Source organism: Mastacembelus armatus, chromosome 16 (assembly GCF_900324485.2).
Source record: "Mastacembelus armatus chromosome 16, fMasArm1.2, whole genome shotgun sequence".
In the NCBI taxonomy this organism is placed as follows: Eukaryota; Metazoa; Chordata; class Actinopteri; order Synbranchiformes; family Mastacembelidae; genus Mastacembelus; species Mastacembelus armatus.
The window spans coordinates 585,469-638,044 of NC_046648.1; the positions used below are offsets into that span (position 1 = coordinate 585,469).

At 41.7% G+C, this 52,576-nt stretch overlaps 2 protein-coding genes across 9 annotated transcripts; one reads left to right on the plus strand and one right to left on the minus strand.

The window, feature by feature from the left end:
- Window positions 1–663: 663 nt before the first annotated feature.
- On the minus strand, window positions 664–14,463 carry ankrd28b (ankyrin repeat domain 28b). Its single transcript, XM_026293703.2, is given in 29 exon segments — window positions 664–1,635; window positions 1,638–1,693; window positions 2,105–2,196; window positions 2,324–2,406; window positions 2,501–2,583; window positions 2,680–2,825; window positions 2,927–3,010; window positions 3,095–3,182; window positions 3,420–3,639; window positions 3,878–3,995; window positions 4,083–4,170; window positions 4,273–4,474; window positions 4,557–4,631; window positions 4,766–4,792; window positions 4,893–5,004; window positions 5,166–5,306; window positions 5,398–5,466; window positions 5,564–5,627; window positions 5,740–5,822; window positions 5,957–6,071; window positions 6,189–6,267; window positions 6,515–6,727; window positions 6,901–7,043; window positions 7,287–7,374; window positions 8,632–8,832; window positions 8,933–9,003; window positions 9,456–9,534; window positions 10,026–10,109; window positions 14,261–14,463. Coding segments are annotated over 29 exon segments (3,000 nt in total). The 5' UTR covers window positions 14,288–14,463; the 3' UTR covers window positions 664–1,566.
- A 4,115-nt stretch (window positions 14,464–18,578) lies between these two features.
- hdac9b (histone deacetylase 9b) lies at window positions 18,579–52,080 on the plus strand. Of its 8 annotated transcripts, none has more exons than XM_026293170.1 (12): window positions 18,579–18,759; window positions 24,800–24,915; window positions 38,656–38,897; window positions 39,240–39,408; window positions 40,676–40,808; window positions 40,938–41,059; window positions 45,786–45,917; window positions 46,023–46,138; window positions 47,592–47,714; window positions 48,255–48,432; window positions 48,548–48,762; window positions 50,499–52,080. In XM_026293170.1, exons 2-12 carry the CDS (start codon window positions 24,867–24,869, stop codon window positions 50,832–50,834), a joined length of 1,815 nt encoding a protein of 604 aa, XP_026148955.1. In that variant the 5' UTR covers window positions 18,579–18,759; window positions 24,800–24,866; the 3' UTR covers window positions 50,835–52,080. The 8 variants fall into 8 exon arrangements, with proteins under 8 accessions (XP_026148955.1, XP_026148961.1, XP_026148954.1 ...); XM_026293175.2 differs by lacking the exons at window positions 18,579–18,759; window positions 24,800–24,915 and adding exons at window positions 31,059–31,186; window positions 31,408–31,468; XM_026293174.1 differs by lacking the exons at window positions 18,579–18,759; window positions 24,800–24,915 and adding exons at window positions 31,071–31,186; window positions 31,387–31,468.
- Window positions 52,081–52,576: the final 496 nt, after the last annotated feature.

Consider the following 52,576-nt stretch of genomic DNA (forward strand, 5'->3'; position numbering starts at 1 on the left):
AAGGCTACTGTCTCTTTCATCATCGATTAATCAGTTGATTTTCTTGATTAATTGATCATATTGTGCTTTTCCTCCTCAGACGTCAAAATGTCTTCAACCCATTTCAGAAGTGTCATGTTTTCAACAGAATCCATAAAAAAAAACCACATGCTCGATATTAAATAACTCATTTCTTTATTACTCATAAAATATACAGCAATCTCATTACTGAAAGAATTCATCGAAGCTTTGAATTCACAGTCATAATTTCTATGTACATGCTAGACTCACCCTTCTTAAAGAAAATTTAAGAAAAAGAAAAAAAAAATCTCTTCCGCTCTGGAGACAGCAGACGTATTGTACATATCCAGTTGAGAGGATGTCTCAGCAGACTGAGAAGGGCAGTACTGAATCATTGTGAGATCAAGTGGTTTCTTTTTTTAAGTTAAAGCAAGCAAAACCTGTCAACAAACACTGACATGAGAGCAAGAAAAGCATCATCTGTCTTATCATTGGTTTACAGTGTTTCACCTCACAGAGCGGAGCCTCCGATACCTCAGTACGGGACCAGTGCTTCCACAAATGTCTCATTACTTACCTAGAGTGCACCCCTGTACTTTCACAGCTGCCTCTACACCCCATCTTTCCTCAGTAACTAAAGAAGGCACAAAATGAACACATAAATAGGAACCGAAAAGTACACAAATAATTTATTCTTGAAAGACTAAACTGCAATGAACAGGTCAATATACAAAGGTGAGGTTGATCAACTTAGAAATCGCTTGGAGCACAGATCAATTTTTTTTTAATCAGGTCAGGAAGTCTGATTTCTTCCCCCAGTGGATACGGATTTTAAGACATGAACATGAGTATACAAAAACGTTTTGATCTCAAAAATAAATGATTTTCCCCTTCAATCACTTCAGACCTGAAGTGCATTCTGACAGATGTAGTGTGTGGATATCAACCTTCTTTAAAGTCTCCCAAAAAATGATAACAGGCTTTTCCCCACCACAGCAATCACAAAAATTCTCATTCATTTACACAGTTAAAACTGGGTTAAAATGCATCCATGTCTTTTGGTCCCTGTTGGTTTAGTTCTCTGATGTGCTACCGCCACTGTTCAGCATATTATTGCCTTACAAACGTCGCTGTCCGTCCAACTAGTACAGTTTTTAGCAGTGGTGCTAAAGCAGCGGCTACTGAGGTCCAGTATCAGCTGGAAGGACACCTTGTGCTGCATGAGGTCGCAATAAGTATGGGCCAACCTGCTGCACCTCCTCCCTCACTTGCTCTCTTGTGGTGGTGGGGGCTCTTAAGGCTCATGTGGGGGATTATCACATCTTCTGCCCTCCCAGGCTGGCGGTAGGGGATTTTTTTTTTTAAGACACAGTGTGTGTGTTTCTGCATTTATCACTTCCGCCTGTCCCTCAGTACGTCTCTGAATCCGAGTCGTTCAGCTCCTCGTCCTTGTAGAAGCCGTCGTGATGGCTGATGTTGTTGAAGCTGCAGTAGGAGCCGTGCTCACCACGCAGCGTGGGCAGGCTGTCGAACGTAACACTCTTGGAAGGGCTGGTGGTATAGTGGTTAATGGCACTGAAAGGGAGGGCGGGTGTCGGGGTGCAGGGAGACACAGGCATCATGGTGGCCATGATGAGGGCTAGACAGTCTGCCACATCTTTGTTGGGGGCACAAGCCAAGGCAGGTGTGTAACCTGAAACAATGACATTGCACCAGTGTTGGATATTCAGTGAGAGTAAGTTTCAGTTGAATGAAATGAATCAGCAAGTTGGAAAACAAGCAGGACAGTGGACCTGCAGGAACATGGGGTGGACACCCAGGTGTTAGATATTTTTGTGTGTGTGTGAATTTAAAAACAAATCATCTTCTTACAAGTTATAAACTACATGTTTGTACATCAGTTCTATGCATATTAACAATATTAACAGCTACAATATCTGAAGTGCAGCATTATTTAAACCTGGAAAATAAAAGCAGCCTGACAGGCGTCTAATGTTATTTATTTCTGTGGGTGACCGATTGTTTCTGATGCTGCTATGCAGGATGCATGTTTTAGTGTCACTTCCCATTGTAGCATAAAAGAAAAATGTTACAGTGAATTTACCGTTTTCATCAACTGCAAGCACACTGGCTCCCTTTGCAAGCAGCTCCTGCACCACCACCGTCAGACCGTTTCTTGCTGCCACATGTAGAGGCCTTAAAAACAAAGATAAAACTTGGATTGTTGAACCCACCGCAGACATTCACACAAACTGCAACCTATTCCCTCACTCAGATTCAGCAAGAGATAAGAGGCACTGATGTAAAGCCAGTGGTAACGTACGTCTGTAAGGCGGCGTTCGTGGCATTTATGAGGTTTCTGTCTGTAATCTTCTCCAATATCAACAAGGCACTGGTTTCATGTCCCTGTAGAAAACAGGACGATGAATATCAAACAAACACATACAATAACTTAAACTGGAAATGTTCAGTAAATGGTTTATTATATGGTGAAACCCACCTTACTGCAGGCCAGGTGAAGTGCGGTGTTCTTCGCAGCGTCCTGCAGCGTGAGATCAGCTTTTGCACTGCTGACCAGCAGTTCTAGGAGTGAGAGTGAGAAGATAAAGTGAATTCAAAACAGCACTAAATATTGTATAATTTCCCAGGCTGCTAGTCGAAGCAGAGAAGCATTCGTACCGACAGCGTTAGTCTGGCCGTTCTCAGCAGCCATCATGAGTGGGGTCTTCCCCGTGGCGTCGACACTGTTGACCTGAGCGTTGTGGCTCAGCAGCAGCTGGAGACACTCCACATGGTCAGTGAAGGCTGCTGCATGCAGCGGTGTCCTGCAGAAACAACACCAGAATTCAAGTCACCATAACAAGTACGGCACAGTATCAGGTGCTTTAAAAAACTCTGGAGGATGTTTCATCTGAAAAGCACGTACCTGTTTTTACTGTCTTTGGATGTGACGATGGCAGGGCCCAAAGTGTCTATCAGCATCTCGGCAGCACCTTCATTGTCACGGATCCTACGCAGAGAAAGCAGAATCACTTAATTTGTGTACAGGTTGTGTTCTCACACACACATACTCTGATAGAAACAGGGCTCTTACACAGCACAGTGGAGGGGGCTGAAAGAATTGCCTTCGGCCTTGTGAAAAACCTTTTGTTCCAGCAGAACTTCCACACACGTGTCGTGCCCTGCAGGAGAGAAAGGATATCTCAGGGTTCTCCTAAACTATTAACCCTCTCAAGTCCTTAAGGTCTCAACATTTAAAGTGCATGCATAAAGAAACTCCATAAAAGAACAACATAAAGAAACATGAAAAAATATGCATGACTACTTTAAACATACACTTGTGTAAGCATACGTTACTAAGCATCCAATGTGCATTTCTTGAACTAAAGGGAGGGGTCCGTAAAGCCTCATGTCTGTACCATTGTAGCAGGCCCAGTGCAGTGGGGTGTAGCCTTGGTTGTCTGTTAAAACAGGGAGTGTTTCCACTGATTGGGCAGCATGCAGCAGGCCCCCCAGCACTTCAATGTGTCCACATGCTGCTGCCAGGTGAATCGGTGTGCGCCCTTTGCAGTCCCGCACCAGGAAGTTGGCACTATGCTGAAGCAAGGCCTCCACACATTCCTCATGGCCCGTCACTGCCTACGGAGAGCAAACAGTACATTTAGTGTTATTACCCTGAATGACAATGCCTTTCCTAAGACTTGATGAGAGCTGCCTAATGTCCTGCAGAAAAGCTGCATCACTTCACAACTGATCCAGGTGACTGGCTGACATTGGGGAGAAACAATATCCATATTAACTTATAACCTTTCTCAACCATATAATCAGAGCAAAAATGTGAATGAAAAACAACATGTGTCTGGTGACATCTCCTTACTCCTCTATGCAGGGCCGTCCTGCCCCACTTGTCTTTGGCTTCTACATTGGCTCCTTTATTTAGTAGAGAATACACACAGTCTGTGTGTCCACTCAGGACTGACAGCATCAGAGGGGTTCTAAGAGGTAACAAACAATAACATCAGCAAATGACTGTAGAATTTAAGGGACAGAAGAAAAACAAATGACAAACTGCTTTTACTTACTGTCCATTCCCATCTTGAATGTCTACTGCACTTTGAAGATCAGCATTTCCGATCAGCAAACGCAAACATTCTGAATGACCATTGGTAGCTGCAGGATGATGCGTTTGAGTGATCCATTAGTGGGGATTGTTACACTGCATTATTAAACTGACATTTAAATTCATGGGCCGTGTGACCTCCAGGAGCATACCTGCAGCGTGGATGGGGGTTCGCTTCAAAGTGAAGTCTTTGACCAGGATGGAGGCTCCCTGGTTGATTAGGACATCCACACACTCCACATGGCCTTTAAAGGCAGCCAGGTCTAGGGGTGTTCGCCCTTGGCTGTCTTTCACATCAAGATCCAGTAGAGACTGCACCAGAACCTCCAGAGCATGGTGGTGACCATGGTATGCCTGAAATATTAATTTACCAAGAGCAGGTCAACATTAAAAAGCTTTTAGATCAACACAAATGTTCTCAGGACACATTACTCACAGCGAGATGCAGGGGGCTGACGGGGGCTCGGACATCTGTGTCATTCAGGATGTCTGTCCCTGAGGTTTCCATTAGCTGAACAAACCAGGTGCACAAGTTAGAAACCGCTTCACCATGGAGCTAAGAACTACAAAGCTACTTGACTTGTGGCCGAGTTCATACATCAGAAACTGTAATACGCAACAAAGAAAAATACAAATTCTTCTCACCACATCTAGAGGTGTTTCACTTGCAATCTGCAAAAGAGAGTGGGAGAAGACATGGTGCATCAATATATGGCGACACAGAAATACAGAGATGCTGACTGTTATGTGGAATGTGGTGTGAAGTTCTCACCAGCTCCAGACAGAGGCGATGTCCGTACGCTGAGGCATAGTGCACAGCATTGTAGCCCTGATTGTCCCGGATCCCTGGATTTGCATCATTTCGCAGTAAATATTCCAGGCACCTGCAGACACAACAAAGAGGTTGTAGTCAAGGTAACAACGTCTTTGAAGTCCTGAAATGTTCCTCATTTCACCAGGGAGCTTTTATCCTTCAAACACAACCTGTGCCTCCCACGCAGCAACGACATCTCTTATGAGATTGAATTTTCAAAGTGTTACTCACTTTCCATCTGTGTCGGAGGCAGCAGCGTAGTGGAGGGGAGTGCAGCCCCGCTCGTCCAGGTCATTGACACTGGCCCCAGACCCCACCAGAGCAAACAAGCACTGGTAGTTGCAATTGGCAGCAGCGTAGTGCAGAGGGGTCCTGGAAAAGCAAACATGGCTCAGTTCACTGTTCAAACTTAACAAAAACCAACAGAGCACAAACCCTTTAGCCACGATTAAACGCTACAAACCTGCCAAAGCTGTCCTTCCTATTGAAATCTGCCCCCGTGTTGAGGAGGAGATTGAGACATTCCAGGTTTCTGATGGGAGATTTGTAAAGTGAAGTGATCAATATGATGATGTAGGTCAGATCTCCATTTAATTATTAAACATAATGTTCAGCTGTCCCACACTCACCCTCCAGCAGCTGCAGCATGTAAACAGGTCCTTCCAAAGTCATCAGGAGTATCAATATCAAAGCCTGCATACCCAGAGTAACGGTTTTAAACAAGAGTCTGCATATTCTGCAGAAACTATATTAGGTGTTACTGTATATTTAGATATTTATGGAGATATAAAGTTAAGTTACTCACCTGAAGACAGGAGCTTTCGGCAGCAGTCAGAGAATCCACTGAGAGCAGCCAGATGCAACGGGAACATACCATGAATCCCTCGTCTGAAAAAATAAATCATATCAGTTACGCAAGAGATGATGACACATCTTCTTTGGAAAGGTTCGAAATGAGGCTCTTCCACAATTTGTCAGGTTGCAACAACAGTTGCTGAACAGGGACAAACAGGCTCACTCACTTAGCCGTGTCAGCTCTGTTGGTGATGAGGGTGTTGATGAGGAGCTCGTGTCCGTATCGAGCTGCAATGTGCAGTGGTGTGTTTCCATTCTTATCTTCACAGTCGATCTCAGCACCTTAAAAAAATAAGAAGATGAGAAAGCACTTAACTTGTGTTTCTCTGAGAAGCAGTTCTGGGTTTAGTGAGAGAAATAAAATCAATCAGACTGAACTATTATTTTACAGGAGCTCACCATTCTCAATAATTGCTTGAGACCTAGAGAACCTCCCATGAATGGCCGTCATGTGTAGTGGAGTCTTACCATCTTTACTCTGCAGAAAAAACAAAAGCATGCTGGTGTCAGAACATACGTCATCATTATGGCTCTCAGCTACAAGTTAAAAAACAAAACAGAAAAAACAGGCCAAGAATAACTGGGGTATGACTGCACTTGTGACTGTTGAAACGCTGCTTCTTAACCACAAATACTCAGTTATTGAGTAATATCTCTCTGAAATCATGATTCTCAAAGTAGTCACTGTTAAAATGGCAGGAGCAGACATTCTGGCTTGTGCTCACCTTGATGTTGACATCAGCCCCATTGCACACTAAGAGCTCCAGACAGAGCGCTCCATGGCGTGAGGCAGCGGTAAAATGGAGAGGTGCAAACCCCTTCTCGTTCACCTGGTTGACGTTAGCTCCACACTCTATGAGCTCGTTCACCACTACATCCTGCCCATTGTAGCAGGCCACGTGGAGGGGGGTGTTGCCATACGCATTGGGTTCATTGATCTAGACAGCAAGGTGAACAGGAAGTATTAATGTCAGGACTGTTGGCAAACCGGTAGAAAGGGGACAATTTACTCTTATAGCTAACAATACAGATGTTGAGCTAACTCTGATCAGACAATAAGATCTGACAGAGCCTACAATGCAATCGCAGTAAATTTGTTGGTGGAACTTACATCCACCCCCAAATCTAGAAGGTATTTGACAACGCTGATCATTCCACTGGAGGCTGCCGCATGCAGGGGGGTGTAAGATTTCTTATCTTTGCAGGCCACCTCAGCTCCACGAGACGCCAGCAGTTTCACCACTTCTATGTGTCCTGAAGACCAAAAAAGAGTGACCTAATTACACGGCACGAAGACCACCAAATATTTCATTTGATCATATTTGCCTGCACTGGTTCTCATTGTAAAATAATTGATTGATTGCAGTACAGACACACAGTGATGAGTGATGTTTCATTTTTCCTAAACGGTGATGGTGGTATCTTTAAAAGGACTCTTTATGGTATAATCTGTTCAATATTGCAAAAATGTTCTTATTAATGTGGTTGAGTTATTACCCATGTAGGCTGCCCAGTGGATCGCACGGCGGTCTTTCTTGTCAAAGGCATTAATGTTTGCGCCTCTGGAGAGCAGGAGCCTGACCATCTAACAGCAGCAGCAGAGAAAAACAAGAGGGCAGTCAGTGCTGGTTCTGCTGTTTTTCAGTTGGTGTGGCAACTGATATAACCATTGTGTAAACATATACATGTGTTTTATGTTTTAATATTGTGTGGGTTAAAAATAAAGTTTGACCTTTTCCACACAGAATACAGGTATTTCAACAGAACAAGGACATTAAGCATGAAAATGTGCATTTCTACAGTGCACGTATGTTGCTGCTTTATTATTATAGCTTTATTATTAGAACTGCATGTCATCACCTGATGTGTTTACTGGAATATTGTCCCATAACCAAAAGGTTCTCTGAACAGCTTTTAGGCACTTGATTTGTATAAATACTTGAACGTGATGATACATTTTCACCTTGAAAATAACTCATTTGCATGAGGGTATAAGGCTGCATTAGGTCATTTGCATGCAAGCCCATGATAAGCCAAGCACTCCCTTTGCACAACTCCCTGTGTCAGTCTGCAGCCATGTGGGGAAAATGATATCTCAAGATGTGCTACTTTCTAAACAAGCTACCACTGCTTCATTGGAAAGTAGCTTTCTTGTGTGTCGAACTATGGCTTCTCCATTTTGTCCTGGTGTTTGGATATATACCAAATGACTCCCAGAACAAAAGGCATTACTGTCACCCTACCCAACCAAGATTTTATTACACTCTAATACAGCCCAGGCTTAACTTAGCTGTTTGTTTAAAACAAAATGTAAAACTGGTGTGACTAGGTCATGACGTGCGTCAACGCTACTGTGGGAACGAATAGTTTCTTTTGTTGTTAAAATATTTTTTTTCTCTACACTAGTAGCTGAAGTAAACCCTGCCAAAGTCAACAAGAAACAATGCTAGCTAAAAGAAAGATGACTCGAATATTTACTGAGGTTAAGAGAATTAAATTACAGCCTGCAAAGGTGTTAAGAGCAGATGGTCAGCAGTGCCTTATGGGCATGTTGGTTAAACCTTGTATTTATGGTGCATGTTCTCTGGAGAGGACAATAACACTTGTCACTACGCAGTACTGAAGGGGTTACAGTTTTAAAACAGCAAAATGGCAGCACAGGCTGTACAGTTGCACATTCAGCAGTTAGTACCTGTTCTGTCTGCTGACTTAACGTGGCTATTCAAACAGTCTGCAACCTTTATTTACTAAGGTACAACTCAATTAATATTAAGGGCATAAAAGCACTTTGAGTATGGCTGTATGGCAGGTGTATTTAACAATACTTCTGCATTAATATCACCTCCAGATGACCGCTGAAGGCCGCATGGTGCAGCGCGGTCCGGCCTGCTCTATCTGACACATTCACATTGCTGAGCAGTGGCATGAGGGCTTCGGCGCAGCGGACAGCCTTATTGGCTGCAGCGATGTGTAGCGGCGTCTGCCAGTTCTTGTCTCTGGCGTTTACATCTGCAGAGTGTTTCACCAAAACCTGCACAGCCTCCTGCAAGTCATTGCAAATAGGTTTAAGGTCAATGTTGGATTTGTAAAACAGTATGCAATAGTGTGTGTTCAACAAAAGATTCAGAGTAACATTCACATACCTCACTGCAGGAGGCCACAGCCCGGTGCAGAGGAGTGAGCCACTTGTTATCTTTGGCATTTACTCTGGCACCTACAAATCACAGGACACTGGCTGTCAGACTGTTTAAGGTCAGAGTGTAAGGTCACGGTTTCGCATTTCAACAAAATGACTAATACTTTTTGGGTTATGAAATCTTCTTTTGTAACATCTCCATCTGCATAAGCATAAAAACGAACAGACTGCAAAGGGTGCAAGTAGAGCTACTTTACAAAATTGAATGCAGATGCACCATCTGGCCTCAGGAGCATCAAAATATTCTGATACTGTCATATTTCAAATATGTAATGTTAGGCTCTCAGGCAGGTTAACTTTGCACCCTTTAATACTCAAACGAAATAAGAACCAGCATGCTAGAACCTGCACAGCACAACAATCTTAATTTTGTTGTATTATTAAACTAATATTTAGCTTCCTGTGTGAAAAAAGAAGTTCAATTTAACTCCAACAGCTTATTTACATAAATCCTCTTTGGAAAAACATACCTGAAAGAATCAGCAGCTCTATGATTTCTGCATCTCCAAGGTAGGCAGCAGCATGCAATGGAGTTCGCTTCTCATTGTCCTGCACGAGGTGACCATGTGATTAAAAAGAAACAGAAAAGTTCACCTTCTCTACTTAATTCAGTCCTGATTTATTCCGACATGAAAAACCACACTGCGTCTTTGCTATTTGTAACATAACCATACCATCACCATCTAGAGAGGATAAATAACCATTAAATACTGACAGCAACACAGCCAGCACTCGTGGCAAAAAGGGAGTTAAACACACATTCAGTCATAATGAAGAGTGTTTCAGTGAATCCAGCCTTATTTTGCAACAAACAACCCCACCAAGGCTGCAATGGAACCGAATAAAATGAGCAGAACCAGTGGGAACAGTAAAAACTAACCATGTGCAGTTTTGTACATAGCAACTATAAACTGAAGGAGTTATGTGAGGCATTTCAAGGGTAATTATACAGTGGAGGGTTGAAATTCAATGTGGCTTGAGCGTACAAAAAATAATATGAGGAAACAGGTGCAGAATTAATGAGAGTCTGTGGGGATTACCTGTGCATTCACATCCTCTTTTTTGAATATGAGCGAACGTACTTCATCTGGATCCACATTGAAAATAGCTTTCAGCAAAGCAGGCTGTAAGACAAAAAGACACTGTCACAAAACGCCAACATTATGGATAAAATGTGAAAACATAATCTCCATTCAGACCTTGGAGACCTTAGACCTTAGAGACACCTCAGGATCCTCGTCCTCAAGCACCACAATACACACACGACTCATTTACTCAGAGTTTATGCAGCCATGTTTAGGCAGCCAGAAGTCTCTAAATAGTGTGGTTTAAAATTCTTAAATGGCAGAGAATGGGGCATTTTAGCAAAATGACGACTCCTCAAATCAGAGGATGATGGAGGCAGACAGTCAGAACTGATCCTGACAAATACTTGACAGCCTCCATTCTGTGTTTATATCCTGTTGGAAACAAGCCATATCTACATTGTGCCACAGAAAGAAATGTCACAATCTTTAAATAAATACAAGTCCAGTCATTTGTTCCAAATCACTGATGTGACCTTCACATTTCCTCCGGTTAGATGGTAAACTTTAGAAGGATCCTGTGACTATCTGTATCTTCAATGCAGACAGAGGAAAAAAAAACGTCCTCAGCTCATCTGATTCACTACGACAGGTGGCAGAAATTATGAAAACTCGAACATGGTTTTCAAAATAAAACTGAAGGAGAAAGTTGCTGAAGATCTTTGTGAAATCCTCATTCTTAAGGATAATGCCATTCCTGCCCTGACTTCTCACAAAGCAGCTAAGTGAGCTCCACCCTTCGCAGGGGTGTAGACTGTGTATTTTACACATCTTGTGCTATGCTACATGACCAAATATTGTATGCAGTAAACCATGGTGCTATCACTAATTTAAAAAGATTGCCAAAGATCCCAGTGTTACCATATGCAATCATATTAAAGATTTCAGACATTATTTTACACATGTGGGCTGGTGACATGATTCACTGTGACAGTGCTGAAACATTTTCCAATATTTCCTATAAGACAAGACAACACCTGCAATGTCTCTCAAGACTCAGTGTTGAAACTAAGAACCCACTGCATGTGTTTCATTAGTGGTTCTATTTTAAATCCAGAATAAAAGCTGTCAGCCAAAAAAAAAAATCTAATTTTGCACTTACATCCTTGGTTTGGTCTCTAGTGATTTGGATTTAATAAGCAAATTCAGAACTGGACTCAGATTTGAAATAATGTCAACAAACAGCATTCATACTAACGAACCTAAGTCTACAACTGCAAATATTTCTACTTTTTACCATCAGTTATTATAAAAGTCACTCACTTATAACTGAGCCTAACTTTACCACCATAAACAACAGATCTGAACCCAGAGAGTTAATTTAGCATAACCAATGGAGGGCCTGGTCCTTCACAAAACCTCACGCTAGCTGCAGATCATATCACTTACGTGCTTGTTTCATTCTAAAAACACATATTGTGGATTTTTCCCAATATGAATTTGTTTGTCAGTAACTGCTGCTCCATCTCTAAGACTCAGCAAGTACATTTGGAGCCAATGCTGCAACCAGTAATCCAACACAATAAACCTTTACACACTGTACAAGTGATTGTACTAATAGACATTCAAGCATCATGCTGGCTTGATGGAGTTAGAGGATAGTGGCATAGATGGATGCTGCAACTGGCTACCCATGAAACAGCCAGATGGAACATTCCTAAACTTTGACAAAAATTTAACTCTTTCCTAACTTTAGACAACTTTCCTGAAAAAAGAAAAAGCCATCATGGGATGCTCACAGCTGCAACCAGTTTGAAGTGGTTTCAAAAAGTAATAGCGGTGAAATTGTGGGATATTTAAATGCTGTCAGGTGAGCCATTATCCAGCACTTGCATAACATGTGAGCAATCATAACCTTTGAATGAGCAATGAGCACCCATGTGTCCAAAACAAATGCAAGATGCAAGACGAAAAAGCAGGATGTTGCTATTATAAAGAGTGCCAAGAGTCAGCAGGTTTTAAAATCACCTGCTGTTATTTTCAGCTGGAATGGAAACCCATATTATCTTATACTGTCTTTCTCTGTCTTCAACACACTGTCAGTGGAAAACGCAGAGAGACGGAAATCGTTCATTTGAACAATCAATCTCTCTGCATACAATCGTTTCCATCAATTAGATTTCTTCCTGCGCACAGTCAAAATGATGTAGCATGCAGAGCACATTTGTCCTCATCCCTCATTTAATCCACCAGGCTGCCTAGCTAGCTAATTAGCTAATGTGCAGCCTTGCAGCTTATACACCTTCAACTTTAAACAACCTCTAGTTTATAAAGCTTTGTTTGAGGCATATACTTCACAAATTACAGCAAACAGGACTAGCTATGCTAGGATGCAAATCATGTTTCTGAATGTTATTCCAGTGTCTGATAATCACATTGTTATTCACTTTTAGCTGAAACTATTTATTTGTAACAGATAACAAGCAATAAATTGAACTTTTCACTTGCAATGAATGCAGATTAAACAATCCCATACACTGCAAGCACTAAAAAATATGTTGGTTTTCTGTGGAAAATAATACTGGTTTCACCAGACACACCAGGTAGACACGGTGACACAGTTCTCTACCAGATGCTGAAATCAACAGTACCAGAATAGCTATACCCTCATACATATTTGAGCCATGCGTCACAATTCAGCAGTCGGATTTATTTTCAGTAAGTGTTTAGAACAGGAAATACAAAGATCACCATCTAAGTAGGAAGAATTTGCTTTCTAAAAACACAATAATGTCCACACATTCACTTATTGTAATCCCTGTGAATTAGGGTGCAAAGGCCATTATAGCTGTTGGGGATGAAAAGCAGATATATTTGTGTTTTGTATGCTGTTTTATTTTGCAGATTTCTAAATAACCCCTGCAGTAAAATGGAAGACAAATCTGCATTTTGTTCTCCAATCCTGCATTCTCTATGCTAGCACGCCTGTGTACCTCCTCTCTTCATACGAGCCAGCCTAGTTAATACCATCACCATGGAGACAGCTCTTTGGCAACTCCACCAGCTCGCAGAAGCCAAGGCTCGTTCAAGCACACACACACACACACACACACACACACACAATGAAACACACATGCACGTACGTATGTTACAAGAATAGCAGTCATGTGCAAAACACAGTCCTTAAATGATAACAGAAAGCTATCTATTCCTGTTTCCTCAAGTGGGTGGCAAGCACTTAATATAATTAGGGGACATGTCTAAAACCTGAATTACTCTTTAAAAAAAACATTTCACAGTGATTTTCCTGCATGTAAACCATGTATATAGCATAAATAAACATTTTAGTAAACAACTACTTCCTATACAAATGAAGAAGTTTCTATTTCCTAAAAAAAGGTTTACATACTTGCAGTCTTTACAAGAGGACAAACACTAAAGGCTTGTGAGCAAGGACAAGTAATCAAGTTCTCTACAGCACTGTTACAACCCCACTTAAAAATAAACAGTCTATCACCAACAAGACCAGAACCTAACAGAACCTAACAGAACCTAACAGATCTCTGTTCCACAAAACGTGAAGATGAGCTGAGGGAACCAGTGAATGAAAGTTAGGTGGTTCATGTGTAATCTCATGACCAGCTGCGGTAGCTAACTTGTTCATAACTTGTTAACGTTTATGAATAAAGTGTATATCCATCTATAGCTACACCACACACGTTAAGTTGTCACGCTACGTTAACGTCTCAAACAACAGATCGCTTTGCTCGGTAACGTTAATGCTACCAGGCTGCACATTTGGTGGCTCCTGTGAAAACCACAGACTCGTTCGGGACCGACCAGTCAAGTCCAGTTTGACAGTGTTTTGTCTCAATACGTATGACAATAAGTAGTCACTTCCCAACTGACACACACAGGCTCTGGCTAATTGCTGGAGACAAACAAACACGGTGTCATTAGCTGGGTAACAACTCAACAAGCTTGAGCGTGTGTCTCAGGGTAGAAGTGATGCCTTATTATCGCCAAAAACACGACTCCATGTGATTCGCCCACACGGTAACGGTACCACACCGAACTTTGCGCTCCCGTTTGACTACTTTCAGGCGAAAGGCTTTAAAAAACGCTTCCGTCCAGGAGAACAGCTGGGTTATATTCCGCTGGCCAACGTTAGAAACGAGGGGAGCTAGCTAAGGGTACTGAGCTAACATTAGCCTAAACTTAGGTCAGCTTTTGGCACAACGATCACTTACCTGGTCTCGAATTTTGAGAACCACCATATTTGTGGTATTTCAGCTGTTCTCGTGCAGATTCATAAATGGATATTGGTGTCCTTACTAACTGCGGTGTCTGAGCCGAAGGCCTGGCGTGACGCTAGCTTAGCTCTCCTGCTAGCTCCCTAGCTCCGATGGCATGAACGCAGAGGAGTAGCGGAAACTCCATAACATTGCCGCCACCATTCTCCACCAGCCAGCAACACGCAATTCCATTGGTCAGACGCACCGGACGTGGAAGTACGAGAGCTGGTGATTGGTTGTTCCAAACTGCGCTGTGTGACGGACGCACTACACGCTCATGTCACAATAAATATCTATAGATAATTAGTAAGGAACAGTGTAAACTATTTAAAACCCATGAAATGAACTCACACCATAGTACAGCCCTTATTCTGAATAAATAACTGAGCCATGTTGCGCCGATTAGTCGTCTCTTCCGGTAACAGCTGCTTATTATTCTATTTACACATTGTGAGTCAGCCTGAAGTTGCACTGAAAGCGAGAACCATGTGAGCGCTGGACGCAAAGCAGCTGTGGAGCCACTGGGAGCTGGAAGTTTACCAACCGTGCTCCCTCAGGGAGAGTTTCTCGGGTCAGACGGTCATCCGGGCGGTCACTGACTCAAAAGAAAGATATCCCAGCACAACAAACACAAAAATAAACGCAACAAAACAAACAAACAAACCAAAACACCCAACATAAGTAATTAGCCCAACAGAAGCGTGTAATCAGTCTTGAAAATATGTGCAGCTATTGCAAACCCACTGTCAAAGACACAAGCACTGACCAATACGACATCAGCACCTGGATGTCACCTTCCTACAGGGCTTTAATTGAGTGGAACAAATGTGTCCCACAGCAAGAAAAACCCTATAAACACTACCTGGTTAGAGCCTGCCATTTGCTTTTCTAAATTAAATAAACAATGCAGCAGGCTGTCACTTACTAGCTGCTACTGTAAAGATAGGTTATATACAGTATACCTTACAGTACATATATACTGCTAGTTTAGTGGTCAAACAGTTGGTATGCACACAGTACATAGTTTGGATTAAAAGCAATTTTCCTGCTGCACAAGCTGTTTTGAAAAAAGTGATAGACTAATAAACCCTCTGAATTATCTTGTGAGTATATTGTGAAATAATACATAGTAACGCATAGTGCAGTCTAATGTGGACCTGGTTGACTATTTCAGAGGAAGGTAAGTTCTGAAAAACTTTTACCAATAGACTGTAACTCACAGGTTGGTGGGTTTTAAATACTCAGTATGCTTCAGAGCCTGTGGTGTAACAGCAAAATGTGGTGAAATATGGCCCTCTAGTGCCCTTCAGCGAGCAGGCTTTGTTGATGTGCATCAAATTGGATAGATGCAAGAAATGCAAATGGAAACTGTTGTGAATCTAAAGTCCAAGAGTCAAGATTTGTACCTACTGCTTTTAATTTTAACTGGAGGAAAATTGAGATGAGTATTGGATCATGTGTGAGAGTTGCAAGTCAGGAATAAGAAGAATTTCTGCCAGATTTTATGAGTGAGTGAAATTTTATGGTCTATAGTCATCATGTCTTACTGTAGACTGTTATGTAGATATACATCTATATAATCTATATGACTATATTTATAATAAGGTAATTCTCAATGTTATAGTGTTAAACCAATAAAAACCCAGGAAACAGCTAAGAAAAGCTAGTTCTACAGTGGGTGTCCACAAAAGCAGTTTCCTCTCTTTGGTATTGATTATAAATATTTATTTCACTTATCAACATAAACACAGTAGCAGTAAGCACTTAAAGTAATTTATTTACTATATTCACTGTGTTCACTTATTCACTATATTCACTATCCTGGCATATATTTATCAGATGGTGCAGAGGTGATTACTCTCTGTAATTATCTACCAGTTGGTATCTGTCGCATTGCAAAATCAAAATAATAAAGCAAAGCAGTGCGGCAAAATAGTACTTTGAGAGTGAGGGTGGTAGCAGGCGTCTTTGTGAAAGAATGTGGGTTATGCACACCAGGGAACTTTCCAGGGTAGTCTCACATTTCAAGGCAGTGGAAACAAAAAAGGGGAGAGGGAAAAGGTTATGGCAGATATGCTGATGATTTTGGGTGTAGGTTGGTTCCCTTTGCTGGGGGTAATCCTCTCGGATCCGTCCCTAAGCCCCCCGAAGGCCACAGTAACCCCAGCAGGAATACTTTCTCACTGGGAAGGCTATGGTGGAGTGGCGTTCCCACAAATTAAATCAGGATGAGAAACTACAGAGAAAGAAATAAATACATAAATGAAGAAAACAGATGCTTACACACATACCTCCCCAATCTCCACCCCTCTTTAAAGCTGCACCCTGACCCTGTGTTTACAACCTTGCTGTTTACAGGACCCTGTATATGTGTGTGTGTTTTTTGTGTGTGTGTGTGTGTGTCTGAGAGAGAGAGAGAGAGAGAGAGAGGATTAATATGTACAACACTGAACTTAATTCTAGTGGAGCATTTTGAAGCTTACGTTGATTCCTCTATTCAAAGACAAAAAATTCAAAAATCCAATGCACCAATTTGGATTTCTGAGAACAGAATAATATAATGATGTTAAGAAAAATATTCAAAATGACAGACTGTTAACTAAATATTAAAACAAGACCCCAGTGCACACATGCGTGCTACATGAAAAAGTCACATGATGCAAAGTCATGCTTTCACACACGCACAGTATTACTGGGATTCATTATTGTTTTTTATCAAAACTGCTCCGAAGTGCACTTCAAAACTTATGAAAATTTGCATTAGAGGCCGTCTGAAAGAAATTTCTGGAAGTGTGACACTTTTCCAATTTGTAAGATGACTTTGTCCACCGTTAGCATGTCAAACCTGAGGGTACAGTTTTGTACAGGTGCATCAAAGATCAGGGTGAGTATATGTAATACAGAGAGACGACATGGATGATATTTTGAGATGGGGTGTATTTGAGAAAAGCATATGTGAAAATGATTGTATGATATTCTGACAAATAGATGTTTACATAGACTGCTAAGCTCCTGACATTCTCAGATGACCCTCTGGCTGAGAAGAGACATGGTCCTTATCGTCCAGTTGTGCTGTGTCGTCTTGGATAGCCATAGTGACATGCATGTCAAATCATATGCGTTGATGTTTGGCTGTGCTCGTCTGTCCAACTGTCTGGATGAGGGATAGCAAACAGCTGGACAATTTGGGTCATGGGATGAAAGTGGTGTCACCCACCGGCTCAGCCCCGACTGCTGCAGGACAGATAAGAGCAAGAAGTTCAGTTCCCCGCCCAAAGAAATCAGCAGATAAATCCAAATCTTTGTCATGAACTGTCTCCTGAAAGCCTTTAGGAAAGACAGGCATAATAAGTCATAACCTGGACCTGTCCACACATCCAAGCACGTTGTGGCATTTGATGAGCGATGATGTGGGGAGCAGGTGACCAGAGATCAGAGCGGTGCTTTGTTAAAAGGAAGACATTTGTCTACTGGGACAAACAGGAAACCAAGGAGAGCTAATAAAGAATGCTTTGAAGTGACAAATAAAAATGTAAGACCATGGACAGCTGTAGATGTATGAAAATGACAAATCTGCATGTAATCTATGACAATGACACAGCTAGTCAGTCAGGCCTTACTCTTGGATGAGATAAAAGCTTCTCTCTGTTTTTTAACTTTTACCAAGTTTCCTGCTAGTAGGTGTTTATATAACCAGAAGAGTTTGTTGAGGTGTTTGTTTGCTAGATTGACAACTTATAGTTCCCTTTTGTGAAGCTGAAAATGTCCTATCTGTCATTACTCTGTCTGAGCATGTTGAACAAAGAAGCTGTGGAGGAGTCCTGGCTGACGACAATGAGCAGAATGACCAGCAGATGGCAGCGTTTGCATTTTAATAATGTTTTTGTGTCCTTATGACGCTACAGGTGCTATTTTAGGAGGCGCATTACTGCAGACTGTAGTCTGCAGGCAGCTGGCATAGCATTCACATTTAGGAATGTTATGTTACGCAATGACACAAAATAATAGCCTCTTTGCAAGCGGGGACTTGTCTGAGTGTCCCATAAACCCACTTCCTGGTGCGTTCATCTATCAGGCTGCTGGGCTTATTTGTGTTTGAGTGAGATTTTAGCTTCAACACATCTTGAAGCAATAAAAATAAAACAGTGAAAGGTATCAATTATTCACATCCAAGGCAGTTTGTTGTCTAATCAGTGGGTTCGAGCAGCAGTTTGGGGGTAAAAACATCTGCCGGGTCTGAGCGGCACCTGCCCCGGACAGGCAGCGCCTGGGGCAGCCACTAGAGGCCGGAGCTGCCTCGTCTCTCCATCCCTGAGATTATCAGATTATAAATGGAGCAAACGGAGCGGACAAGATTTTATATCGTCCTGTCTTTCAACCAACTAGGACTATTTTTAGCTCGGTCGTCACCGACAGCGATGTAAACACGGCAGCACACTCGTCTAATCCCCAAGGTAGACGTCTCCAACGCTACTTCAGAGTTTATCATGTTAAAAATATGCAGGGGAACAAATTTTAGATGGTTCGTGGGAAAAAACCTCAGCAGCCTCTATGAAAATGTAGCTGCAGGGTTAGCTGATGTTTATGAAGCAATACTGTAGTACATTTGCTTAAAAACAAGTTTTATGAAAGTATGAAACGGTATTTAAAGCCTGAACAGTAAAAGCAAAGGGTCAAATAATATTTAGTTTATAGTTGTGATTGTTTAAGGATAGTTTTATTGCTCTGCCAAGCGGGTTTTAGTGGTTTGTACAGTAAGTTAGCTAACGTTACAAAGCTAATGCTAATGCTCAGCGCATTGATATCGCAAGTAGCAGATTGTTCTGCGGTCACAGGTGGTCGCTTAGTCATCGGTTTCTATTGTGAGTCCGCCAGTGAAAGTAGGCTGGAACTGTATTCCAACAGGTTTTGACGTTTCCTCTACAGAACTAGAAAGGTCTCTTTTTGTTGTTGTTCTTTTTTTCTGCTAAAGTGCTGTCACAGCGTATCATCACTGCTTTCGCAGGCTGTTATCAGGCCTAGGATGTGGGGTATTGTAGTGCAGACTGCCACCTATAAATAGAGCTGCCTATGAAGGTATGATCCAAACCAAGCTGAAGTATGAAAGTCCATGTCAAAAACACTCAATTCACCAGCTGCATCACCCCATGACAGCACCAGTGTATTGGACTAATGTTTTAATATGCTTACATTTTCAATTTAAATGAAATAACATTAATAAATTCATGTTAATAAATTAAATAACAGTCTGTATGGAACATGACACGAGAACAACCGAAGCTTCACTAATTCTAACTAAGCAAAAATACTTGTAAACATCACAACACACTGAGGCATTGGTGGTATTCAGTATCATTTGAGTATATAGGCTACGCCATAACATGTACTGTGTACTTGCTACAACTAAAAACCCTGTATTTATATCAAGTAAAAGGTTAAACACATTAAATACCAAAATTAGTATCAAAAACAGCCTAAATGTACTAATGCAGAATAAAAACTTTCGGTTTTATTATAGTATGCTACTAGATCATTTTTATTGCTGCATTAATGAGTCAGGGTAGACTTCATTTTACCTGCTTAGTAACTTTGTAGTTGAATTTTAACAGTGCATTGTGTTGATCATATATTTTGTATGTAAAGTTTTGAAAATAGCAATAATTGTTCAGTTTACTTTTTATTTCTAAACTCATTTTGTCCAAATTTACTCTGAAATGCTTCTGTTTTTAAGACATCCAGTATATTTTTTTCTATTTTAATTGATTTAAAAGAATTTAAATGGTCACTGAAGTGTGCGATGTGCATGTGACTGGAGCGTCAAGGAATCTGCAGCCACTTTCCTGGATATTTTGTTTTTGCAGATACCAAAGATCCAAGACATGAACGGGCTGGCGTCAGAAGTGAGGAGCTTGTTTTTTTTAGATGACATTAACTAAATTAGAGTTATTTGGTAGCTCAGCTGTTGTAATGAGAGTTATATCATAATGTTAGTTTGGTTCTCATTTGTTTTGATGGACTCTGTGTCACTCCAGCAGAAACGTTTGGCACATTTCATATTTGAAATGGCTCTTGTACAAAGGCTATGGTTACCAGTGCATTTTCCATGTGGTGGCAGCACAATCTCCTCTAAGCAGGTTAATGGAAAGCACAAGAACCACAGCCCCTCCAGTGTACCTGACAGTTTTACTTAAAGTAAAAGTAAAAACACTGCTCATACTTGACATGAAAGCTTTTCAGTCACTCCAAATGACCCTTCAGCCATCTTTCCATTTCAGAATATTTATGATATTTTTACATTAGACTTGTTCTTGGCAAGTTAATGTTCACAGATGTCTGCACTGCTCAGATGGCTTGAGGGGGCAGGTACCATCTGAGCTGTGTCAGGGAGAGAAAGTCATTTTAACAGCACCTTACACTTAGCCTAACACATAATTTCATAGTACCAGCGAATGTGTTAATGAGACAAAATGTTTTCGATCGAAATCCTAGCAGGCATCTGTGAATTATTCACTGGACCTGTTAAGTTAGCATGTTCAGCTATATACTTGGCAAGCGGTATTCACGTTAACAGAATGTTGTATGTCATCACTGCTGTGTAATACGTGTTAACTATAGTGACTTACTATTATCTTAAAGTTGGTGTCTGGCAGATTTACCGTGCATAATATAGACACCGCAGGATAAGCAGTCTGCTACTAGCAGAGGTGGCACAAGAAGCAATATCAAAAGAATACAGTGCATTTTCATTTTTTTTACATCTTAAGTGATGAAAATGATGAGTTACACTTTGCCACTGTAATTTATTTCCTGTGATTGTGTGCCATCATTGACTGACTGCGACAGTCTGGAGACCGCCTTCATGTCATACTGTAGAAATGGCAGTTCTAATAGATTTGTTTTGTGTTGGGTGATATAAAGTATGGCATGACAAAATGACAATCTTCTGCTTCAACTGAGCACAGTACACATACATATCTATCTATGTCTATCTATCTATCTATCTATCTATCTATCTATCTATCTGTCTATCTGTCTATCTATCTATCTGTCTATCTATCTATCTATCTATCTATCTATCTATCTATCTATCTATCTATCTATCTATCTCTGTCTGTCTGTCTGTCTGTCTATCTATCTATCTGTCTATCTATCGATCGATCTATCTGTGTATCTATCTATCTATCTATCTATCTATCTATCTATCTATCTATGTCTATCTATCTATCTGTCTATCTGTCTATCTATCTATCTATCTATCTATCTATCTATCTATCTATCTATCTATCTATCTATCTATCTATGTCTATCTATCTATGTCTATCTATTTATCTATCTGTCTATCTATCTATCTATCAATCTATCTATCTATCTATCTATCTATCTATCTATCTATCTATCTATGTCTATCTATTTATCTATCTGTCTATCTATCAATCTATCAATCTATCTATCTATCTATCGATTGATCTATCTGTCTGTCTATCTATCTATGTCTGTCTATCTATCTATCTATCTATCTATCTATCTATCTATCTATCTATCGATTGATCTATCTATCTCTGTCTATTTCTATCTATCTATCTGTCTATCTATCTATGTCTATCTATCTGTCTGTCTATCTGTCTCTATGTATCTATCTATATTTACATATATATATATTTCTATATCTATATCTGTCTATATATATATATATATATAACAGTAATGAAGTGTTCAAACTGTCTTCGATTTGATTTGACATTTGCAATAGCAAATCCTCCTCATCAGTCATAACGTATTAATGGTGCATGATGAATCTGACATTAACAGGTTTTTTCAACGGGAGGACCTTCTCTATTTATTTCTTCATAACACAGGAAAAACAGAACAGCAGAGTTAACACGTTTTGGTGTTAAAATATATTAGAATTAGTAATTTTAATGTTAATTTAGTGTGAGCAGGTTATGGGTGGTATGTACTGAACAGAGCATATTAGGCTATTTAAAGAGTTAATGCAATAACTGTTAGAGAGAGAGTGTGTATGGAGCAACGGCCAGACATTTACAGTTCACAAAGAATGCATGTTGTCTAATGTTGGGCCTCTTTTACAACAGATTGTCTGAAGTAGCTTTATAATTGTATGTAATTCAGTGATTTTGTCCATATATGAGTATTTGTTGTGTAACTAAAACCAGGTAAATATACAAATCCCAAAAGACACATATCATACTCATGAAACTCATTATGCACAGAATTATTTGTCTGTTTTTCTCAAAGTTAGGATGTCTAGCCTAATTTTAATGTTCTCATATTTCATGTTCATATTGCAACTATATTAAAAACAACCATGAGCACAAAGCATTGCAGAGTACTGCGTTTTAAGTAATGTGCCTTTGTGACTCTGTCTTGATCCACATATTTAAAGGGAGAGGCAATTTGTGTAATTCTATATCTAAAAGACTTAAAAACAGCAATAGTAGTTAGCACCCACTGTACTGTGTCACTCAGCATAATGTGTTCTTTAGCTGGATTTCACACTTGGAAATAAGCTGTCATGCTATCTATCATTTCACTTGTGAAATCACAGATGAATGATCATTATATAACTTCACCCGTGGTTACAGTTACAAACACACTTCCAAATTTTTTTATAAATGCACACTGAGAAGGGAGATTTGCGTCTTAAACATGCATCTATCATGATTTGTTTCTCAGCTTCATGTCGGTCATGCTTGTTGACAGCCTTAAACTATTTTATGTGGTCCAGGATCTATTATTGGCTCTGGCTGTGAGTGTTTTCTGTTCCATAACAAGATAAATCTCCAACATGGCATTAGGTTACCAGGCAACAGTGTAGACTCCATTGCTCGGTTATAATTTTCATTGTATAGTTATGATGTCTAATAGTAAGTGACTGCATGGCAGTCAGCCAAAATTAACCACCGTTAGCAGAACCCGTAGAGGCTGATGTATGTCAGGAGGCGTAGAGGCTAGCAGGCTATATTTGGCTGCTGTGTTCCCTTCAAAGAGACGGGTTCTAGGTCTGGACTTGACATTTCTCTTAGACTGAAAAAAATCGGTTTGGGTCAGTGAGTTTTTGCAGAAGGAGGGGTGTTGTTGATGCCCAGAGGAAGGTGCTGGGCTCTGGTCTGCAGTATAGCTCATTGTTTTGTCTCTTCATCTTTGTGGCAGAGGAAGCTTAAATGACAGGATAAAACTAGCAATTATATGTGTTGCAATACAACACAGCCTCACCACATAAAAGGATGTCAGGACCTCCGCTAACAGATTATCATCACTGATAAGAACATAACAAACTGTTTCTGTCATGTTCCAACTGTTAACATTTAACTCCTTAGGCTCATATAATCCTCTTAAGACCTTTTCTATATTTTTAAATATAAGATGCATTGTTCACAACTCAAATCAAGATTTTAACATGTGATGTTAGAAAGGGGCCCTGCGACAGACTGGTGACCTGTCTAGGGTGTACCCCTGCCTTCCACCCGAGAGAGAGCTGGGATAGGCTCCAGCGGATCCCCGTGACCCTGAACAGGAAAAGCGGGTATAGAAGATGGATGGATGGATGGATGGATGTTAGAAAGGTTCTGTAGAAGGTTCTGTTTTTGATCAGGCTCCTCTGTGGGCGCTGTAGGTGTGTTGAAGTTCAACAGAACCATGTAGAGTGCAGCTCTCATATTCACACCTTTATTTATTTTGATTTTCTTGGCCGCTGCTGCTCCAGTGGATGGAAACATGTGACTGTATAACAGACAACTTGAGTTTAGCTGAGATGCAGCAAAACTATTCCCTGACTAAAATATGTGTTTTTGTCACTCGCACTCTCATCGTTTGTTGCTTCTATTTTATATTTTGCAGTTGTAAGTTATTAACAGCAACTCTGTTCATCACAGTTGCAATTAAAGCACAAATGGCATTTCAATCAATCCGTAAACCAGCCAGATGATGTATCTTATAAATTGAGTCCTAAAACACTCGATTTCTAATCACAACATTTTCTAAAATGTCTTGTAGGGTGAAAATAGTCAGAGGTGTTCTCACAGTGCAAATCTCGCTGTTGGGCTGGTGGAGAATAAAGGAGGAGGTAGTGGTGTATGTGTGAGGAATTATTTTTCTCTCTATAAAGATGGTAGGAGGAGAACATTGGGCCACAGGGGGAATCTGGAGAGACACAGAACATGGTGGGTTCAGCCTGGTGTTCTCAGTGTAGACCCCTGAGCTCAGGAGGGGGGGGGGCTACTTCCATTTGTTTTAACTTCCTGTCCAAATAGAGTTGGATAGATGAATCATTCATGACTTTGATAGGTCTTTTGTTTGGATGAAAAATGGGGAATGTTAAGGCTCCTGCCTCAAGTGTTTAAGATAGATTAATATGCTGTTCTTTTTGTCAGTGTGCTGCCTTTTTCACAGCTTGTTTTTAATTGAAGCATGTGTGTGTTTTGTTTTTGTTTTTTTTTTAAACTTTTTTTAACTATCTACTTATCTGTCTGTCAGTATGCCCATTGGCAGGCGCCGTGAAGAGTACCCCTGACCTAACTTGATCCTGGTCTGTCAGATCTGCATGGTAACATCATTGAGGATGATGAATGAGCTGAGCTTCACAGTTCCAGGTATGTCCAGGTCAACAGGTGCATTGTCACTTGAGTATCACAGGGTGGGGCTGTTTTTCTTGATGGCAGAAACAGAAGAACCTCAGATTTTACAGGCTTATTGGTTGACACCCCATGCCATCCCATCATCCTCTGCACTGTGCTGCCATGCATCATGCTAAACATCTTTGTTGGTACCTTTCATCTGTGACTTCTTTAGGTGCTTCCACAGGAACTGAATAATTTACAGCTTACTTGTGAGTTTGTGCAGCATAAACCAGTATCCTCCATTAAATTCAAACTGTGAAGGCTCGTACGGGCTCATTTGTAACCATGGCAGGAAAAAAATATAAATATACAGTACGTATAGTATGATGCTATAATAAGATCCAGAAAGTCAAGGTCATCCTAGCAAGGTGTTTAAAATACATGAGGGTGGGGGGCAGGTTAATGCATACTGAGCAGCCCAGGCACTAACGTTGTAGCAGAGGTGGTGGGTCCACTGTGGGACATTTCCCGGTATGCATAGCACTGCCTTAAAAATCAGAGGAAGAGGTATTGTTGCGTTGGAGACCTTTGAGACACCACAGGAGCAGCGTATGCACACTGAGGTTAAGCAAAGGAACGGTGGTGTAGGTGGAAGTGGCCTGGACAATAAATGTCAGCCCACCCTTCCCATAGTAAAATTGATTTCCTGTTGAGCTTTTTAATGTGGACCTTTAAAATCCTTGAATGGAGTTTTGTTAGAGTATATAAAAATAATTGATAAATCCAGAAGACCAACCAAGCAGTAGCAGTGCCCTGTTATCAAACAAAGACAGTTTTCACCATGTTGCTGTGTTTTTACTTGATCAATGTGCTCATTCACGTCACTGAAAGATTCGTCCCTGTGAAAGAAAACCTGGAGGTTGGGTGAAAACTGCCTGCAGTTTTTCTGTGACTGAAATAACACTTCTGGTATTTTGCCAAATGACAAAGAAGATTGATAAAATGTGGTTTTAAAAGCTTTGGTGACAGCAGAAGTATGTATTTTGTTATCGTATTAAGATATGTATGTAGCTCCAAGGCACCTGGGTGGGGTGATGCTATGGTTAACCACTCTTAAATGGGCTCAGCTAGCAGGATGTGGAAGGGAAGGATGCCTCTGAACAGAGAACCTTTGTTTTTATTAATCCCTGAGGGATTTTCTAAGGTCAACTTGGCTGGATTTCATCAAAGTCACATGTGCCTGTGGTTTGTATGATATTGATGAGGCATTTGACTTTGTCAGGCATTCGAGTGAGATAGCCCTACAAGAGCCACTGATGCAGTGATTCTACATGCTGGGGGTTCAGCCAGAAAATGTTCTGCTTCATGTTTATAGGTTAATAGTGCAGTAAAGTACCAGCTGACATTAAGGAATGTTCTTTCCAAGGCTCCACTCAGGCCTTTCTGTTCTAGAAAATTGTTAGAGGATAAAACATTTGTGTTGCTTTGAGAGAAGCTGCTGGGCAAGGGAACATAAAGTGAGCGTGTCATGACTGAATACAGGGTTGAAGTTGTACAACAACATGGTCAATTTGATACAAGCAGGAGATCAATGGTTTCCAGCAGAGATGAGCATATTGATCAGTAAAATACTGAAAGCTGTCCTCTGTTCCCAGCGTGTCTTTGTGCTCCACATCTATTTTTAGAAAGCCTATGGCAGCAGATGAAGGCACAGCATCAGGGGCCTATTCAGTGTTAGAGAGTAAACGGACGTTAAGGTTAGTAATAATATTTAGTAGATACTTTGAAAATGTGTTCTGCCTTTTTGGATCTATATCATGCTGTAGCCTGTTTCTGACATCTTAGATAGAGAGCTCACAACACCTTTTTCTAAAAGTGTTTTTTATTGTTAAGGATTTTGATTCTTTTTTATCTTTGGCCTCTCTCATAAGAGAGAAATGCATAAAGGCGCATGGGCCGCTTCTGACTATTACTTTTAACTGCATTGCAAAAGTTTTTTGGCAGTGTTTCAAGACTAAGCACCAAACATGACTGCCTTTATATGCTTTTTGGTGTTATTTGATCCAGCCTGTTAAGTGCATTCTGTATCACCCTAAAAGTCCAACAGGAAATACCACAGGACGCCAGACAGAGTAACCCAATAAAAGCAAGAGCGCCCAAATCATTAGTGAGGAAACACACTCACATAACACATCCAGATGTACACACTAATTGGATTTTACCATCAAGTCAACTGTTTGTAGTGTGTTTGTGCTTTTATGAGACTGACCGCAAGGTAAACGGAAAGTGGGCTGTTTGACGTGACAGAACTTTTTAGCAGGTTTTAACAGGTAGACTGGCTGAGCTCAGTTACTGACACAGCAGGCTGTTCTGGCAGCAAAGAGCTGCGGCTTCATACTGTGAATGGTTACGTCAGAAATTGCTGTTGGTAAGCCCTTCTCTTGGGAGGAACGTCCCCTCTCAGTAGAGAAATCAGCACCTGGCAGCGATCACATCCGCCACAGTCGTCCCAGGGTGGCATGATGAAACTCCGCATCCACACAGGCAGGAAGCCAAACAATAGATAGAAAGTCAGAGGTGGTTAAAATGAATTCTATAAATACTCATTTGCATAAACATGTTTGTCAAATCAGATCATGTAAGAAGGCTGTGAGATTCACTGTGTGATCAGTTTATTATGAACAATAGACAATCCTCCTTTGAGAAACATGGTAGCTTTGAAGTTCAGAGAACATGGAGACAACAAAACATGGCTGACTCATTCCCTCCCACACATGGATCATGTGCTATTAGGGGAACAAAGCATTTTGTAGCTGGATAAATGAGCTTTAAGGAGCGGTGTTTGTCCACCCCTCATATCTGTTGCAACACTTAAGTTTAGCTCCCTTCCTTCTCTAGTCTGGCTCCCTGCTGGGTTTCATCATGCACCGTGTGTCACAAGGCAGCAGTGCTATGGTGATTAAGCCGCGGAACTTTGGGAGTTGATTTGGAACGGGTACAGTAATTGTGGTAATGTGGTTATTTGGTAGAAAAAAACAAGTCTCCAGGTTATGACCACAGTTTTCTTGAAATAGAACAGAAAGAGCTCAAGCACCACAGTGGGAAATATATCTTTGTTATATTCCCAGTCCCAGTAGACCTTTCAAAGTGACTAATGTGAAGTAAACAAAACGATGATGATGTGTGTACGGATGTCGGTATGCATACTGACATCTCTTGCTCTTTAAAATAGGCTATAATGGCCTTTCATTTATATTTGGAAAGTGCCAAAGGCACTTCACCAGGCTGACCCAGTTGTTCCCTCATTTGTGATATTCCCCCACACGTCGGTGCTCTGATGTCAAAACATCCACACGTGCACCTACACACACACTCATGCACACACACACACAGCGTTTGTGTGGGGAGGTGACAGACAATCCAGCCCCGGCCCCGGAGAGCAGAGTGGAGTGGCTCTCCAGCAGGGACGCTGACGTTCACACTTAAATGCTTTAATAGGACTAAAGTAGACAAAGGCCGCCAATGACGCAGTAGGAGCTATAATGGGCTTGCCACATTGCAGGTTTACTGGACCCTGCCTATTGGAACAACGCTATTTCCAATCTTACAATCCCTAATCAGCCTCAGGAAGCTAGTTATAAATAAAAGGTGTAGGTTAATCGCTGCTAACGTGTCCTAGTGAAACGTCTTTGGGTTTTTTTTTTCTCTTGGGGGGCAGTAGGACAGATCCACTGCTGTTTGTCACGATGATATTGCAGACTTATTATTTACTTTTAAGTGCAGAGAAATTAGTTTGATTTCTTATAAAAGCAGAAATATACTTTATGTACAATGTGCAGAACATTTTGTGACTAGAAAATGCAATTTCTAAAAAATTGTGTTGGGATTGCTGACTGCAGAAAAAAAGCTTCAGCTAAAATGTGTTGACATTTTGTGAAAAAGATTATTTAAACCATGATTTGAACATGAATATTTGAAAATAAAATGGGCTCTGAATTTGCAACAGGTAATGTAATAGTGAAAAACCACAGGAATAGGAACACTGTAAAAATATCTCACCTTTCAATTTTAGGAGATGGTCAAGTTTCGGGCAAAATCACAGCCATGCCATAGAGGTAGGAAGTCCTTTGTTATGATAACTGTGATGTGTTGTAATGGCCTCAGCTCCAGTTTTAATCAATTATACCTTCACGTATGTTGAGGTCAGAGCCTGCCTGCTCTTACTGATACTGTGACAGATGGAGCTCTGGGTCTATGGCTGTTATTACCTTGGACTTGGATGCTTGTTATCTCTCTCACCATCTTATCCAGCTTGAATGCCAAAACTAATTCACAAAGATCAAGAGAATGATAAATGTGTTTCACTGCAGAGTGTTGCTAAGGTGGGATTTGAGTAATCATTTGTTGCTGGTTTTTTTCCTGCTGCTTTTACATTCAGTTAACAAAGATTTTTTTAAAAATTCACTCTATTTATTTGAATTATGATGAAATAAAAATGAATGTACGCGTTACGTCTGATTCTGAATTATCAAGTTACACAACATATATCATACGTTAGAGTTGTTTAATGTCTGAGGCGACCCTTCAAGCTGTGAATTTCCTTCTTGGCTGCGTTGTGATGAAAGGATTGAGGGGTTAAATGTTTGTCCAGCTGAAACAACACTGTAAAACTCCTTCTCTGTCTCTGTAGCGGAGTCGTCAGAGCACAGGACCTAAAAATAGCTATGCTGGCTCCACGCCCCTGGCTGGGGGACAGGTCAAATTATGAAGGAAGATGAAAAATTTAAAGGCACAGGCTGCTTGGCCACAAACCCAGCTCTGCATCAGTGGTCAGCTAGAACATTTGATTTGACTTTTATGGACTGGAGTCAGATTATATTAGTTATGGATCTTGAAAGTTTGGGATGCAATATTAATTTCAAAAAAGTAGCAGTAGCATAGCTGCTTGGTGCTTAAAATTCACTATTGAATTTCTTGAGCTGAATGTTTGTAGTTTCTCAAATCCAGCACTAAGCTGTATTGAGGAAACGGGATGTGTAGCTGTAGATGACACTGTTTGACAGGTTTATGTAATTGCGATCATGCTGTTATGGCATCTCACAGTTGGCTGCCTCGGCTAGCTGAAAGCATGCTTCCCAAGTAGCAGCACTGCCCTGGATACACACTGAACCCCACTAACACTGAACTAATGCAGTGAGATTACACTCCAGGTCTAAAACGAACACGGTGTTCATTTGTTGTCTCACATGTTGTTGGGTTTTCGTCACACATGCAGATTTTAGCCAGATGTTATCATTTTTGTATTTAGATGCTTTTGTAGAAATATGTGGTCTTTTGATTTTAAATATACTAATTTTATGTTTTGTGTATTATGGTAAATATCCATAGATGTTTTACAAACCTTCGACATAACATAATATGCACAGAGGTGAAGTTGCCTCTTTTTTAGTAGATCAAGGCAAAAATAGCTCACTCCACCGATGTACCTGAGAGAACAAAATGAAGACATAAATAGGGCTTGTGAGAGAGACAGGTTCAACAAATCAGAAGAGAGAGAGAGGAATCAAGCTTCCATCTGCAGAGAGGGAGTCAGGAGACATGCCTTCTGGCAGTAGCAAAAGAAGACAGCTGTGTTTGGTGTGGTATTTTTAAACGCATCAATGCTGCTCCAATCCCAGCGCCTCGCCTGACCTATTTTTAGCCAGGGCTGGCCATTGTTCTATTTCTGTCACCTGTGGGCCACGCAGTTGTTGATTCACATGCAAATGAAGCTTGCTCCCTCCCTGGCTTGCATTACTGCCTCAGCGAGGAGCTCGGTACACAGTACACAGCTTTCCTCGCTACCCAGCTTTACATTTTTCTCAGGCTCTGCTCAGGCACTTTGCTGAGCAGTGAACAAGCCACAGAGTGAAGAGAAATAGGGGACGAGGCAGATAAGAAAAAAAATAGCTGGACTTGACAGTCTTTTTCTAACATTGTGCTAGTGTTTGAACCAGACTGCCGAGAGAGTGGCAAACCTGCAGAGAGTGTGCAGTTTGTGTTATTGCTCTACAGTGAGAGTGGCTTCTCAGAGGAGGAGGCAGAGGAAGGGAGAGAGCTGCCTGTTGTCGTGGTCTCGCCCCTGAGTGGCTGAGGGTTGGCTCTTGGTGACAGGAAACACAAGGCTTGCGATGAGACCTGAGCGCTGAGTGGAGTATGCTGCAGACGATTTACGAGGGTGAGTCAAGTTTCTCCACAACAGAGGGGCGCGTTGAACACCAGCAGCTCCCCAACCTGAGCGCGATGCACAACGTGAACAACTCAGGTGATCACACAGCCCTGTGTTTTTACTCTTCTTGAGGATTCTCAGTTTTTGTCCGTCTTTTATCACCTCTTTACATTCCGGTCTCTGTCTTTTCCTCTTTCACTGAATGAGTTCCTACTTCTCAGCTATCTTGCATCCTCTGTTCCCTGCACACATTCATGCTGTCGCTCTCTCACGTACTCTCAACTCTTTGCGCTCAGCCGGTGATTCTGTGTGAATAGGAAACTCAAAGCTTCTCAGCACTGCAACGTGGTAGGATCAGGCACTTCTTCCTGAATCAAGGTATTTACTTCTGTGATCACATATATGCTGCTTTAGGAGCTGTGCTTTAGTGTGTGACTGCCACATTCATCTATGCTAAAATATGTATCATAAGGAGCTAAAAAGTGCCGTTGTCCCGTCGTATTGTGTTGTTTTTCTACTAAAATGAGGAAATGTGTTAACACTGTTCCCCCTGCATGAGTTGCCAGAAATGAGTCACTGTGAACATGAAAGGGATGTTATGTTTCGCAAGCTTCCATGTCAGCATGCACTTTTCAGGGAACAGGAAAAACTGTGACAGAAATACTGAAGGGACAACTGAAAGGTTTCTCTGAGGATATTTACCACACACACGGTTCTATTTTCGACCCGAGGATTCAATTGAAGAATACATGGCTGACATCAATATGAGTAATGTCTATTCACTGTATTGACTCAAGATGAGTCACACCTTAGTTGCTTTGATTTGTTTTCACCATGTGGCTATTTATGAAACGTAAAAACCATGCCTTTTGAAATTAATTTAGAGTCGAAGCATTGTGTTCTGTGACAACACGCTAACACCATTTCTGGTATGCATGTCTGATGACGGTGGAGAAACATGTTTGTGCCTAATTTACTAAAATATATTCTATGACCTTTGACTTGCCACTAGATTATTATTTAGCCGACAGCAGGAGACAGCAACAGGGTGTGAGATAATTGAATTGTTAAACATGAATATGAATTTTGTGCAGTGACTGCCCACTCAGAGTTTTAGGTGTAATAAAAGCTGTAAGTTGAAAAGCCTTATATTTAAATGTGTATATATATATATATATTTATATATATATATATGTATAAAGCCTTGCAGCCTTAGGTCTGACTTTAGAAAAGCAAAATGGGTGACTGAAAATATCCAGAGGTATTGGGCTAAAAGTGAGGAGGGGAAAAAAAACAGGAGCATGACAGGGAGATGACACATTCCATCTCTGTCAATAGAGTAGGTTTTTGGACTACAGGAGCAGGACTTTCTTCCTCTGTCTTAGTGGCCTCCGAGCCAAACAACAGATAGGCCAAGCACCTGAATTCTGGCTCCTTGCTTATTCTGTGGGTCAGCTATTCTTGGGTGAGTTATTTTCAGATTATGGCATTAGCCTGCTAAGATTAGGCGTCTGTGCGTTATCGTTCCATCTCGGCGTGCTCCTAATATAACAGGAGTTTGGAACAGATATTTATAGAGGATTCTATCATTTGCTGGTTTCATTTGTTCTTCCTACTTTATGGTAAATCACTTTTTTTTTTTTTCCTATAAATGTGATTCCAAGATGCCTTTATAGCAGTTTACTGACTGGGTATTAATGTTTTAGGATAGTCGTGTTTTGTTATAAATATTATTGGTGAAGTGGTCATTGTGTGAGAGAAGCAGGTTAAGCAGGTTATTTTGAATTGTTTTCTAAAGAAAACTTCTTGACATTTTATATAACTCTACTTCTTTACTGGTGCATTTCAAGTGGAACATGAAAATAAAGGGCACTAATCGCATTTTTGTTCTGATTAGTGTCAGTAACATCAAAGTTCTGAGGCAAATGGTCCTCAGATGGGCTCTCCAGGGAAAACTAATTAGTTCCCCCTGATGTAAAATACCATGTAAAATATCATGCAAGCTCTGGTAAACAGGGAGCTTTCAGACGAAAACAATGCTGCACCTTTCAAGTCCTCTTGTCTGTATCCTGTGTCTATTCACGTTGCGTATTTCAAGCGTTCACTGTTAAAGAGATAATAACACAGAAATAATATCAGATTTGGTTTCAGTGTTGCTTAACAATTGCTCATCATAAGAACGAATTAACATATTATTTCAGACCATTGGTGACAGTAAGGTGAAGAGGCTGTTGAACGAAAAGCCCATCTGAAAACACTCAGGGCTTTTTGCATATTTTTTACCCGTGTTTGTCTCAATATGCATGTTGGAGAGAAGCAGCTTATGGCTTGTGTTTACCAGTGATGCTAAGATGCTTTTCCATTGGTTGGAGGGTTTGCTGTGGCTCATTAAGGCATCATATTTCACTGATTGATTTATTAGGAATTTTATTGCTGCCAGTGTTGTCCACACAGAATTGAATAATGATAAAGAAATCTGGACAGAGGGACCTGCTGTAATAGTGACCCACAGTTCTATCTGTGTTTTTGCCTTTTTCCTCGAATGGGGATTTAATATATGCTGTTTAGTGTGGTTGTTGTTTTGTAACATGGTTTGGTATGATGGGAGGGCAGCAGACATCTGCCCCCCTGGCTCCCCTCAGCGAAAGACCCATGCTGGTTCAGCTCGGTTGTCTTTGTTAGCAGATAGCCTGCAAGCCACAGCCCTGGCTCAGCTGCAAGGACGAGCCTGAGTCTTAAAAATAAAGACCTGTTTCCTGCTTTAGACATGCCAGCTGCTCAAAATAACAAGGCACTTAATAAGAGATCCAGCACCACATTGCAGTCCCAAGCATCAGCTTATTTTTGCCCTCAAACATCTTCTGTATCTCTGGTTCTATTTATACTGCCTTATACATTTTGCTGGGAATTTAGATCAGCAACCGTCTCACGTCATATATGCTACACGTTTAGAGTGAAAAGACAAACTGTGCCTTTATATTCATTGCATGCATCCATCCATTTGGTTCTAAATCAGTAATAGTATATACACTGAAAATACTGATCCATGGTCAGTACTTAGCACACTCTGAACATCTTTTAGACTAATATGTGTCGCTGGAACGCAGGTGGAGCAATGGGGATGGATTTCACCTTAAAATGTGTCGGTGATGTTCTGGGAGTTGTATTAGTGTTTTTGTTTAGGCCAAAATTCACTCAGTAAAAGCTGTAAAAACTGTAAAAACCACAGAAAAATACTGCAATAGGTAGAATAGGATTTACATTTGTTTCTCTGTAGTTTTCTATTGGCTCACAGGTTTATGTTTGTTAATGTTTTGGAGATGCTGCATGTTTGAGCTTTGCCAGCCAGTTCACGGAGTAACGTCTGACCACAGAAGCTAAAGATGACAAACTAATACCAAAGTTATGAAACGGAGGAGTCCACTGTGCTGCGTGCATTTAATAAAACCTTTATGAAGGTGGCAGTGCGACAACCTGTTGCAGTTCAGGAGGCTGTTAACCCTGTTTCAGATGTTTTTGCTACATGTCCCATCAGTGGTGCTTCATTTCATTTAAATGAGATGAGATTATTTTTAACAAATGTGTGTGATGCCTCTGCAAATCCTTTTTTGCTGCATCGGTGCTCCTTGTGTTATTTATAATGTTTACCATATATAAAAATAGGACAGACCTGCTAGTGATGTTGCTGTTTTGGCGATATTGCACATATGGCCGGAGTTACTGGGGAACAGCATATAGTTTTGGTAAAGAAAAAATATTTTTAACTTCAGACTTTTCAGGGTAAACTTTTATTCTCACTCTACATATGTGGGATTCCTGAAAAACAACTGTACTCAGGCAGTTCACTTGTTCACTTTACACTAAGGACAGTATGTTCTTCTGCTTTTTGATGAAATCTGAATATTATTATCTCTAATCAGTGACACCAAAAATACCCCTACTACACGTACAAGCTAACTATAAGAACAGACGCTCCATTTATATTCAGCAGACGATGTTTGAAATATTTATAACTTCTTTCTCATGTTAGTTTGCAGTTTATATTCAAGCAGGATGTGTCAAGGGTTTTTTTTCTAAAACTGGTAAAGACTAACAAACTGACCCGTGTTGATAATGTTGATAATGTACTATTTCTGTACGTACTGTAGACTCTTCACACATAATAGAGGTAACTCTGCTGGCGTGTGTGTATTCGCTCTCTGGGGTGGGAAGCCTGCTAATGTGGCCTGAGGCAAAATAAAAAAAAATAAAAAAAATAGACAGCCATCCAACATCTCAAATTAAGGCTGTGATTGTCACTCTAACCACCACCAAGGCTAATGAGAGGCAGATCTGTTATAGAAATAAACACTTTGAGGACACTGGTGGCGCGATGCTGCAGTGGGAGTGTGGTCACAGGCCATGAGTCACTCTATCCCCCTTGGCAGGCCCTCCACAGGGAGGAATTTTGGCATGGGACATGGTGCTTGTCACTCCCTTGTGCTAAAAACAAACTTGGGACCTGTCATTCATAAATCTTTTGTTTACCAGTGCCAAGAGACACTTCTGTGCACTTTCTACCAATTGGGAGACATGTTCACTAAATAAAGTATTAATTTGAAGGGGCACGAACACTAGTGGCACTGTAAGCCGACTGAAGCAGAAGTGGCAGCCTGTTTTTTGCGAGTGATCATTTCAAAAGTGATCTGAAAGTTACATAAATGCAACACTGCTCTTTTATTTTTGCCAGGGTTAAATCGAGCAGGCGGCCTCACAACTGTGACAGTCTTTTGCACATTGTCTATATTAAGACCCTGCTCAGAAAAGCATTTATATTTAGCCGTAGTCACTGGTGGTTCCGTATTCTCCTCTGCCTAAAAAGTATTTTCTTAATACAGAAATACAAGAATTCAGCTTTAGGTAGTTTCAAGGCACATTTGAGTTTATCTGTTTGTGGCTCTGTTGTGTTCTGTGATTGAGTAAAAACAGAGACACGGGTGTATTTAGTCATTTTCTCTGTCAGCACGTAGAGAAAAGTCAATGACAAAGAAGGAAGTTGTGTATGATACATTAGACAGTGGCTTCAGTGGAGCTCAGACAGTGTCTACTCACCTTTAGGCCTTACTGTGTTCCCTCAGCATCGTCACGCCATCCAGGATTATTCTTGCCAACACAGTGGACAAGAACAGCACAGGCACATGAGGCTGTTGTGGCTTCCAGAAGGGCCATTTCATACAGCCTTGGTTATCAAAGGTGGCTTACACCTTCACAGTCCTCCTCCTCCTTCTCCTCATCCTCCTCCTCCTCCTCCTCCTCATCCTCCCCCTCCCCCTCCTCATCCTCCTCCTCCTCCTCCTCATCCTCCCCCTCCCCCTCCTCCCATCCTGTTGAATCACTGTCTGAGATTTTCTAATGCAGGCTCAGTTTGATGTGCTGATCAAAGTGGAGATCCTTAATGTCAGTCACAGTGAGGGTACAGAATGAAATATGAGATTAATTAGATATCACAGTGGTGAATTCTCCCAGGCAGCAGGTGTTTTTGTTGCTATATTTAGGTTGATTAGGCAAAAGTAGCACTAAGGGTGTCTGACTCTCTGAGCCCTTCAGTGGTTCACAGGCTCACTGCTGCCTGTGGAACAGACCTTTGTCAAGTACTTAGAAGTTAAGATTAATATTCCCTGTCAGGAGAGAAGGGTGTGTTCCACAGGTGCCTGTTCTGTGCCTGCCAAGCCGTTCTCATCCTCTGTCATTTGATTGGAGCTGTTTTTAGAACATAGAGAGAAGAATTACAGCACAGGAGTCCCCTCTAGCTGTCTGCACTCTTTGAACATGTTTTAAGACAACTTATCACTTGGCTGCTGAATCTCTACAGCCTGTGTGTGTGTGTGTGTGTGTGTGTGTGTGTGTGTTTTGTAATGCTTTCTCGCTGCCTCTCTCTGCTGGGGACTCCTTTCTTATATAAGAGCGCTGAAAAGCTGATATAATAGTCAACATGTCTCATTGCCACTGTAGGCAGGAGATGACATGCAGTGAGACTCGATATCTGCAGGATGGGGAGACATAATTACGTCGCCAGCGTTGCCATGGCAGCGGCAAGTTAGGGTGGTGGATACTAGGGTATGGGGGTTGTCACAGACCAGGATTGCACCACTTGCTTTTATGTTTCTATTTATAATCATCACCGCCACATACACATGGAATGGTGGCAATGAAAAACAGGCTACAGGACAAATCAAATGGGCGCCAGTGAGCTTCACTGCATCAGTGGGCAGGACGGCACTGACTCTTAACTGATGGCTTCTGTAGACTGACGCTGCTTCTGCTGGTTTATACTCCTTTTTATTGGCATCTTGTTGTTGTTTATGAAGATAAGTGTATGCAGTGACCTACACAAATTTATTTATCTGAAGATGTGATGTGACGTCTGACGTGTCCCTTTTCTCTCATACTTCTGAAGAACAGGTGGCATAGTCACACTGCCTGTATCTGTTTTTGGAAATGTAACCCTGGAATATTTAAGTCTCCCTCCAAACACTGGGACTTTAACCAGGTTTGAATATTTCTGTGGTCTCAGGATGGAGATATTATACAGTCTGGACAGTGTGTGTTCCTTGAATGTCTCATTATGATCAGAGTAATTTTATTGACAAGAAATGAAAACTCGCAGTGAATCACTGGTCAGATGTACTGTGGGCTTAAATAACATATGTAATATCTAGATTACGTGTGATTGTGTAGAAAATGCCAGCTGATGCATTCAGGTGCATACAGGAGTGTGGGATATAACAGGACCATAAAAAAAGAAAGATAAATATCGTACAATAACTAATCGTTCCCTGTGGAAAAGAGACGAAGCAGCCCTGTCTCCTCCTGTTCTTAACCGGCAATTGATTTTCTCTGTGAAAGGGACTATATATAGAACATGAGACCAAAGGGATGTCCTCTCACGTTGTATTTGGCAGTTATGTTTAATGGAGTCAGTTGTCAAAGACAAAGGCAGTTCTTACGGAGGCACACCTTGCACTCATAAGAAATGGGATGGAAGGATCACAGTAACACAACTACCTTGGCTTAGATCCTTTATGTTAACAAGGGGTACCAGCACCGTGTTCTGTAGAGAAGGACTCCCTTTATTTATTTATCAAACAGTGGGAAGAGAGGGTTTATGTAAACACTTAAATGACCACTTCAACATTTCGTGCCAAATGTCTATTGAGTCAGTTATACAGCTGGTCCCAGCAGACTGTATGATGACGGACAGGATCCCATGTTTGTTTATAGGAACTATTATAATTGCGGGTCACTGGAGATCACAGGAGATAAAGATCTTGTGGTCCTTGTTTCGGACCATTTTCATTCTCTCCTCCTCAGTCGGTGCCATTAAAACCTTAAACTCTGTGCTTCTTTGTTTATAGTGCAGTTTTTTCTGTCCTTACCTCTAACTAGATCTGTGCTCAGCAGCACTGGGCAGATACACTGTGCAAAGCCAACTCCTGTTGCATGATTAGAATTGATAAAGGTACAGGTGCATTTAGGGACTGGCTAATCTGTTTTATTCTCTTTTCCTTTCCCTTTGTGGGGAACAGTGGACATTAAGCCGGAGGTGCCATTGGCTCTGGATCCCTTATCTCCGTTGGACCTGCGCACAGATCTGAGGATGCTGGGCCCAGGGTCGGACCCGGGACTGTGGGAGAGGCAGCTGCAGCAGGAGCTGCTCCTCATTCAGAAGCAGCAGCAGATCCAGAAGCAGCTACTAATCAGCGAGTTCCAGAAGCAGCATGAGAAACTGACCCGTCAGCACCAGGCTCAGCTCCAGGAGCACCTCAAGGTCAGCAGAGCACTGAGCATGTGTATGGAGACAGCGGCGTACACAGCAGCACACTACAGCACCACAGTGTTGAAAGCAGCAGGGCACAGTGCAGCTCAGTAGAAATCATAATGGCTCAGGACGTCATTAGAGAGTGCAGAAAGAAGAATCTACCCAACGCGCTAAGACAGTGTGGAGCAGTACATCACAGCACAGCTTGACTTTTGTTTTTACAGATGACTATGGAGTAGTCCATCACAGGAAAAATAGGAACTGCTGAAGTTCACTGAAGCCAGTGTCATTAAAAAATAGATGCATCAGTGTGCTCTCTTTATGCTGATTTGAGGCCTGTGTGTTTCTCAGCTGCAGCAGGAGCTCCAAGCTATGAAGCAGCAGCAGGAACTTGCAGAGAAAGAGCGTCGTCTGGAGCAGCAGCAGCAGCAGAACCAGCAGGAGAAGGAGCAGGAGAGGCATCGGCGGGAGCAGCACATTTCCTGCCTGAGCCTCAGGGGCAAGGAGCGCTCTCGAGAGAGTGAGGGCTTGACACCGTCATCACCGTCTCCTTAGCATCTGGGGGCAGATTTAGTGACTATGAGTGGGCTGCAGGCAAAAGCAAGCATGAGATTTCTAAAGTCATAACCCTCATCATGTTTTAAAACATATTACCTTAGAGTGGGGCCTGCATAAATGTCCATATACCCAGTTGGATAGGAATGCTTTCCTGACCGAGGAAAAACGTTTATATTCCCATAGTTATGAACATGATTTGTTGTCATTATTACTGGGATTATAGCCTTCAGTCATTTGGTAACATCAGAGAGCCATTTATTGGTGGATAAACCTGACGACAGTGTCCTGAGGTCAAAGTCAGTAATGAAAGTTTTCAATGATCCGTTTAGCCTATGGAGATTGTCCCTCTCATACCTTGTTGTATCTGGTCACACAGATATTTAGCCTTTTACTGTCAAAGGTTTTGAGATATCTAGCAGTAAAATACTGTTTAGCTTGTTCTGAGGTAATTCAGGTATCTCGAAAGATGAGCTTAAAGAACCAACCATGCAGGTAATGTAAGTAAATGAGAAACCAGTCAGGACTGATGGATCACATTTATATACAAGACGCTGTTCTCTTTGCATGGGACAATTTAATTGCTGTTCTTAAGCAGGACAAACTGCTTATTAGGTATCACCTGTAAACAAGACAAAGGACAACCTTTATTTAGAAGGAAATTTGCTTTATTTATCGGATAAAGAAAAATGTTCAGTTATATAACAATGACGTATGACGTGTGATGACAAGATATGTAATTAGTGCATTCCAGGGATGACATAAGGCAGGGCAGCGTTATTTAATCTTTTTCAAAGAAAATTTCTTTCAGTTGCAAGATTAAAATAGCTTCAGATATATAATTTCATTTCTGTTTTTACCATATTGCTATTAATAGACAGGATTTATGACTTTGTGAGCTCAGGTAATTTGAAACTGTACCCTGCAACTATAACCCTCCAGGGGAAAGCACATGCCTCTCATACAGTGCCCTTACACCACTAGAGGGAGATCTTCCTACATAGGTTATGGCTGCTGTGGAAGACAGCATGCAAACTCAATCAGAGGAGATTATAGTGAACAAACTGAATCGGTCTAGTTCAAGACTGGCACATTTAACTCCTTAGTGCAGTTAAATAGTTTAAGTTAAATGTGATATATGAAAACTGGCCTTTATTATATTATTTAGCCAATAGAATAACTGTGAGACAGAGCCCTAGGGTGACCCCAATACCTTTCTCTTCTGTCTTTTGGTCTCGCAGGTGCAGTGGCCAGTACTGAGGTGAAGCAGAAACTCCAAGAGTTTCTGTTGAGCAAATCAGCCAAGGACCCCGGCAGCAATGGAACCAGTCATTCTTTCATTCACCATCCCAAACTCTGGTACACGTAAGTTATTGTTGCTGTGACGCTTTACAATTATATTAAAAATCAATTACTGGATTTAAGTCACGTACGATATTATGCCGTATCATTCAGTCCAAAACTTGTGTGTGTTTTTATGTTTTATGTGATCAGGTCCTCTCACCACACATCACTGGACCAAAGCTCCCCACCTTTGGGTGGCACATCCCCCACCTGCCATTATACTCTGCCATCACCCATAGAGAGCAAGGACGACTTCCCCTTGAGGAAGACAGGTTTGCTGCTTTTCACACACAGCACAGACGTAAAAACATGAATACACATAGACGCATCAGTTTTAGGGATCCCTGGGAGAGTCTTAGATGTCTCATTACTGTATGCAGGGTTATTAATACAGTGAGTGTCTTCTTTGACCCTTGTCAGTCCAGAGGTTGGCGACACATTGAGTTTATTTCCTGAAGCTGCTGCTGACCTGCTAATAACATTAGTTAGGTTCATTTTGACCCCTGTGCCCCTTCTCATTCCTCCAGGGCTCAACATGAAGCTTTCATAAGAGGTGACGCAGGCCAGAAGAGAAACTTAACCCTCCTTTATTCCAATTTGGATTATTCTAAAACATGACAGCTGAACACAGGCAGCAAAACAGTTTATTGCATGTTTTCACAAGTTAAAATTTGAATTACTGTTATTTGTACTGAAATTATCTTGCCATTATTTTAAAGGAACCACATTTGTCCCTAAGTTACAAAATAAACCAAGTTCCAAGGCTCCTTTGGAGTGTTTAGTGGTAAATGAGAGAATTAAAGCGGATTAATTTCTCCTAAGGTACGAGCTGTAAAAACTATTTTGAAAAGACACATTTCCCACCAATCAGCAGCTTAGGGCTGTTGTTTTAAAGTCTGAGAAACCCTTTGGGAATGGCTGTGTAAATAAGAGTAATTCGTGGCTCTAACACTCACCGAGCTGCAAAACTTCAGAATTTTGCAATGAGGTCACCAAATTACATTATGTTCTTTTGCCTTCTGTGTCTCTTTTAATTACTTTGGAAAACAATTACACTTGTTGAGTTATTTAACTGCAGGCTTGTCATGTTTGGTATATACACAATTTAGAGATCAAGCAAAGGCGTTATATCTTGTAAAATAAAATTAAGCGAGTGGCAGAAAGGTAGATGAAAGCTTTATGAGTTATAATCATGCCATCTTCAGAGCAGAGAAATATCTCTTTGAAATATATATTTACATTTCTCAGACATGGCTTTACAAATGTAATAAGCACTTTTCTAAAATAATAGAGAGACTGTTTATGGGTAGCACTGTTTATCTGTCACAGTGAATACAAAGGTTTAAACAAATAACTGAGGGGCTAAAGTTTCAGTTTCTCTGCTGCCCAAACACATGACGTTTTCATCATTTCACTCGTGGTTCAACCAGCCCTGGCTCTCTTCCTCTGATAAAACTATTTCTTGCTCTTTGGATTCCTGAATCTATATGTGGTCATTTCCTGCTTAGGCCTTCCTCCCCCACTTCCTGTCTGTCTTCATTAAAGCCCTCTGAGAGCTTGGCACGCGAGGGGGACACACAAAGGTAGTGTTGTTCCCTAAGCCACTGGCTCTCACCGATAGCCGATTGGCAGGTGTTGCCGAGTTAGGATCCTCATAGGCAGGATGAATCTCGACAGGAGTGTTTGTTTAAACAAAGATGGCTCTCTGAAAGGAAAGTGAGGACGACTCCAGAGCCTCCTCATTTGGCTGGAGGGCAAAGAGTCACTTTTTCTGCTTCGGTTTGAGGGTAACACTGATGTTTAGGACGTACGGTATATGCTGTGTGGGAGCTAATGGTATGTGAGGTTTAATCAAACAGGCTTAATGCAGGTACATTTTCCTGCTCAAACGTTTCCTCATATCTTTTCGAACACAGCTGTGGCAATCCATGTGAATCACGCTGTTTGTACGCACAGGTAGAGGATGTTACACTTAGCACAACGAAACAAATCCAAATACACAATCTGGGACAGTTTTAACTATGTCTGAAATGCCCTGCTAAAGAAATCTGCTTTCAGTTCAACTATTAGGTGTCTTATTAATAGTTAACAACGTCTTTTAAAAATAAAAGCGTAGACCGTGGTACAATTATTAATTTACCCAAAAACTAGTTCAAAGAATTTCTCGTGATGAACTTGTTTACTTGGTATATATCTTCTTTGTTTCACTTCAGGGACCAGAATAGACTGGACTGAGGGCACGTGATAGTCTGTGGCAAGAATAGTTGCAGCTTAGCAGTAAGAAGTGCAACACCCTCTTTAGTTTTTGACCCACTTACCAAAAGTGTGCGTTGAGCAGGTGCAGGATAGATTTTCAAGGTAAAACTAAAACCCAAAACATATGAAAATAAAGTTAGTGTGGAAACTCCCCACGTTACGAATATAATCAGATCTCGTCTACCGAGAAGGAAGAGCTGGACTTGAGCTGATCTCATGGCATGGGAAATATAAAGTGTTGGTCTAAAGTACATGTTGTTAAATGAGCAGCGACCAATGTGCATCCATGCAGCCATTTCAGCGTCGCTCCTTATGTGGAGAACACACAGCTCAGTTCTCCACACAGCCATCTGTCCAGGTTCAGGCTCCACTGGTCAGATACGCACAGTGACAGCAGAGTTAAAATTCTGATTAAGTGGAGATAGCATAACACATTCACTCGCCCTGCAGCAACACTTTCACATGTAATGAGCTGACTGATTCATGACTGTGATATATTGCAGGCATTACTGTATGTTTTCATTATTAACCGAGAAGCCGAAGCGGAAGTGACCCAGGTGTTCAGCGCACGTACGAGCTTTGTCGCTGCCGTCGCGGTCTCCTGTTGCACCGTGCGCCAGGGCGTCTTTTTCCACGGAGACCGGTGAGAAAGTGTTTGTTCCCGTGCTGCTGTCTGGCGTTCCCGTGGCGACCAATTGGGATGTGTAGCTTGGTGGCAGCAGTGTGTAAAAATAGAAAGCAATCAAGGCAGCAGGGCGTGAAGCAGATTCATATGACTCCCAACAGCGTTTTCTCTCCATTTATCTCTCCTGGCTCCTCTCTTCCTCCTTCGCTCTCTTTCATTCTACCTCACACCCACAGGATTAGAGGTCTGTGTCATGTATTAGGGGAGAGGGTTTTGCTGCTTTTGACAAAAGCCAGAAATAGTAGCATCTGGCCCACTCTTTTAGCTGTGCCCCCTCATCGCTCTTATCCTCCTCCCTGCAGTGCTTCTACGTCATAGCCCCGCTTCCTATGTATAACTGTTTGTCATACACATTGCAAAAACCTGTTTAATTATTGAGCTGTACTAAATAATTGAAACAGGTTGGCCATTGTGTAACAGCAGGTTTACGTAACTTCAATTCCAGTTTTGAGCTCTGGCTTTGAGTCAAAGACCAGCTTATCTATTCTGCTTGTTTTTGAGAGTGTGTGTGCGTAAAGCTCGCCGTGGGATTCCGTGCCCAGAGGGCCGACAGGAAGTTATGAGATGTGCCCATATAAGATGTGTTGATCTAATGAGTCACTGTCACTGAGCCCAGGCGGGAGCAGACACAAAAGCATCGACTTGCGCTTCTATAACTGATACTTAGGTTTTTCAAGGTGAATTACTCACCTTGATTCAGCCTCTACTTTTTATTACATTATTTGCATTATATCATTTTTCCAGTGTCACGTGTGTGACAGACGTTGGCGGGGCTGTACATGTAAATGTCATTAGGGACTCAGAGGGTACGTCCCCAATGATTTCTTAAATGTCATTTCATTCTGAAGAGACTATTCACTTAGCAAGGGGAGCGATGATATATGATATATTCTTAAATTCAGGCATGATTTATTGGTGTTATGTGGGATTTGCATCCTAAAATACATTCACGGTTATCAACTTTTATCACTGAATTAAAGGGGAAATTAAGAGCATAATAATCTTAAGGTTGTAGATCACATTAATCCTGCTGAATTTCTTGAACTCAGTATTTCATAAGTTTCAGGTTATGTCCCTGTTCAGCAGTTGGACGTTTATTTTGGTGTTTTAGACACAGAAATGACAAATAAATATAGGTCAAATAAGATTGTACTGTGCAATGACTATACTCCCTGCTTCAATTAAATAAATTTTAAATTTAAATTTTAGTTCAATTTTAAATAAAATGTCGTCAAAAATAAAAAATCAGTTGGACATTCCTGTGAAAAAAATCTATTCAAATTAAATAGGAAACTAAATATAATGAAATATTAAAAATGCCAATACAAGCAAAGTGCCAGTATTTAAAAAAATGTTTTTAAATCCATTGTTATTTCGAGCTGAGAGGTTCAAAAGCAGTGCAGCTAAAAATATTACGTCAGTGTTACTGTCAGCACCGATGGACTGGATTTATGGGCCTGGATCAGATAAGGCCCGGCTATGTGAGAGTGTGTGTGACTTAGCAGTCGTGTTCGGACTGTGTGTTCGGGTATCTCTGTTTTGCATTAGGTGGAGGGGGTGTGGGGAGAGCATGAAACATCTGCCATGTTTTTGTGTTAGTTTAACTGTTGCTACTGTATCAGACTGTGGTCACCAGGGCGGCAGGTAGCGGACTATTTCACTTAGAGGCTGTGTGTTGCTCAACCTAATTTAGTCCAGATGAGGTGGAAATGGGCCCAATCCTGACTCATTTAATTTATCTGAAACCTGCTCTGAATTTCACTGAAACTGAAATTGTTGCATGCCAAAACATAAAAACATTGCTTATTTTTTAACTGATTTATGGTCTTTTTATTTTGCTTTTAGTTTCCTCTTGTTTTATGATGTTACTATTTTCTTTGAAAATGTTCATTTCACTCTAGCTTTATAAAAACATACTGTTTAACTCTATTAAAAAATAGTCACCCTACATCGACATGATTGAATGATTTATCTCCATGTAATGCAGATATTCTTTTATTGAAATGCTGTGAATTCAGACTTACAGAACAAATATATATATGTTTGTTTTGTTTTAGCCTCTGAGCCTAACCTGAAGGTACGATCCAGACTGAAGCAGAAAGTAGCAGAGAGGAGGAGCAGTCCGATGCTAAAGAGAAGAGATGGAAACATAATGGCCCCGTACAAGAAGCGGGCCTTGGAGCTAATGGGTATATAGTGTCCACATATATATATATATATATATATATAAATCAATTTTTAATTTTTTGTAACATGCATGGACACTGTGTCTAACGTCTTGATTTTTGTCCTAGACTCAACACCCACTAACAGTGCCCCTGGCTCTGGCCCCAGCTCTCCCATAGGGGCCTCCAGTGCCTTGGGGGCTGAGAATGGACCCTCCTCTCTGCCTACAACCACAAAAACTGAGGTATGTTTAAAAATCATGATCATGGTGATTAGCCAGAGTAAATGTAGCAAAAAGCTAACTTCTGGTGCTTTTCTGCATAGAAACCATGCAAATATCACGACTGTCATTTTATGCCAGGGCGCAAAATGCCTGTCTGCCCTTCTGCCGGCAGCTATAAAAACAGCCAGTTGTCCTCTGTCTGTTTCACTCCAGTGAATATGGCTCCACATGCTGACAGTAAAGAGGCACAGCCTGACCCACATGTCTGATTACACCAAGTCTGCTTGCATAAAGACGACATATTGTGCAGGGAAATAAATGGATTCTAGCGCTGTAAAAAGTTTTGGAAACAGACTCAGTATACAATATTAAAATGCTGCACATTTTTCTGTCCAACATTTTTTCCAGATGCGCTGTACAGTGAGCTGTATGTTTTTCCAAGAAATAAAAAAAAAACATCTTCAGTTTGGCTGTAAGGTTGCTGTTGGCTTGTCGTGGCGTTTCTGTCACCGGCCTGGCCGCACGCCTGTTGTGAGCTGTTCAGAGGTGGTTCCCAATAGATTCGTGGCTAAGTTACTGACCAGAGCTGCTCCCCTTGGACTGAGCTCACACAGAAGACCATTATAGAGGGTGGCAGATATGACACATCTCAGAATAATCTTAACAGAACAGCTGTGTTTTCCTTAACCATCACTGTTTACTCTCCTGGGGAGCTGCAGCCACACAGAGAAGGGAGACACAGCCCTGACATCGGGCTGAAGGTTGGAGCTTAGGGAGACACACGAACTGTGGAGTTTAATTGATATCCCAGGCACTGGTAGCCAAAGACACCCACATGCTAACAGCATAAACACACAGGATTGCTATTGTATTGCCCCAAGCTGAGGCTCTCATGAAAGTCACTGGTGGACTCTGGGGCTGCCCATAGACCTCATGCCTGTTGCAAAAGCAAGGCGTGTTTTTTCACCGTTACATTAGGTATCCTTTTTCAGAGGGAATAGGTCCCTCGGGTCAAATATGGGCCGGATATCCACCTACAGGTCACTGAGTACTGGTAGGGGTTGGAAGGATAAACATGGCTGTTCCAAAACCACATGCTGGTCTAGTGCTCTGCTGGGTACAGGAAGTATGCCCCGGTGCCGATGTTCTCTGAGAGCGTAGCCTGAGGGTGGGGACCGGGGAGTAGGAACAGACAACTGGGGAATGAAGACGTGAGGGTGGAGTGCTGGATTTACAGGTTTGCACTGTTTTAGAGTAATGTATCGTCCTCACTGGTGCCATTCTGTGAAGCTCAAGGAAACTTTTGCTGCCTGCCAACCCTTGAGTCAATAAAACTCATACCTTTCACGTGCAGCAAGGAGGGGCTTGTTCATGCATTGACGTTTCTGCCACTGGTCATGTTGCCTTTTGAAATGGTCCATGATGGGATGTCTGAATCTGCTGTCCTTCACGCTGACCCGTGTGTTTGATGTAGAGATGGCCTTCACAGCCGAGATTATTCCGACCTGAGGGCTCCATGTCCATGCTGAGCTTATACACGTCTCCCTCCTTACCCAACATCTCCTTGGGGCTTTCGACGGCATCCTCTCCCATTAGTGTGAGTAAAGCTCTTGTAGATAATCTGTGTGTTTTAACTGAAATCTTCTTTAATGCTCCAGTTTGGTTTCTCAGTGGTGGTAAGCCATGGAACTCATAAAGCAAGTCTGTATATTGCAGAACCTGCCATCAGTGGCTGTCTCAGATCTTTGTACGACCACAGGTCACTGACCTGTGGCCCCAGGTGATTTTATCGCCTTTAGATAAATATTGTTCTGCAGTGGTTTGTGTCAGGCATGCCCTTATCTTTCCTTACTACCTCATTTATCACAGCCTTTAAAAAGTCCAACTCCACTCAAGTACAATTCCTGATAAGACAGCTATGATATATCATCTTTTAGTTCTCTGGCACATTCCACAGAGGCCTGTTCATCCACTACAGGGACCACTCATGGCCTCTGATGTACTTAATCACCCATTTATATATGAACTATGTCCATTCACAAAAAAGTTGAGAATGAACAGCTGTAATGTTGACCACTGATTATTCTTAATTCATACTTTTCATACACCTTCTTTATTATCTTTTTATTCCTCTCAGGCTGCAATGGGTTTGAAAGACAGATCAACAGAGATTAAGCATGGGCTGCCTGGGCATCTCCTAGGCCCTGTGCCCCTGCAGACAGGCCTGGAGTCTAAGGTGAGCCCCAGTCACCAGGCGCTCCTCCAACACCTACTCCAGAAGGAGCAGATGCGGCAGCAGAAGATCCTTTCCTCTGGTGAGTCTTTGTCTTCGAGCGTTACGTTACCCCATTTTGTTTGACTAATTCCGTAAAAGCAACTGATTAATAATCTGACTTTTCATTTTTATTTTCATTTTTATTTTTTGTCAAGGCCAAAGCTCCATGTCGTCCCACCCCCAGTCCCCTCTAGCCATGAAGGATCGCCCATCCAGCAGCAGACCTAAACTACCAAAACACCGGCCATTGAACCGGACCCAGTCGGCTCCACTGCCTCAGAACACACTGGCCCAACTCGTCATCCAGCAGCAACACCAGCACTTCCTGGAGAAACAGAAACAGTACCAGCAGCAGATCCATATAAATAAGGTATTGTGCTGCTTTGCAGCATTTTGTATTCTTTTTTTTTAGGCCTCGGTAGGACGTATTTTACTGCAGGGAGTCTGATATAAATCATTTTAAGTGCACAATTGCAGATCTATTTTTAGCCTTTTGTAAAAGCATCTGTGGTAGCTCAAGTTTACAGACCAGGGCCGTAGTCTGTTCTTCCCTGGAATCCTGGTGTTATTTCTGTGAAGCAGAGAACTTCTGCCTGACTTCAAATAGGGAAGAAATGCTTCCCCTGCACTATTTCTGTTATCATAGCTTAAGGCATCAGTGCCGTTCACATGCTAACTCTGTGAAATTCAATGCAGCTAAGTTCAAATGAAGGAAAAAGCGCCCAGAATACATTTTGTTCCTCTGCGACAATATTTGTGTTTCTGTTCACTGGCCGAGGTGACCCTGCTATAACCAGAGTGTAATTATCCTGGTGAGGGACGTGTGTGAGGTGGCAGACACTGTGAAAGGCAGCATTGTGTGAGCTCACATACTGATGGGTCCCAACGCTGGGCCGCCACAGAGCCATGGGAACCGTAGAGCGGCTCTTACTTAGCAGTCATACAAAGCACTCGGAGCACTCATGGTGTTACAGAGCAGAGATGGTGAACAGTTTCTGTTTAAATTCCTCCTTAACACTAAAAATAGCCGACATGTGTCGCTGCCAGGGAGCTGAAAGTACTTTGAATGAAACTCTGAAATTATTGAGAAGTAGCCTGAGAAGTTCATGTGATTTTTAAACGAGCTGTCTAGAAACCTGTGAACAGGCCCTGCTGTGGTCACTCAAGCCAATGAGATCACAAGTAAATCCTCTTTGAGTGGAGGTTATAAATGGCCACTAATCAGGGATGAGCGCTCAGAGTTTATTGAGGGATCTCAGCAACATTGCCCTAATTCGTTTCTTAGCAGAGGCTTTTCTGTGGTTGTTTTTAAACGTCCTTCAGTGCCTGCGACAGTAGGGGGCACTAATGGAAATTTACAAAGGCTTAGGGGTTTTAGGAGCAGACACGAATAGTGTTTACAAATACAAAGCTAAGGAGGCTAATTCTTATAGCGGAAGGGATATTTACACGCAGCCTGTTTTCTGTAGACAGTAATGTTGTTGGTTACCAGCTGTCCAGAGTAGGCACTTTCTGCCTGTTCTCTGAGCCCTCTTGTGGTAGAGCAGCCTTATCATGGCACCATATCAGAGCTGGAAGACACTGAAACATCCCTCCCTCACATATTTTCCAGTTATCTTGCACAATTACCTTCTTCAAAATCTATTTTTACAGCTTTTTAACCGACTCCCTGAATGCAGAAATAGCAGCATTGTCATATGTTCTCTTGATATCCTCCACATTTAATAACACCTATATCTGTTCACCAAAACACAGCTACAGTAGATAATGAAAAATACAAGATGTGACCTTGTGCAATCACAAAATAAAGCGAGTGGCACTAATCCACTTACCATTATTGGATGTTTCTTAATTGGCACCTGCAGAATGGCTACTCTGCTGCAGTTTCCCAGTCATTTGTCCCATAGAGTATTTTAATATGAACTGGTGTACCTGTGTTTTTAAGGAGTAAAATCCCTGCTGGTCTGGATGGATTAGCGTGTTAATTGTTTTTTATTGTCGAAACCTCAAATTGATGTTTTTTGCTTAGCGGTGATAAAAGTCTGATTGTTAAAGTTGTTTGGCCGCAGGGTATCATCATTAATGTGGAGCCGATGTGTTTTGCAGCTGTTGTCCAAGTCCATTGAGCAGTTACGTCAGCCCAGCACACACCTGCATGAGTCGGAGGAAGAACTCGAGGAGCAGCACAGAGAGCAGATGGAGAGCATGCAGGAGGACAGGCTGCCCCCTGGAGGAGTCATCCGGAAGCACACGCTCAGCAGCAGCAGCAGCAGCAGCGGCTCGAGCAGCGACCTCCCTGACCCCCACTGCGGGATCATCAAGGTCAAGGAGGAGCCGATTGATAGCATGGAAGAAGCTCTGACCAATCAGAGCTTAGAGTCAGGGCAGAGCACCTACCTTCACCAGGTTAAAGGGAGACTGGTGATAAGAGCCATGATCTGAGAAAGGAAGAGGATGAGATCACACACTCACAAGAGTCACAAGTTAAACAAGTCTCTACAAACATCTGCATCCCTGCAGTTTACACACACACACACACACACACACACACACACACGGCAGTCACTGCACAGTAAACCAGCTCTCCCTGCCACCACACATCACCCTTGTCACTCAGCTGCAGCCTCGCTCGGCCCTCTCTCCAAGACTCTGTGTCTGTGATCTTTGTGTGGTGGTCTCTCTGTAAAATATGTACGTTTCACTTTTGTGTATATAATATGAAGACAATTTAGACCATTGTTTTTAAGAGCCGCTTCGGTCTTCTCAAGTCCCTTCCACTCACAAAATGTTGTATGTACATATACTGTGGGTTTAGTATGAGCGGTGATTTCTAGAGGGTTTGGTCGAACAGGTGTACAGCTTTAAAGAGTCAACTCATGTTCCCATTGTGTACATTTTTGCCATAAAATATTTGAATGCTCTTCTATCCACTTCAGCATTGAGAATTATTATCATGAAGCCCTGACAGTGTGTTAAAAGAGTTTAAAACAGTAAATACTCTGTCGTTCTCAAAGTTCTGTGATAATGTTCCATGTTAAGTGGTCTCAGAACTGAAATAATGAACATCTGTCTCAGAGAGAATGTGTGCTTACATCCTTACAGAGGACGCTCCCTTAGGGCAGACTTTTGCGCTGGGAGTGATGTTGCCGTTGGAATATGGTCGGCTGCTCATATTGCAATTTGAAGGATAAAGCAGTAAATCCCTGCTTGGGTGTGCAGGCATCTCCCAACACATCCCAGGTCTCCATGTCGCTCTCTCTCGGAGCAGTCCCAGAGCCAGGGCCCTATCTTAAGCCAAGCTCTCCTCCCTCTCTCCCTCTGGGTCCAAATCAAAGCTTGGGCCGGGTTCCTGCCCAGCTTTCAGCAGAGGAGTCAGAAAGAGAGAAGGAGAGAGAGGGCCGGGCAGGAAATGCCTTCTAGAAGCCAGGAGCTGGAGTGATTCATGTGTGCAGGAATGTTGAGTGAGGAGGACCTAGGGTTGGAGGAGTCCAAGGGGCCAGGCTTGAGAATTGATTTACTGTCAAGGCGAATTACAAAGTAAGTGGGGATATGGTTAAGGGAGTCCTTTTTAAGGGGAATCGCTTCCTTCGTATTCCCCAGTGGCATGCTTACCTCAACACACAGGTTTGATGTTACTTCAATAAAAAACCCTGGACGGGACCTTGCTTCTTCAGTTTTTTTTAAAAAGTCTGTTTTCCCCTGAAAGTGCCCATTGCGCCATGTATAGTCTGTCTTAAAGTGATCAATCAAACGTTTTGCATAGCTGTAAACCTTCCTGTTTCATTTGTATTGTCGTCTAAATGTAAAAAAAAATGCTAGTATGAAGTTCTGTGTTTGGATTCATGTGAAAATCAAAACATGTCTGTCTTATACTGTACAGTCAAATTGTCCGGTTTAAATGTTTTTAGTGTAAGTAAACACAATCAGAACAATGTGAGTCTTGTTCTTTGCTCCTTTGATTTGGTTGTAACGAGAACCCCTTTGCTGCCAGTGTGGAGGTGGAGGGGAGCAGGGAGGAGGGGTCCTGTGGTCTGTTCATGGCAGTTTGCATTTCTTCCCATTTTTGCCTTGTGTGATAAACTCGTCTTTTTTTTTTTTTAAATAAAGTTCATTTACCACTGACGTCCTTGCATCTTGTATTTGAAAGCGTTTCCCTCTCACTATGAGGTTGCATGCAGAGGAGA

Coding starts and splice junctions, on each gene's coding strand:
- hdac9b (XM_026293168.1), top strand. CDS start 31,078: ATGCTGCAGACGATTTACGAGGGTGAGTCAAGTTTCTCCACAACAGAG. Junction 39,409..40,675: donor CAAGGAGCGCTCTCGAGAGA/GTGAGGGCTTGA, acceptor TTCTGTCTTTTG/GTCTCGCAGGTGCAGTGGCC. Junction 45,918..46,022: donor GCGGGCCTTGGAGCTAATGG/GTATATAGTGTC, acceptor TTTTTGTCCTAG/ACTCAACACCCACTAACAGT.